The sequence below is a fragment of the Triticum dicoccoides genome, chromosome 5A (assembly GCF_002162155.2).
Source record: "Triticum dicoccoides isolate Atlit2015 ecotype Zavitan chromosome 5A, WEW_v2.0, whole genome shotgun sequence".
NCBI lineage: Eukaryota > Viridiplantae > Streptophyta > Magnoliopsida > Poales > Poaceae > Triticum > Triticum dicoccoides.
The window spans coordinates 685,894,426-685,966,514 of NC_041388.1; the positions used below are offsets into that span (position 1 = coordinate 685,894,426).

Sequence of the window (72,089 nt, forward strand, 5' to 3'; positions counted from 1 at the left end):
ATAGAATTTCTCTTGAGGTTGATTCTTTAAAGCTTAGATCTATTCCTCCTAAGCATGATATCAATGATTCTCTCAAAGCCATGAGAATTTCCATTGATGGGTGCAAGGAAAGAACCGCTAGGATGCGTGCTTCCAAAGATGCCTTTATTAAAGTGTGTTCCTCCAATTCCTATGAAAATCAAGATGAAGATCTAAAAGTTATTGATGTGTCCCCTATTAAATTTTTGTTTTGCAATATGAATCTTGATGAAACTGAATATGATCTTCCTTTACCTAGAAGGTGTTCTAAAAATTCGGAGTATTTAGATCTTAATGATGAAATTGATGAAAGTGGGATTGAAAGAAATAAAAATCTAGATGTTGCTAAACCCACTATATTGGATTTCAAGGAATTTAATTATGAAAGTTGTTCTTTAATTGATTGTATTTCCTTGTTGCAATCTGTGCTAAATTCTCCACATGCTTATAGTCAAAATAAAGCCTTCACCGAACATATTGTTGATGCCTTGATGCAATCTTATGAAGAAAAACTTGAGTTGAAAGTTTCTATCCCTGGAAAACTCTATGATGAGTGGGAACCAACTATTAAAATTAAAATTAAAGATCATGAGTTTTATGCTTTGTGTGATTTGGGTGCTAGTGTCTCTACTATTCCCAAGACTTTGTGTGATTTACTAGATTTCCGTAATTTTGATGATTGCTCTCTAAACTTGCATCTTGCGGATTCCACTATTAAGAAACCCATGGGAAGAATTAATGATGTTATTATTGTTGCAAATAGGAAATATGTGCCCATAGATTTCATTGTTCTTGATATAGATTGCAATCCTTCTTGCCCTATTATTCTTGGTAGACCTTTCCTTAGAACGGTTGGTGCGATTATTGATATGAAGGAAGGGAATATTAGATTTCAATTTCCATTAAAAAAGGGCATGGAACACTTTCCAAGAAAGAAAATAAAATTACCATATGAAACTATCATGAGAGCCACTTATGGATTGCCTACCAAAGATGGCAATACCTAGATCTATCCTCGCTTTTATGCCTAGCTAGGGGCGTTAAACGATAGCGCTTGTTGGGAGGCAACCCAATTTTAATTTTATTCCTTGATTTTTTCTCCTGCTTAGTAATAAATAAATTATCTATCCTCTGTTTTGGTTGTGTTTTTTGTGTTTAATTAGTGTTTGTTCCAAGTAGAACCATAGGGAAGACTTGGGGAAAGTCTTGTTGAACTTGCTGTAAAAAACAGAAACTTTAGCGCTCACGAGAACTGCTGTCATTCTTATTTGAAGAGTGCTATTTAGTTAATTCTTTTTGCATATGATTAATAGATAAATTCCTCACGTCCAGAAATTTATTTTAGAATTTTTGGGGTTCCAGATCTTGCGCTAGCTACAGATTACTACAGACTGTTCTGTTTTTGACAGATTCTGTTTTTCTTGTGTTGTTTGCTTATTTTGATGAATCTATGGCTAGTAAAATAGTTTATAATCCATAGAGAAGTTGGAATACAGTAGGTTTAACACCAATATAAATAAAGAATGAGTTCATTACATTACCTTGAAGTGGTCTTTTGTTTTCTTTCGCTAACGGAGCTCACGAGTTTTCTATTTTGAGTTTTGTGTTGTGAAGTTTTCAAGTTTTGGGTGAATTCTTTTGATGGATCATGGAACAAGGAGTGGAAAGAGCCTAAGCTTGGGGATGCCCATGGCACCCCCAAGATAATCCAAGGACACCAAAAAGTCAAAGCTTGGGGATGCCCCGGAAGGCATCCCCTCTTTCGTCCACTTCCATTGGTAATTTACTTGGAGCTATATTTTTATTCACCAACATGATATGTGTTTTGCTTGGAGCGTCTTGTATTATTTGTGTCTTTGTGTCTTAGTATACCACAATCATCCTTGCTGTACACACCTTTTGAGAGAGCCATACATGAATTAAAATTTGATAGAATACTCTATGTGCTTCACTTATATCTTTTGAGCTAAGTAGTTTTGCTCTATGTGCTTCACTTATATCTTTTGAGCATTATAATTTTGCTCTATGTGTTTCACTTAGATCTTTTAGAGCACGGTGGTGGATTTGTTTTAAAGAAACTATTGATCTCTCATGCTTCACTTAAATTATTTTGAGAGTCTCTTAATAGCATGGTAATTTGCTTAATAATAATATGCTTGGTATTCAAGATTTGTGAAACTTTCTTTTGAGTGTGTTGAATACTAAGAAAAGATTGAAACATGATAATTGTTTTGAGATATGGAGGTGATAATATTAAAGTTATGCTAGTTGAGTAGTTGTGAATTTAAACAATACTTGTGTTAAAGTTTGTGATTCCCGTAGCATGCACGTATGGTGAACCGTTATGTGATGAAGTCGGAGCATGATTTATTTATTGATTGTCTTCCTTATGAGTGGCGTTCGGGGACGAGCGATGGTCTTTTCCTACCAATCTATCCCCCTAGGAGCATGCGCGTAATACTTTGGTTTCATAACTTCTAGATTTTTGCAATAAGTATATGAGTTCTTTATGACTAATGTTGAATCCATGGGTTATATGCACTCTCACCCTTCCACCTTTGCTAGCCTCTCTAATACCGTGCACCTTTCGCCGGTATCATACACCTACCATATACCTTCCTCAAAACAGCCACCATACCTACCTATTATGGCATTTCCATAGCCATTCCAAGATATATTGCCATGCAACTTTCCACCATCTAGTTCATCATGCCATATTCATCATTGTCATATTGCTTAGCATGATCATGTAGTTGACATAGTATTTGTGGCAAAGCCACCGTTCATAATTTTTTCATACTTGTCACTCTTGATTCATTGCATATCCCGGTACACCACCGGAGGCATCCATATAGAGTCATACTTTGTTTTAGAATCGAGTTGTAATCATTGAGTTGTAAATAAATGAAAGTGTGATGATCATCATTCAATAGAGCATTGTCCCAAAAAAGGAGAAAGGCCAAAGAAAAAAAAAGAAGGCCCAAAAAAAAGGGGGGCAATGCTACTATCCTTTTTTCCACACTTGTGCTTCAAAGTAGCACCATGATATAGCGAGTCTCATATATTGTGCTTCAAAGTAGCACCATGTCCTTCATATAGAGAGTCTCATATGTTGTCACTTTCATATACTAGTGGGAATTTTTCATTATAGAACTTGGCTTGTATATTCCAATGATGGGCTTCCTCAAAATTGCCCTAGGTCTTCGTGAGCAAGCAAGTTGGATGCACACCCACTTAGTTTCTTCTGTTGAGCTTTCATACATTTATAGCTCTAGTGCATTCGTTGCATGGCAATCCCTACTCACTCACATTGATATCTATTGATGGGCATCTCCATAGCCCGTTGATACGCCTAGTTGATGTGAGACTATCTTCCCCTCCTTTTTGTCTTCTCCACAACCACCCTTCTATTCCACCTATAGTGCTATATCCATGGCTCACGCTCATGTATTGCGTGAAGATTGAAAAAGTTTTGAAAAAGTTAGAGTATGAAACAATTGCTTGGCTTGTCATCGGGGTTGTGCATGATTTAAATACTTTGTGTGGTGAAGATGGAGCATAGCCAGACTATATGATTTTGTAGGGATAACTTTCTTTGGCCATGTTATTTTGAGAAGACATGATTGCTTTGTTAGTATGCTTGAAGTATTATTATTTTTGTGTCAATATAAACTTTTGTCTTGAATCTTTCTAATCTGAATATTCATACCATAATTAAGAAGATTTGCATTGAAATTATGCCAAGTAGCATTCCGCATCAAAAATTCTCCTTTTATCATTTACCTACTCGAGGACGAGCATGAATTAAGCTTGGGGATGCCTGATACGTCTCCAATGTATCTATAATTTTTGATTGCTCCATGCTATATTATCTACTGTTTTGGACAATATTGGGCTTTATTTTCCACTTATATTATTTTTGGGACTAACTATTAACCGGAGACCCAGCCCAGAATTGATGTTTTTTTGCCTATTTCAGTGTTTCGGATAAACAGAATATCAAACGGAGTCCAAACAGAATAAAATCTTCGGGAACGTGATTTTCTCACCGAACATGATCCAGGAGACTTGGACCGTACTCCAGGGGATCAAAGAGGAGGTCACGAGGGTGGGGGGCGCGCCCCCTGCCTCGTGGGCCCCTCGGTGCTCCACCGACGTACTCCTTCCTCCTATATATACACACGTATCCCAAACAATCAGAACATGAGCCAAAAACCTAACTCCACCGCCGCAACTTTCTGTATCCATGAGATCCCATCTTGGGGCCTGTTCCGGAGCACTGCCGGAAGAGGGCCGTCATCACGGAGGGCTTCTACATCATCATAGCCTCTCTGATGAAGTGTAAGTAGTTTACCTCAGACCTTCGGGTCCATAGTTAGTAGCTAGATGGCTTCTTCTCTCTCTTTGAATCTCAATACAAAGTTCCCCCCCTCTCTTGTGGAGATCTATTCGATGTAATCTTCTTTTTGCGGTGTGTTTGTTGAGACCGATGAATTGTGGGTTTATGATCAAGTCTATCTATGAATAATATTTGAATCTTCTCTGAATTCTTTTATGTATGATTGGTTATCTTTGCAAGTCTCTTCGAATTATCCGTTTGGTTTGGCCAACTAGATTGGTAGTTCTTGCCATGGGAGAAGTGCTTAGCTTTGGGTTCGATCTTGCGGTGTCCTTACCCAGTGACAGAAGGGGCAGCAAGGCACGTATTGTATCATTGCCATCGAGGATAACAAGATGGGGTTTATTTCATATTGCATGAATTTATGTCTCTACATCATGTCATCTTGCTTAAGGCGTTACTCTGTTTTTAACTTAATACTCTAGATGCATGCTGGATAGCGGTCGATGAGTGGAGTAATAGTAGTAGATGCAGAATCGTTTCGATCTACTTGTCACGGATGTGATGCCTATATACATGATCATGCCTAGATATTCTCATAACTATGCTCAATTCTGTCAATTGCTCAACAGTAATTTGTTCACCCACCGTAGAATACTTATGCTCTTGAGAGAAGCCACTAGTGAAACCTATGGCCCCCGGGTCTATTCTCATCATATCAATCTCCATCACTTTAATCTTGCTTTGCTTTTTTACTTTGCTTTTACTTTTTACTTTGCATCTTTATACCAAAAATACCAAAAATATTATATCTATCAGATCTCACTCTCGTAAGTGACCGTGAAGGGATTGACAACCCCTAATCGCATTGGTTGTGAGTAGCTATTGTTTTGTGCAGGTACGAGGGACTTGAGCATGGCCTCCTACTGGATTGATACCTTGGTTCTCAAAAAATGAGGGAAATACTTACGCTACTCTGCTGCATCATCCCTTCCTCTTCGGGGAAAACCAACGCAAGCTCAAGACGTAGCATTCATATGATTCGCGTTCGGTACTTTGATATGTGGGTGGACCGGTGCTTGGGTGCTGTTCTTACTTGAACAAGCATCCCACTTATGATTAACCTCTATTGCAAGCATCCGCAACTACAACAAAAGTATTAAGGTAAACCTAACCATAGCATGAAACATATGGATCCAAATCAGCCCCTTACGAAGCAACGCATAAACTAGGGTTTAAGCTTCTGTCACTCTAGCAACCCATCATCTACTTATTACTTCTCAATGGCTTCCTCTAGGCCCAAATAATGGTGAAGTGTTATGTAGTCGATGTTCACATAACACCACTAGAGGCTAGACAACATACATCTCATCAAAATATCGAACGAATACCAAATTCACATGACTACTAATAGCAAGACTTCTCCCTTGTCCTCAGGAACAAACGTAACTACTCACATAGCATAAACATGTTCATAATCAGAGGGGTATTAATATGCATATAGGATCTGAACATATGATCTTCCACCAATTAAACCAACTAGCATCAACTACAAGGAGTAATTAACACTATTAGCAACCTACTAGCACCAATCCCGGACTTGGAGACAAGAATTGGATACAAGAGATGAACTAGGGTTTTGAGATGAGGGAGGAATATATGCTTGTAGGAATTGCAATAATATCAAGTTTCCTCTCTATGTGCTTAAAATCTTGAAGTGTTGCTTGCTTTACCCTCCTATGCAAGTTGATTCTTGTTCCCATAAGTTGTTTACTCACAAAATCCCTATGCATAGGAAGTGGGTTAGACTTAAATGTGCTAGTCATATTCTTCAAGATGCTCTCTTTATGTTTCAATTCTTATCCTTTATGTGAGCATCATTGAAATCATCATGCCTAGCTAGGGGCGTTAAACGATAGCGCTTGTTGGGAGGCAACCCAATTTTATTTTAGTTCCTTGCTTTTTGTTCCTGTTTAGTAATAAATAATTCATCTATCCTCTGTTTAGATGTGATTTTATATTTTAATTAGTGTTTGTGCCAAGTAGAACCTTTGGGAAGACTTGGGGGAAGTCTTTGTGATCATGCTGTAAAAAACAGAAACTTTAGCGCTCACGAGAATTGCTGACATTTTTATTTGGAGAGTGATATTTAGTTAATTATTTTTGCAGATGATTAATAGATAAATTCCTCAGGTCCAGAAATTTATTTGAGAATTTTATGAGTTCTAGAAGTATATGTTTGATCCAGATTACTACAGACTGTTCTGTTTTTAACAGATTCTGTTTTTCGTGTGTTGTTTACTTATTTTGATGAATCTATGGCTAGTAAAATAGTTTATAAACCATAGAGAAGTTTGAATACAGTAGGTTTAACACCAATATAAATAAATAATGAGTTCATTACATTACCTTGAAGTGGTGATTTATTTTTCTTATACTAACGGAGCTTACGTGTTTTCTGTTAAGTTTTGTGTTGTGAAGTTTTCAAGTTTTGGATAAAGATTCGATGGACTATGGAATAAAGAGTGGCAATAACCTAAGATTTGGGATGCCCAAGGCACCCGAGGTAATATTCAAGGACAACCAAGAGCCTAAGCTTGGGGATGCCCCGGAAGGCATCCCCTCTTTTGTCTTCGTTCATCGGTAACTTTACTTGGAGCTATATTTTTATTCGCCACATGATATGTGCTTTGCTTGGAGCCTCAATTTATTTTGTTAGGATTTTTTTGCTGTTATTTAGAACAATGTTTTGCATCTTTTATTTCAATAAAAGTGGCATTGATAGGCTTTACTATGCCTATGTTACAAGTATACATGTTGCTGTTTGAAAACAGAAAGTTTACCGCTGTTGCAATAATTCCCTAGAAAAGTCAGAATGTGATAAAATGTTGAAACCTTTTGCATATTAATCCCTAGAAAAGGCAGATTGCTGTTATGTTTGCATTGTTTGCATATGTTTGCTTCTTTAATGATTCTATTTGAGGATAGGACTATTAAATATGCAGAGGAATTTAGTATGCAATGTTGAATAATATTTTTAGTGATTTTCTACAGTAGAGTATGATAAGGTTTTTGCAATGGTTTATACTAACTTATCTCACGAGTCCTTGTTGAGTTTTGTGTGGATGAAGCTTTTGAGATTTAGGGAGACCGTGATATGAGAGGAATTAAGGAGACACAAAAGCTCAATCTTGGGGATGCCCAAGGAATCCCAAGATAATATTTCAAGAAGTCTCAAGCATCTAAGCTTGGGGATGCCCCGGTTGGCATCCCACCTTTCTTCTTCAACAACTACCGGTTAGTTTCGGTTGATCCTAAGTTTTTGCTTCTTCACATGATGTTTGCCATTCTTAGAATGTCATTTTATTTTATTTAATTTTGCTTGATGTTTGAATAAAATACCAAGATCTGAAATTATTAAATGTTAGAGATTCTTCATATAGTTGCATAATTATTCGATTACTCATTGATCTTCACTTATATCTTTCGGAGTAGTTTGTTGTTTGCTCTAGTACTTCACTTATATCTTTTAGAGCATGGTGGTAGTTTTATTTTGAAGAAATAGATTAACTCTCATGCTTCACTTAGATTATTTCGAGAGGCTTAAATAGCATGGTAATTTGCTTAAATAATCCTAATATGCTAGGTATTCAAGACTAGTAAAAACTTTCTTATGAGTGTGTTGAATACTAAGAAAGTTTGATGCTTGATGATTGTTCTGAGACATGGAGGTAGTGTTATCAAAGTCGTGCTAGTTGAGTAGTTGTGAATTTGAGAAATGCTTGTGTTGAAGTTTGCAAGTCCCGTAGCATGCACGTATGGTAAACGTTATGTAACAAATTTGAAACATGAGGTGTTATTTGATTGTCCTCCTTATGAGTGGCGGTCGGGGACGAGCGATGGTCTTTTCCTACCAATCTATCCCCATAGGAGCATGCGCGTTGTGCCGAGGTTTTTGATGACTTGTAGATTTTTGCAATAAGTATGTGAGTTCTTTATGACTAATGTTGAGTCCATGGATTATACGCACTCTCACCCTTCCATCCTTGCTAGCCTCCTCGGTACCGTGCATTGCCCTTTCTCACATTGAGAGTTGGTGCAAACTTCGCCGGTGCATCCAAACCCCGTGATATGATACGCTCTGTCACAAATAAACCTCCTTGTATCTTCCTCAAAACAGCCACCATAACTACCTATTATGGCATTTCCATAGCCATTCCGAGATATATTGCCATGCAACTTTCCATCGTTCCGTTTATTATGACACACATCATCATTGTCATATTGCTTTGCATGATCATGTAGTTGACATCGTATTTGTGGCAAAGCCACCATTCATAATTCTTCCATACATGTCACTCTTGAGTCATTGCATATCCCGGTACACCGCCGGAGGCATTCATATAGAGTCATACCTTGTTCTAGTATCGAGTTGTAATCATTGAGTTGTAAATAAATAGAAGTGTGATTATCATCATTTTCTAGAGCATTGTCCCAAGTGAGGAATAAAAAAATAAAAAAAAAAGAAGAGAAAGGCCATAAAAAAAGAGAAGGCCCAAAAAAAGAAAAAGAGAAAGGCCATAAAAAAGAAAAGGCCAAATAAAAAAATGAGAGAAAAAGAGAGAAGGGACAATGCTACTATCCTTTGCCACACTTGTGCTTCAAAGTAGCACCATGATCTTTGTGATAGAGAGTCTCTTGTTTTGTCACTTTCATATACTAGTGGGAATTTTTCATTATAGAACTTGGCTTGTATATTCCAACAATGGGCCCCCTCAAGTGCCCTAGGTCTTCGTGAGCAAGCAAGTTGGATGCACACCCACTTAGTTTCTTTTGTTGAGCTTTCATACATTTATAACTCTAGTGCATCCGTTGCATGGCAATCCCTACTCCTTGCATTAACATAAATCGATGGGCATCTCCATAGCCCATTGATTAGCCTCGTTGATGTGAGACTTTCTCCTTTTTGTCCTCTCCACATAACCCCCTTCGTTATATTCTATTCCACCCATAGTGATATATTCATGGCTCATGCTCATGTATTGCGTGAAAGTTTATAGGTTTGAGATTACTAAAGTATGAAACAATTGCTTGGATTTTCATTGGGGTTGTGCATGATGAGAGCATTCTTGTGTGACGAAAATGGAGCATGACTAAACTATATGATTTTGTAGGGATGAACTTTCTTTGGCCATGTTATTTTGAGAAGACATGATTGCTTAGTTAGTATGCTTGAAGTATTATCATTTTTATGTCAATATGAACTTTTGTCTTGAATCTTATGGATCTAAATATTCATACCACAATTAAGAAGAATCACACTGAAATTATGCCAAGTAGCACTCGCATCAAAAATTCTGTTGTTATCATTTACCTACTCGAGGACGGGCAGGAATTAAGCTTGGGGATGCTTGATACGTCTCCAACGTATCTATAATTTTTTATTGCTCCATGCTATGTTATCTACTGTTTTGGGAAATATTGGGCTTTATTATCCACTTTTATATTATTTTTGGGACTAACCTATTAACCGGAGGCGCAGCCCAGAATTGCTGTTTTTTGCCTATTTCAGTGTTTCAAAGGAAAGGAATATCAAACGAAGTCGAAACGGAACGAAATCAACTGGAGAAGTTATTTTTGGAAGGAAAGCTACCGGATGGACTTGGACCCCACGTTAGGAGCCAAGGGAGGTGCTCACGAGGGTGGGGGCGCCCCCCTAGGGCACGCCCCCTGCCTCATGGGGCCCCCGAAGCTCCACCGACGTACTTCCTGCACCCATATATACTCACGTACCCTAAAACTTCCAGAACGCACAATAGATCGGGAGTTCCGCCGCCAGAAGCCTCCGTAGCCACCGAAAACCAATCTAGACCTGTTCCGGCACCTTGCCGGAGGGGGCAATCCTTCTTCGGTGTCCATCTTCATCATCCCGGTGCTCTCCATGACGAGGAGGGAGTAGTTCTCCCTCGGGGCTGAGGGTATGTACCAGTAGCTATGTGTTCGATCTCTCTCTCTCGTGTTCTTGATTTGGCACGATCTTGATGTATCGCAAGCTTTGCTACTATAGTTGGTTCTTATGTTTCTCCTCCCCCTCTACTCTCTTGTAATGAATTGAGTTTCCCCTTTGGAGTTATCTTATCGGATTTTGAGTCTTTAAAGATTTGAGAACACTTGATGTATGTCTTGCAGTGCGTATCTGTGGTGATAATGGGATACCACGTGATTCACTTGATGTATGTTTTGGTGATCAACTTGAGGGTTCCGCCCATGAACCTGTGCATAGGGGTTGGCACATGTTTTTGTCGTGATTCTCCGGTAGAACTTTGGGGCACTCTTTGAGGTCCTATGTGTTGGTTGAATAGATGAATCTGAGATTGTGTGACACATATTGTATAATCATACCCATAGATACTTGAGGTGACATTGGAGTATCTAGGTGACATTAGGGTTTTGGTTGATTTGTGTCTTAAGGTGTTATTCTAGTACGAACTCTAGGGCTGTTTGTGATCCTTATAGGAATAGCCCAACGGATTGATTGGAAAGAATAACTTTGAGGTGGTTTCGTACCCTACCATAATATCTTCGTTCGTTATCCGCTATTAGTGACTTTGGAGTGACTCTTTGTTGCATGTTGAGGGATAGTTATGTGATCCAATTATGATATTATTGTTGAGGGAACTTACACTAGCGAAAGTATGAACACTAGGCCTTGTTTCAACACATTGCAATACTGTTTACGCTCACTTTTATCATTAGTTGCCTTGCTGTTTTTATAATTTCAGATTACAAATACCTTTATCTACTATCCATATGCCACTTGTATCACCCTCTCTTCGCCGAAATAGTGCACCTATACAATTTACCATTGTATTGGGTGTGTTGGGGACACAAGAGACTCTTTGTTATTTGGTTGCAGGGTTGCTTGAGAGAGACCATCTTCATCCTACGCCTCCTACGGATTGATAAATCTTAGGTCATCGACTTGAGGGAAATTTGCTACTGTCCTACAAACCTCTGCACTTGGAGGCCCAACAACGTCTACAAGAAGAAGGTTGTGTAGTAGAAATCAAGGAGGAGCCGAGGGAGAGAGAGAGAGGAGTGGGACAGCGGTGGACCGGCCCGTAGGGCAGACGAACGGGGGCAGCGGCAGCGGCAACGGCACGGCGAGGAGGAGGCGACGGCGAGATGGCTAGGGATAGCCAAGTCATCGCGTGCATCTATCCTTTAGTATAAGATGTCCGGCGAGAAGAAGGTGAAGGGGCACGAGTAGGGGTGCAGAGCGGTGCCCGATCTGCCCCGCTTCATAGTAAAATCAATCATGTTAGTTTGAACTAAGTTTTAAGATATGCTGGACTATGCGGGATGCCCGCTTGCACCCCTACGCGCGCGGTAAGCCGAGTGTTTTCTATCAAGAAGTCGGATTACACTTATGGCATTAATATATACATATACATATACATATACATATATATATATATATATATATATATAAATATAAATATATATATATATATATATATAAGCCAAGTATACCGTCAAACGGCACTTGACTTATTGCACCCACCGTCACAGAGCCGTCAAGCACGGCAACGATGGCCATGTGGTAGGTGCTTTGCTGAGACTCTCACATGTGAGAGCATCTCCAGCCGCGCCCCCAGAAAGGCCTCCCCAGGCAATTTTTTCGCGCCGGCGCAGAAAAATAGGCCCAGTCGCGCCCCTAGGAGCCCGATTTCCGCCGGCCTGGGACGAAATTAGCACCGGCGGACCCAGGCCGAACCCGGCGCACTGGGGGGCGCTCGGGGACGCCGGGGCGAGCGGTTTTGGTGCGAAAGAGCCGCTGGCCCGCCGCGTCAACGACACCGCGCGTCGTCTTCCCCCCACGCCTCGGTTTTCCATGGGGAATCAATGGCAAGGCTACCACCGGTCAGCCTTACCATTGATTCCTCATGGGCGGCGCGTTAGGGGACGGCGCGCCGACGCCTCCCCTCCCTTGCACACGTACACACGAGCGCAGCGCGGCTATATAAAGCCGGCGGCCTCCCTCGCCTCTGGCCACACCAGCCCTAGCCCTGGCCGCCGAGCTCTGCCTCTCCCGAGAGCCGCCGTCGAGCCCTCCCTCTCCCGAGCGCCGTCGTCGAGCCCTCGCTCTCCCTCCCTCTCCTGATGGTCGAGCGTTTCCCCAGAGATGAGGCGGCAGCCAATGACTTCGGCCGCCGCTCGCTCCGCGAACAGGAGTCTTGGCTCCTGTTCCAGGCGAACATCCCGGCGCCGCCGGACATGCGCGCCGGGCCGACGGGCTGGAAGTTCAGCAATGGGGGAGTGCCCATTCCCCCGTTGCCCGGTGCCGTGGCTAAACCCTCGTACTTCGCCGACGAGGTCGAGGTCGTGCGTGCCTCCCTTACCGACGCCCAGCTCTCCCTCCCCCAGTACGCCGCCGACAACCACGAGGCTTGGGCGGCGTACTTCCAACGCTGTCAGCAGCAGCGGCTGGCGTCCACCAACGGCGCGTCGGTGGTCGGCGGCATGAAGAACAGCGAGGGGCGCCGTCTGTGGTGGGGCGTCCCCGGCCGCACACTCGAGGGCGTGCTGACGCACCTCGAGGGCGGCAACCACCCGCCGTTGGCGTACCCCCCGGCGAGGGCGGCCGCCACGGCCATGTGATGACCCACAAGTATAGGGGATCTATCATAGTCCTTTCGATAAGTAAGAGTGTCGAACCCAACGAGGAGCAGAAGGAAATGATAAGCGGTTTTCAACAAGGTATTCTCTGCAAGTACTGAAATAAGTGGTAACAAATAGTTTTGTGATAAGATAATTTGTAACAAGTAACAAAAGTAAATAAAGTGCAGCAAGATGGCCCAATCCTTTTTGTAGTAAAGAACAAGCCTGGACAAACTCTTATATAAGGAAAAGCGCTCCCGAGGACACATGGGGATATCGTCAAGCTAGTTTTCATCACGTTCATATGATTCGCGTTCGGTACTTTGATAATTTGATAGGTGGGTGGACCGGTGCTTGGGTGCTGCTCTTACTTGAACAAGCGTCCCACTTATGATTAACCTCTATTGCAAGCATCCGCAACTACAACAAAAGTATTAAGGTAAACCTAACCATAGCATGAAACATATGGATCCAAATCAGCCCCTTACGAAGCAACGCATAAACTAGGGTTTAAGCTTCTGTCACTCTAGCAACCCACCATCTACTTATTACTTCCCAATGCCTTCCTCTAGGCCCAAATAATGGTGAAGTGTTATATAGTCGACGTTCACATAACACCACTAGAGGCTAGACAACATACATCTCATCAAAATATCGAACGAATACCAAATTCACATGACTACTAATAGCAAGACTTCTCCCTTGTCCTCAGGAACAAACGTAACTACTCACAAAGCATAAACATGTTCATAATCAGAGGGGTATTAATATGCATATAGGATTTGAACATATGATCTTCCACCAATTGAACCAACTAGCATCAACTACAAGGAGTAATTAATACTACTAGCAACCTACTAGCACCAATCCCGGACTTGGAGACAAGAATTGGATACAAGAGATGAACTAGGGTTTTGAGATGAGATGGTGCTGATGAAGATGTTGATGGAGATTGCCCTCTCCCGATGAGAGGAGCATTGGTGATGACGATGGCGATGATTTCGCCCTTCGGGAGGGAAGTTTCCCCGGCAGAACAGCTCTGCCGGAGCCCTAGATTGGTTCCGCCTCGTGGCGGCGGAGTTTCGTCCCGAAAGGTTGCTTCTGGGTTTTTTTTCTCCTCGAGAGACTTCATATAGCAGAAGAGGGTCATCGGAGAGCCACCAAGGGGCCCACGAGGTAGGGGCGCGCCCTAGGGGGGCGCCCCCACCCTTGTGGATAGGGTGTGGGCCCCCTGGTCTTCATCTTTGGTGAGGATTTTTCATTATTTATTATATGATATTTCGTGGAGTTTCAGGACTTTTAGAGTTGTGCATAATAGGTCTCTAATATTTGCTCCTTTTCCAGCCCAGAATTCCAGCTGCCGGCATTCTCCCTCCTTATGTAAACCTTGCAAAATAAGAAAGAATAGCCATAAGTATTGTGACATAATGTGAAATAAAAGCCCATAATGCAATAAATATCGATATAAAAGCATGATGCAAAATGGACGTATCAACTCCCCCAAGCTTAGACCTCGTTTGTCCTCAAGCGAAAGCCGATAACAATAAATATGTCCCCATTTTAGAGGTAGAGGCATCGATAAAAATAAAATACGGACATGAAGGCATCATGATTATTCTCTTAACAGCAATATATATAGATATTGTCATATGATTACTTATGTTCAAGTGATGATCTACTCACAATGCAAAAGTATGAATCAGAAACCTTATTGAGAACCAACAAACTATAACCTCAGCCATTGAAGCAATTGCAATTTATCATAATATCAGAAAGAGTCTATGTCAGAGCTAAAAAGCAAGTCCACATACTCAACTATCATCTAGTCCTTCATAATTGCTAACACTCACGCAATACTTGTGGTTACGGAGTTTTAATCGGACACAGAGAAAGATAGGGGCTTATACTTTCGCCCCACAACCTTTTACCTCGAGGGTAATGTCAACAATAATAACTCATGCCCCCCTACATCCAATTATATATATATATATATATATATATATATATATATATATATATATATATATATATATATATATATATATATATCAGGTTCTTTCCAACATGCTGGGCTTGCCAAAGGATAAAATGGAAAAGGAAAGGTGAAGATCACCATGACTCTTACATAAGGTAGAAGATAATAATAAAAGATAGGCCCTTCGCAGAGGGAAGCAGAGGTTGCCATGCGCTTTTATGGTTGGATGCACAAAATCTTAATGCGAAAGAACGTCACTTTATATTGCCCCTTGCGATATGAACCTTTATTATGCAGTCCGTCGCTTTTATTACTTCCACATCACAAGATCGTATAAAGCTTATTTCTCCCATACCAATCAATCATACATATTTAGAGCAATTTTTATTGCTTTGCACCGATGACAACTTACTTGAAAGGTCTTACCCAATCCATAGGTAGATATGGTGGACTCTCATGGCAAAACTAGTTTAAGGGTATTTGGAAGCACAAGTAGTATCTCTACTTGGTGCTGAGAATTTGGCTACCAAGAGGGGGAAAGGCAAGCTCAACATGTTGGAGGATCCATGACAACATACTTTATCTCAGATATAAGAAAACATAACTCATCACGTTGTCTTCCTTGTCCAATATCAACTCTTTAGCATGTCATATTTTAATGTGTGCTCCCAATCATAAAAGATGTCAATGATAATATATTTATATGTCAAAACCTCTCTTTCCTTATTACTTCCTACTAATTGCAACGATGACCAAAGCTATGTCTGCCAACTCCCAACAACTTTTAAATCATCATACTCTTCCTATGTGAAGTCATTACTCTCAATAAGATCAATATGAACTTTTGTTTCTTTTTATTCTTTTTCTCTTTTCTTTTATTCACCCAAGATCATAGCAAGAAAATCAAGCCCTTGACTCAACACTAATCTTTATTATATAGCTCACGGACTCGATTACATAGAGAGATCATAAAGCAAAACTTAAAACTAGATCATGCCATAAACTTTGTTCTACTAGATCATAATACTACTAATAGGATCGAACTAAGGAAAACGGTAAAGAGAGGAGTTGTGATTGTGATATGATACCGGGGCACCTCCCCCAAGCTTGGCAGTTGCCAAGGGGAGTGCCCATACCCATGTGATTATATCTCCTTGGTTGGTGTTGGTGAAGATGGAGGTGATGGATAGTCTCACATCGAGCATATAAGAGGCCCTCTAGCTTGCGAATAATGCCCTTGAGTGCAAAGATATGCTCCTTCAACAAAATATTTTCACTTGTGAGATACTTGTTTTGAATATGAGTTAACTCAATCATCTGGAAAGCTTCGATCTCAGTTGGGGTAAGAAGGTTGTGATCAAGTTGAAGGATGTCTTCTGTTGCCGGAGCTTGGTTCTCCGTGGCCTTCTTGATCCCTTCATCCTTGTTGATCTCCATGGGTTCCTCCCTCTTCAGCTCTATCTTCATTAGCCAAGCATATTTGTCACCATTGTTGGAGGAGGGGGACGACATGATGCCTGGCCTTGACAACCCTGACAGAGAACAACCCAAAACAAGAACAGAGGATATTTGCGTGATACGGGAGTCAAAACCTTCAGGAGAATATATAGTGAAACTTTACCGACCAAAATATGTATCCTGCAAGAAAACAAAGTCCGAAAGGCACACGAGGTGCTCACGAGGTAGGGGGCGCGCCCAGGGGGTAGGGCGCGCCCTCCACCCTCATGGGGCCCTCGTGTCCTTCCCGGACTGCTACTTATTTTTCTATTTTTCTAAATATTCCAAAACGGAGAGATATTGCCTTAAAAACTGTTTTGGAATCGGTTTACTTACCGTACCACATACCTATTCCTTTTCGGAGTCTGAAACGTTCTGGAAAGTGTCCCTTATGTATTCCTCCAGGGTTACGGTTTCAATAATATTGGTTTCAACATTTATGGGATTACCTGAGATATAATGTTTGATTCTTTGACCGTTTACCACCTTCGGATTTGTGCCTTCGAAGTTGTTGATTTTTATGGCACCGGAACGATAGACCTCCTCGATAACATAGGGGCCTTCCCATTTAGAGAGAAGTTTTCCTGCAAAAAATCTTAAACGAGAGTTGTATAGCAGTACATAATCACCTACATTAAACTCACGCTTTTGTATCCTTTTGTCATGCCATCTTTTAACTTTTTCTTTAAACAACTTGGCATTTTCATAAGCTTGGGTTCTCCATTCATCAAGTGAGCTAATATCAAATAACCTCTTCTCACCGGCAAGTTTGAAATCATAGTTGAGCTCTTTAATATCCAACATGCCTTATGTTCTAGTTCGAGAGGTAAGTGACATGCTTTTCCATATACCATTTATACGGAGACATACCCATAGGATTTTTATATGCAGTTCTATAGGCCCATAATGCATCATCAAGTTTCTTGGACCAATTCTTTCTAGACCTATTGACAGTCTTTTGCAAAATTAATTTGAGTTCTCTATTACTCAACTCTACTTGACCACTAGACTGTGGGTGATACGGAGATGCAATTCTATGATTGACGGCATATTTAGCAAGCATTTTTCGGAAAGCACCATGAATAAAATGTGAATCACCATCAATCATTAAATATCTAGGGACTCCAAACCTCGGAAAAATAACTTCTTTAAGCATTTTAATAGAAGTGTTATGATCAGCACTACTAGTTGGAATAGCTTCTACCCACTTCGTAACGTAATCAACAACAACTAAAATATGTGTATATCCATTAGAAGCAGGAAAAGGTCCCATATAATCAAAGCCCCAAACATCAAATGGTTCAATAACAAGTGAATAATTCATAGGCATTTCTTGACGTCTACTAATATTACCAATTCTTTGACATTCATCACAAGATAGGACAAACTTACATGCATCCTTGAAGAGAGTAGGCCAATAAAAACCGGATTGCAATACCTTATGTGCAGTTCTATCTCCCGCGTGGTGTCCTCCATGAGTTTCGGAGTGGCACTTGCGTAGGATCTGTTCCTGTTCATGCTCAGGTACACAACATCTAATAACACCATCTACTCCTTCTTTATAAAGATGTGGGTCATCCCAAAAGTAATGTCTCAAATCATAGAAAAACTTTTTCTTTTGTTGGTATGTGAAGCTAGGTGGTATGAATTTAGCAACAATGTAATTAGCATAATCAGCATACCAAGGAGTACTACGAGAAGTACTTATGACATTTAATTGTTCATCAGGAAAGCTATCATCAATAGGTAGTGGGTCATCAAGAACATTCTCTAACCTAGATAAGTTGTCTGCAATGGGGTTCTCAGCTCCTTTTCTATCAACAATATGCAAATCAAATTATTGTAGCAAGAGAACCCATCTAATAAGTCTAGGTTTAGCATCTTTCTTCTCCATAAGATATTTAATAGCAGCATGATCAGTGTGGATAGTTACTTTAGAATCAACAATATAAGGTCTGAACTTATCACAAGCAAATACAACTGCTAAAAGTTCTTTTTCCGTAGTAGCATAATTTCTTTGAGCATTGCCTAGAGTCTTACTAGCATAATGGATAACATTTAATTTCTTATCAACTCTTTGCCCTAGAATAGCACCTACAACATAATCGCTAGCATCACACATAATTTCAAAGGGTAAATTCCAATCAGGTGGCTGAACAACAGATGCAGAGACTAATGCTTTCTTAAGTATTTCAAATGCTTCTACACAATCATCATCAAAGACAAATGGTATATCTTTTTGTAATAAATTAGTCAGAGGCCGAGAAATTTTTTAGAAGTCCTTAATGAACCTCCTATAAAATCCGGCGTGACCAAGGAAACTTCTTATACCTTTAATGTCCTTGGGACATGGCATCTTTTCAATAGCATCAACCTTGGCTTTATCAACTTCAATACCTCTTTTAGAAACTTTATGCCCCAAGACAATACCTTCATTAACCATAAAGTGGCACTTTTCCCAATTCAAGACAAGATTAGTTTCTTCACATCTCTGCAAAACTCGATCAAGATTGCTCAAGCAATCATCAAAAGAAGATCCATAGACGGAAAAGACGTCTATGAAAACCTCACAACTCTTTTCACAAAAGTCAGAAAATATAGCCATCATGCATCTTTGAAAGGTAGCAGGTGCATTACATAAACCAAAAGGCATACGTCTATAAGCAAAAGTACCAAAAGGGCATGTAAAAGTAGTCTTTGATTGATCTTTAGCTGACACATGTATTTGAGAGAAACCATAATAACCATCTAGAAAGCAATAATGTGTATGTTTGCATAATCTTTCTAGCATTTGATCGATAAAAGGTAAAGGATAATGATCTTTCTTAGTAGCCTTATTTAATTTGCGGAAATTAATTACCATCATATAACCTGTAATAATTCTTTTTGGAATCAATTCATCTTTATCATTAGGAACAACAGTAATATCTCCCTTCTTAGGGACACAATGAACAGGACTTACCCACTGACTATCAGCAACGGGATAAATTATACCTGCCTCCAGAAGCTTTAGTATTTCTTTTCTTACCACTTCTTTCATTTTAGGATTCAGACGTCGTTGAGGATCACGAACTGGTTTGGCATTTGCTTCCAAATTTATTTTATGTTGACATAGAGTGGGACTAATGCCCTTAAGATCATCAAGAGTATATCCAATAGCAGCACGGTGCTTCTTCAGAGTTTTCAATAATCTTTCTTCTTCATGCTCTAAAAGGTTAGCACTAATAATAACATGATATATCTTCTTTTCATCAAGATAAGCATATTTAAGATTATCAGGCAACGTTTTAAGCTCAAACACGGGATCACCCTTAGGTGGAGGGGGATCCCCTAGGATTTCAACATGCAAATTGTGTTTCAAAATAGGTTCCTGTTTAAAAAATACTTCATCTATTTCCCTTCTTTCATTTATAAACATACCATTCTCATGGTCTAGCAAATATTGTTCTAAAGGATCTCTAGGAGGTACGGCAATAGAATCAAGACCAATAATTTCATCCTTACTAGGCAATTCTTCTTCACGGTGTTGTTTAGTAAATTTAGAAAAATTAAATTCATGAGTCATATCATCTAAACCGACAGTAACAACATCCCTTGTGCAATCTATGGTAGCATTAATAGTATTTAAGAAGGGTCTACAAAATATAATGGGACAAAAGCTATCTTGTGGGGAACCAAGAACAAGAAAATCAGCAGGATATTTAGTTTTCCCACACAAGACTTCAACATCTTTAACAATTCCCATTGGTGAAATAGTATCTCTATTAGCAAGTTTAATAGTGACATCAATTTCTTCTAACTCAACAGGTGCAATGTCATGCATAATTTTGAAGTCAATAGGTATTGCACTAGCACTAGAACCCATATCACATAAGCCATGATAACAATGATCTCCTACCTTAACAGAAATAACAGGCATGCCTACCACAGGTCTAGGTTTATCTATATCACAGGGTTTAGCAATTCTAGCAGTTTCATTACAGAAGTAAATAACATGTCCATCTATATTATCAGACAAGAGATCTTTAACAATAGCAATATTAGGTTCAACTTTAACTTGCTCAGGAGGTGTATATGTTTTAATATTGCTTTTACGAACCACAGTTGAAGCTTTAGCATGATCCTTTATCCTAACAGGGAAAGGTGGTTTCTCAACATAACAAGTAGGAACAAAAGGATCATTATAAGTGACAGTCTTTTCTTCAACTTTAATTGGTGCATCTACTTTTACTTCTATGGGAGGATGATATTTAAACCACTTCTCCTTAGGGAGATCAACATAAGTAGCAAAAGATTCACAGAAAGAGGCTACTATCTTAGAATCAAGTCCATATTTAGTGCTAAACTTACGGAAAATATCGGTATCCATAAAAGATTTAACACAATCAAACTTAGGTGTCATACCTGACTCCTTACCTTTGTCGAGATCCCAATCTTCAGAGTTGTGTTTAATTCTATCCAATAAATCCCATCTAAATCCAATAGTCTTCATCATAAAAGAGCCAGCACAAGAAGTATCGAGCATGATGCGATTATTTTCAGAAAGCCAAGCATAATTTTTTTGGAGAATTGTTTCTCTTGGGAGCTCATGATTGGGGCATGAATATAACATTGATTTAAGCCTCCCCAAAGCTTGAGCGATGCTTTCTCCTTTGCGACGCCAAAAATTATATATATAATTGCGATCATGATGAACAAGATGCATAGGGTAATACTTTTGATGAAATTCCAATTTCAATCTTCTATAGTTCCATGATGTCGTATCATCACATAGCCTATACCATGTCAATGCGTCTCCCTTCAAAGATAAAGAGAAGACCTTCTTCTTAACAACATCATCGGGTATACCTGCAAGCTTAAATAATCCACAAACATCATCCACATATATTAGGTGTTCATCAGGATGCTTTGTTCCATCTCCTGTAAAAGGATTAGCTAGCAGTTTTTCTATCATACCCGAAGGAAACTCAAAAGGAATTTCATCTTCAATAAGTTCAGTAGGTTGAGGAGCAACTCTTTGCTCTACTGGTCGGGGTAAAGATACCCTGAACAAGCCCCTCAGAGAATTACTTTCCATAGTAGCAGGTGACAGTAAATTTCAGCACACTATATAAATTTTTCCTTACCAAATTCCACCTACCAAAGGCGCTTCACTCCCCGGCAACGGCGCCAGAAAAGAGTCTTGATGACCCACAAGTATAGGGGATCTATCGTAGTCCTTTCGATAAGTAAGAGTGTCGAACCCAACGAGGAGCAGAAGGAAATGATAAACGGTTTTCAGCAAGGTATTCTCTGCAAGTACTGAAATAAGTGGTAACCGATAGTTTTGTGATAAGATAATTTGTAACGAGCAACAAGTAACAAAAGTAAATAAAGTGCACCAAGGTGGCCCAATCCTTTTTGTAGCAAAGGACAAGCCTGGACAAACTCTTATATAAGGAAAAGCGCTCCCTAGGACACATGGGAATATCGTCAAGCTAGTTTTCATCACGTTCATATGATTCGCGTTCGGTACTTTGATAATTTGATATGTGGGTGGACCGGTGCTTGGGTGCTGTTCTTACTTGAACAAGCATCCCACTTATGATTAACCTCTATTGCAAGCATCCGCAACTACAACAAAAGTATTAAGGTAAACCTAACCATAGCATGAAACATATGGATCCAAATCAGCCCCTTACGAAGCAACGCATAAACTAGGGTTTAAGCTTCTGTCACTCTAGTAACCCATCATCTACTTATTACTTCCCAATGGCTTCCTCTAGGCCCAAATAATGGTGAAGTGTTATGTAGTCGACGTTCACATAACACCACTAGAGGCTAGACAACATACATCTCATCAAAATATCGAACGAATACGAAATTCACATGACTACTAATAGCAAGACTTCTCCCTTGTCCTCAGGAACAAACGTAACTACTCACAAAGCATAAACATGTTCATAATCAGAGGGGTACTAATATGCATATAGGATCTGAACATATGATCTTCCACCAATTAAACCAACTAGCATCAACTACAAGGAGTAATTAACACTACTAGCAACCTACTAGCTCCAATCCCGGACTTGGAGACAAGAATTGGATACAAGAGATGAACTAGGGTTTTGAGATAAGATGGTGCTGATGAAGATGTTGATGGAGATTGCCCTGTCCCGTTGAGAGGAGCGTTGGTGATGATGATGGCGATGTCCCCTCCAGGAGGGAAGTTTCCCCAGCAGAACAGCTCTGCCGGAGCCCCAGATTGGTTCCGCCAAGGTTCCGCCTCGTGGCGGCGGAGTTTCGTCCCGAAAGGTTACTTCTGATTTTTTTCTCCTTGAAAGACTTCATATAGCAGAAGATGGTCATCGGAGAGCCACCAGGGGGCCCACGAGGTAGGGGGGTGCGCCCTAGGGGGGCGCCCCCCACCCTCATGGACAGGGTGTGGGCCCCCCTGGTCTTCATCTTTGGCGAGGATTTTTCATTATTTATTATAAGATATTCCGTGGAGTTTCAGGACTTTTGGAGTTGTGCAGAATAGGTCTCTAATATTTGCTTCTTTTCCAGCCCAGAATTCCAGCTGCCGGCATTCTCCCTCCTTATATAAACCTTATAAAATAAGAGAGAATAGTCATAAGTATTATGACATAATGTGAAATAACAGCCCATAATGCAATAAATATCGATATAAAAGCATGATGCAAAATGGACGTATCACCATGGCTCACCGCCGATGCGACGGGCAATGGTTGCCCAGGAGGTTCGGCGCCTCATCTTCTTCCTCCTCATCACGCTCTTCTTCGCACTCCTCCGGCTCTCCGGCGCTGCTCGGCGTCAAGGCCGAGCCCACGGCGGAGACGCCGCTCGGCCGACGCACTCGCAGCGCCGGCATCGTCATCAACGAGGGAGGCCGACGCGCCTCCTCGTTGGCTCCTCCTCCGCGCTTCCTCAAGCCCAAGACGGAGCCGGGGCTCGCGGCGGTGAAGACGGAGCCGGGCCAACTCCCCGCGGTGATGACGGAGCACGGCGGCGACGTCGAGCTCAACGACGGCGCGGCCCTTAAATGGGCGTGCGGACTCCTTGAAGATGGCGAGGGAGCGCCAGTGCGGCGCCCTGCAGCGAATCCCGCAGCTCCGCCGGGGCCACGACGAAGGAGGCGTCATCGTCATCGAGGATAGCAACGACGATGACGCGCCGCCACCAGTCCATGTTGGCGACGCCGGTCAGGGGTCCACCAGGGACGGCCGCGTCAAGGAGGAGAAGCCTGACGACGACGGCGGCGGCGACGATGGTGGCGACGACGGCGACTACTCCGCGTTCAGCCAGTTTCTTTTTTAAGTAGACATTTATGTAATAAACATCCGCGACTATTATGTAATATATGCCGAACTTCGCCGAACTTTGCTATATTTTTGCCTTTTTTGAACGCGCCTGGGGCGGGCGACTGGGGACCAACTCGTCCCCAGGCCGATTTTTTGCGCCAGCTCATCCCCAGGCGGCGATTTTAGGCGCCCCCTGGAAGGGGGGGGGGCAACGGCTGGAGATGCTCTGAGCTGAGAGTTTTGTGCAAAATATGTTGAGTGTTTTCTGTAAGCCTTATGTTTTTGGGCCGTTCTCGGCTTATATGGAACTAAGTCGAGGGCCCTGCGGTTGTCGTGTGTTTCTTAGGACGTACTCGGCTAACACTGGCCACACTTGACCTATAGAAAAACACTAGTGCTGTCACCAAATAAGAAATCAGAAGAAAAAAATGAAGCACAGATCTTTACAAAGATCCAACAGACAGAAAATTGACTGACCCAAATTTAAAAAGTTAGGACTATGATATTTGGCACATGTGTGCCATATAAGCAAAACTGCCACACCTCTACCTCTTTCACTTTAAAGTACAACACGATCCCCCTTTCTTCGACCCCACCTTCTCCCGAACGACCTTGCAGGCTCGCCCGAGAAACCTGCTTCTCCCGCACATCTCGCGCGCCCACCCTCGAGAAAACTGCCACTTCTTCACGTCTACCACATGATAAAAAAAATATTGCGCATGTGAGATTCGAAGCCACACCTTCTTGGCACCAAAGCGCTCCACCACAACAACCTCACCCTTAGGTATTTGTTGCTCAAACTAAAGAAACTAATCGTTTTGATCCCTTTTTTTACAGTTGTGTTACTATAAAAAAGTACAGAAACTTACCACGATTTTCTCTCAGGACAAAGTTACCATGGTATTCACATGCAAGTTACTAGGCCTGTGTGGCGTAATTACCATGCTATTTACATAGAACTTACCAGGTACTATGTTTCAACAACTACACCCCTTTCCAATTTACCACTGTGTTCTAAGGTCTTCGGTGTGTAAAATACCATGATAGTTACACATAAGTTATCAGGGTATGTGTACATCAACCTCGTCCTTGGTCAAAGTTACCATGGGGGATTATACATGAGTTACCGGGTCTACAGTTCGTATATTATCATGGTACTTACACCTAAAAACCTGGGTGTGTTTCGGTAACTTTTTCCATAGGTCAAAAATTACCACCATGTTTTTGTGTAACTTATCATGCCTATAACGGGTCAAAGTGGGCCGTTTTTCTGGGTCAACCCACGAGCACATGTGCCTCCTCATGACACTAAACATTATGTGGCTTTTCTATGGCACATCATGTGTTGTGTTCATCTAAGAGGCCTCGCGAGGCGAGTGTATATTTTTAACAACTTGTTTTCTTTTGGTAAAAAGTTATCATCATGTTTATATTGTAAGTTATTGGTTATGCGGTGCTTATATTATCATGTTATTCACACAAAAATTATCGGGGATGTTTTGAAGAACTTTTCTCCGGGACAAAAGGTTATCATGGTGATTCTAGGTAACCTATCAAGCCCGCAATGCTTAAAATATCATGCTATTTACACAAAATTTATCAGGGATATGTTTCAGCAAAATTCCCCCCCACGGGTCAAAAACTTATCATTTTTTTCGACAAAGGGTGAATTTTATTGGCTCAAAATGGAGCATCAAGAAGATACAAACACAATGAGCACACCCGGCCTCTGCATAGCTAGGATGCACACAGCCAACATCAACACATGCACATAAAAACACACCAACAAATAGCAAAGTCATACAAGACCAAAGCTATGCGTAGGTGAGAAAAAAAACCTGAAGCAATCAAATCCATAATCAGCAAAGTACATCAATGATCATATCCGCACCAACCATTTTATTACACCAAACGAACGATGAGATTCTTCAACAGCAACGCCTTCAGGAAGGGAGCGACGCTCAATAGCCGCCGTCATCGGATCCAACCACCTAAGTTCAGAATCTAGGTTTTCACCCTGGAGAAATAATCCGAGCATATCCGAGCAATGCCTTCAACAAGGTAACGACGTAAAAACATCGCCATTGCTAGGCATGACCAACTCGGGTCACCTAGGTTTCACCCCGGAGCTCGAGACCGGGTGCCTAGTAGCACCACCATCAAGTCACTCAAGTGTTGTCGCCACCACTTTTTCACGAGTCCAGCAGTTACATGTGCGATGTGTGACCGCCGCTGCTGCACCACCATCCCTCTGCGTCAAGCCGTTGTCCATAGTTTGCATCTCACCATGATGTCAACCACCGGATCTAGAAGTAGAAACCCTCATGAAGATCTCTCGATGACCAGCGCGATCCACATCGAGGCTGCCGCCGGACGAGATCTAGGTGTAGCAGCCACACCAGCAATGGCCCCCGCATCAAGCATGGACTCGTATGAGCTGTGAAGGCTAGGGACGGCTGTCACAGGATCCAGCTGGGACGACCCCATTGCCGGCCTGACGGCCACCAACGGCCATGGAATCACCGCTAAGAGTCATCTCTGTCGCCGTCGATGAGAGCGTACGTGCTAGTCTCAAGCAAGCACATAGGCACCTTGATTGATTTCTTGACTAGTGACGCATGCACGTCTGGCCGATTGAAAATCTGGCTTTCACTTGCGACCATGGATGGATTCGATCTTTTTGGGTCCCCGTGTGCTCGGGAAGAACAGCCACAAGCAGGGACCCCGCCGCCGCCGTCAGCCGCACTAGCTTTGCCGGCGGCGTCCTCCAGCGACGGCGGGAGGGAGAGGCAGGCCGGAGGAGAGGTAGGTTGGGCGGGGGACGGCGCCGCCGCCCGTGTGGCCCAGGAAGAGCGACGCGGGGGCCAGAGCGTATTTTTTGGATCGGCTGTTATGTTTGAACAGCCTGAGGAACTCTAGTCAAAAACTTATCATGGTGTTTAGTTATCGCGGTGCATATGTTTTTATGCTATTTACACATAAAAATATCAGGGGAGGGAGGTATAGTACCGTGCTATTTACACAGAAGATACCGGAGTATCTTAAAAAAAAACTTCCCTATGGTCAAAGTTACCATGGTGTTTCTACCTCAGTTATCAGATATGCGCTACGTATATTACCATCTATTTACACATAAATTATCTGGTATCTTTTCATATTTTTCTTCCCCAATGGTTAAAATTACCACGATGTTTGTATCTAAATTATCAGGTCTATGGCGTGAATGTTATCATGCTATTTACAGAAATTACCCGGGGCCGGGGTTCAACAAATTTCTTCCCAACGATCAAAGTTACCATGATGCTTTCACCAAAGTTATCACGCCTTCAATGCTTATGACCATGCTACTTACATATAATGTACCGCGTGGTATACAAAAGTTATCATGTTGGTGGTGCGTCATTTATCGTGGTGGTGATGGAGAATTTACCATGGGAAAAATTTATGTGCCAGGTTTGATAGGTGAAACAAAAGTTTTTCAGTGCTAAAATATTAAAGGCAAAACATGTCAAAAACAATATTTTTCTTGGCTTGTTGGACAATGAATGTCATAGGTGAGATGGTTGGCTCCCTTCGTTGATTACCTGCAGACTAGAGATCAAAAACTAATTCAAGCATTATTTTTGCCCAAAAATCTGGAAGGCACGAGATCGGGAGGACGTGCGGGAAAACAAGGAGATCGGGAGGGTGATGCGTGTGGCAGCACGGTTGCCACTTACATATTTTGATTTAAAGATCTGACAAGTTTTTTGAGGGTAAAGATCTGACAAGTTACATGTATAGCAAAAGTGATGTTCATTGCAGTCAGCTCTTAGACGGGTATTTGAGCCAATTTGGAAAGGAGGATTGCTGATACATAATTAACGACAAACATGGCAGTTTATTGTTGCCTGCAAGACTTTTAGTAGTAGCAAAAATAAAAGTAATAACAACATAATTGCGCCAGCAATGATGTTCCAAATAGAGAGATAATCCCTCGGTCCCAAAATAAAATTTCTGCGATGAATCCAGTATGCATTTTCAATTGTGCTACATTGCATACCCATTCAATTCAGCGGCTGGCGGGGTGTGCTATGCCGTCGCAGCCCTTCTCCGGACTTGGTCAGAGAAGGCTGTGTGAGTATCACCATATCTCTTCGTCCTTCACCACTTACGCGCTCAGTAAAGCTCACATACGTTGACGAATTCAATCAAAAGACAAAAAAGTACGTAGGTCCAGACGAATTGGCATCCTACTCTAGAAATCAGCAACCCGTAGCTCTCAAAGCTGGCACACAGAAAATACTTACTCTGATAGACGGTGATCAACTGAAGCTTTCTCGCATCTACTAGCTATATATATCTTGGCATGGCATGTCACATTCCATCATTCACGGTTAGCTAGCTCTCCCATTTCACAAGATCGTCAGCCCCGCGTTGCAGAAAATATAGCATCACTTGACATGGCATCCCAAGCCGTCGAGAGCCACCGTGCCGGCGCGGAGGTATTCCACGGCGACGACGCCATGTGCAAGAAGAAGTCGGTGGAGGTGCTGGAGGAGCTGGGCCTCCCGACGGGCCTGCTGCCCCTGGAGGACATGGAGGAGTTCGGGTACAACCGCGCGGCCGGCTTCATGTGGCTCGTGCAGAGGAAGAAGACGGAGCACACGTTCAAGAAGGTGAAGCAGACCGTGTCGTACGCCGGCGAGGTGACGGCCTTCGTCGAGCCGGGAAAGCTGAGGAAGATCACCGGCGTGAAGACCAAGGAGCTGTTTCTGTGGCTCAGCGTGGTGGAGGTGTATGTTGTTGAGGGCCTGGCCCCTGGCAAGGTCACCTTCAAGACCGGCACTGGTCTCTCCGACACCTTTGATGCAGCTGCTTTTGCCCTTGGAGAATGAGTAGTAATTCTTGTGCTATTTGTAGTTGCACAAGTTTGTTTGTGCCAGATATATATAAACCCTTGCGATGCTTGTAAGTTGTCCTTATTGTTCCTTGCCTGAATGAATAAAAGTGTCCGGTTCCTGTCTCCAACTGTACCTGTACTGTGGACCGAACCAAGGAGAATAATTCAGCACTGCGAGACCAAAGGCAAAACCTATTCCCGGCGAACAAATACACGCCCCGCGGAGCTCTTTGTGCCGGCCAACTATGGGGCCGCTGATTTTATTTTCATTTCAGAATTATTTTCCTTTTCGGGTTTCTGCCAGCTCATTTCAATTCCATTTTCTTGTTTTTTTTCTATTCAATTATTTCCTATTTCTTTTTTATATTGATTATATTTTGTAAAATAATACACGGTGAACATTTTTACAACAAACCACGTACATTTTTTAATAACGGGCGAACAAGCATTGCAGGAAACATTTTTTTCCGCTACAAAATGACAAACATTTTTAGTTGTGTATCAAACTTTTTTCAATATGATCAGGAGATATGCTAGGAAAGAATTAAAAAAAATCTTAACATCCCTAATGTACATGTGATATTACATATATTCAACAGGAGGCACGAACAACCAGTCTGGGAGAGTAAAAATGTTGTTTTTTGCATGGTCTATCGGCTGGAACTTTTGTGATCTGGCACATGTAAAAACTATGAACATTTATCTTTTTTTGGAACTTTGTGATCTGGCACTTGTAAAAACTATGAACATTTATCTCTTTTTGGCTGTGCTCGAGCCCTATGAACATCGTACTTTAGTTTGCTTATATTGCTATGCATTTGAAATGAAGGAGGGCGGCCTCAGTGGACATTTAGGGGATCCAATTAGATGGACGACTACCATATCCGTGTCCACGAAGGATGGTGTTGGAGATGCCCTAACACCGCCGAAGAAGATAGAAAAATAAAAAAGAACAAGGCACAGTACGTGCTTTTTTCATACAATTCAGAATGGACCGGGTTCAACTACCAGAGAGATGACGGAATAAAAACAAATAAAAGCGTCATGGTGCGAAATGTGCGGGGATTAAATACTAAACCACCTATAGAGCTCATAATCCATCTCATACAAGCTTTCAGAAAGTATGTGCCTTTGAGGAAAGACTTAACGATGCCGAACTCTTAATCTTCACCATTACATTTGTGTCAAACCAGCGTGGCAACTGGCAACGTTGGTCCACGGCTACCGACCTGCTCTAGACACGTCGTCGCTTTGTTGAGCCGAGCTCAACCTCTTCGAATCATCATCTCGACGAGTCGAACAAGAGTTCGGCATCACAAAGGATAAATCGTCACCAACATCGTCGCCCCACGGATTACACGGAACGGTCAGACCAGCATCGCTGCATGATCACTTCATCAAACCGGTATTGACCGCGTCACAAGTTACGACCCGCGTCGGCATGGCCGCACTGTTGTTTCTATAAGTCGATGCCCATCGCGCCAAACTGCTTCAACACCTCGACCGGCATGTCAGCTGCAACGTCTCCTTACCGACCTACTCCGTCACCTCGGCTGGACCGGAGGCTTCATCATCTCTTCATCAACCTACTCTGGTGAGTCCGGCATCACCAGCCGACCAACTTCATCACCTCAGCTGTACTAGGGGCTTTTGCTTCACAATATCGACCATGTTGCGTCGCCACTTTGTCAAGCCGAGCACTCCGCTTGATCACCTCGAGCTTGGGGGCGGGTACCTCGGCCAGGCCGAGGACTACTTCTTCGTCCCGCCACAAGTCTGGACCTCTTCATCAACGATTAAAGTTCGATGGATGTTTCTTTATTTGTTGTGGTCTTCCACGATCATCGCGGTCCAAATTTTATTTTTCTTAGCTATTTGTTTAGCACATAAATTAATATACAAAGAATATTTTATGTTCTTTTGTACTGCACTAATTTTGCAGAGCGGCGGCGGCCGTGTGTGTCGTCCGGTTACACATTGGATCTGAGGTCCGCTATGACGGACTAGCAACAGACGCGACTTGTGAGGATGTGTTGTGCATCATGGGAGATCCTGAACGGCTGTGTCCCAGCCGAGCACACGCACGCAATATCAAGCTAAGGCACATGCTATTAATCATACTAATTTTTGCTTGCATGAGTTTATTTTTTTCGAGGAATATTACTCTGGTTTTACATATGACTGTCAAATGGTGGCTGCATTAACGATGATTGCGTGACGGTTCAGTCAGTTCCCCGTCCGCAATTCGGCAAACACTGCATCGGGGACTCGGACCACCTTGCAAGCTCAGGCTTTGTCATGCCGACGCCCCGCATCGACATGGCTTCGACGCCAGACCACATCTCTTTAAAAAAATATTTTACGCCTACGTCGTCGCCCCAATCGGCATAAATCGGCTCGCGTGATTACCTTGTTGGTCGAATTGCCATACCGGCATGTTCGGTTTCCTTGGTGACTTCGGCATCACTGAAAGATCTCTACCTCATCGAGTGTTCGGCACACGGGTCATATTTCTTTATTACTCACTTTGCATAAATTATTAATTATGCAATGAATTTTTTAATTTATTATTATTACTATTATCTCCGACTTGCACTGCTTTCTGTTCACATGTAAATGATTCAGGTTGGGCAGCGATGTCACATCGGCGTACCGACATACCACGCCACCTCGGCTGGACCGGGGACTTCGGCGTCATTCTACCGGCCTACTCTGTCGCCTCGGTCAGACTGGGGGTTCCACCCCGCCACATTGGCTGCGCTATGTCGCCATTTCAGAGTGCCGAGCTCTTCGCTCCGCCACCTCAGGATCGGCTTGGGGGCTGGGACCTCGTCCCACCGTAAGTTCCGGCCACGCATCGACACCGAGCACATTAACCAGCTATGTCGCTTCCATGCTCAATTTTTTTTAATTCTTGTTCGGTTCAACCAAACATTATATTTGTGTTAAAAATTTAATTTGTCAACAAACGTTGTTTGTTAAAAACACTTCCTTTCCCATGTTAAACTGGGGGCTCTTAAATTTATATGAGCTGTTTTATAATAAGTGTTCTTCTTCTAAGTCGTTGGAAAGTCTTTTTCTGTCACTCCTTTTTCGACGTGAGTATGTGGTCAATAGCCGGGGAGCCTAGTTTCTCTCTCAAAGCCGCTCGAGTTTAGTTTGCTAAACTGGCCTAACGAGAAATACTCCGCCTTTGGGATAGGAGGGTGCAGCCGTAGGCTGGCCCGCTTGAAGTCTTGACATCGGATGTGTCATATTAATGCACGACAGAAGCACAAAAATAAGACTAATTTTCGGATTTGCACCAAATGACTTGATTTAGTTCGGGCGTAAAGTTTTTACTGAAGTTTTTTTGTTTTCCAAGCCTATGGAACTTTTAAACAATTTGTGTGTTTCCAGCATAAGTCCCGCAGTGCAACGCCGGTCACCTTTAGAGATTCAGCAAATGCATTCTCGGATATTGCTATATATGCATCGGTTTTGAATTGTGTCTTCGGTCAATAGTTGGGTTGCCCGGTTTCTGTGCTTGCCTCCTACATTTCGCTTTGTTCGGCTAGGTGTGCAAAGGGAGAACCATTGCGATTGTGCTTCCAGTTCGAATGGTTAAGCACCTCAGTAGAGAAAGCCGAAAACTGACTGTCACAATTGACGTAAAGTGGTCAGCGGTCCGATGACAGTGTCAAAATATAGATCGATACCGATTACTCCGTGTTAAATGATGAGCCTTTCATAACATTGACCGAAGTGTTAATGGCTAGACTTCGGTCGGTGCCGAACACTAACTGGGAGGTTGTAGCTAGCTTCCCCAGTTTAAAGCTCCTATGACTAAGTGAAAGTTATAAAGCACACATATCTGATTGCCTTGTTTCCGCTAACACAACCACCTCCGGGCACCGAGACGTCGGCTAAGGGTTGTCTTATTACTGCGGAAACACCCTGCATAGTATCTACAAAGGGGTAGAAGCCGACGATGGGCTACTTTCGACTGATAAACGGTCGCAACAGAGTCAAAATTTATATATATCATCAGTGTTTGTATTCAGTATAGAAGTGCTGCCTTTCGTAATTATTGTTATAAAGCCATAAATATGCATCAAATTTGACTTAAGATTTTGGTCAAGCTGGGTTGTCTGGCTACTGTGTTTAACCCTACGTTCTCGATTGTTCAGCTAGAGGATAAAGGGAGCACCTCTGTGATTGTTACTACCGGGTCATCCGGATTAGTACCTCAGACTGGGTGAAGCTGAAAGCTAGCTATCTCAAGAATATAATTGGTCGGCAAAGATGAAAGCGAAAATTCTGGTTCATCATGGACCACGGAGTTCGGGAACTTTCTCCTAACTAAATCCACAATATTTTCCTCCTGCATTGACCGGAGATGAGGTTTCATGATCATTGTCAGCATGAGTATCCAAAGAAAGGAACCGATAGAGGAACTTTTTTCTTTGGAGGATGTTTTTTACATAGTAATATAACATATCTCTATGCATACCTTTGTTTATAAAACCGTCTGGCCGGATTGCCTCGTTTTCCATAAAACTTTGCCCTCATAAAGGCTTTATAAAGTGGGACAAACACTCCTCAGCTACTGGGTGAGGAGGTTGAAGCCGACGGTCGGTCAACAAAGTTTTGTACAATGCGGATCTGAGCTTTAATGATGTAAAGTACTTAGGTACATAGAATCATTACACATAAATTGCGAGCAAAAGTCAAATAATTGTAGCCAATTTTTCAAAGAGTCAAGGGCACAATCTCACTGAGACAACCGAGCAGCTGACACAACGCTCTCATAATTCCCTATTGGCATTGATTTCCTATCTATTAAGCCCCTTGAGGCCGACCTTGGCGAGGCAAGCTTTCGTTAGCTCTAGCTCCTTTAAGAGATATTTATTCTCTTTCCGAGAAGTTCGTGTTAAACACAACAAAATTTCTGTCAAACAGATATCGATCCTTAATTCGGCCACCCCGTGCCCACATTAAGACTCGGGGGCTACTGGGCTTCGCGCTTATCATGTACAAATATTAAAGGGGCACATCGATCTCCTGATCTGGTGTTGCCATCCGACCAGTGTCTCGGAGGCTACTGCATTGCCTATTCAATGCAGAAAATTCATAATGCCAAGTGTTCGGCTTGACCGAGCTATGGGAAAACACGTCTTCGGGCAACAATAGATACCATTTGGACCTATCCGGCATCAAGCTAATATATTACCGCAACTTATCAAGGCCCTCTCTCAAGGACCCGTCTGTCGGTCACTATTTCCTGCAATATATTACACCGTGTTTCAATTCCTATGTATGCTGCTGAGCTAGGAGTTGATCCTCAGGCCGATTTCGCAAATCGATCTGAGTCTCAGGGGCTAATGGGATCAGCGGTTTCATGTTTTCCTTCAGGTGCATCTCGGGTTTTAGACCGACACACACCTTGAGGGCCACTGGTTATATATCTCGGCAGAGAATAAATTGCATCAATCAAGAAAAATATATCCACAAAAAATCAGCCCATACCCGAGGTAGTGCACCACCTCGGATGCAGTTCGGCATAAAGCTCGGATACAAGTAGTTGGCTCCATAAAGGGCATTTCCAGCATTAAGCTCAGCTGAACTCCTTTAGAGTTTTTCACATACCAAGGTAATCAATGACGCCTCGGATACAGTCCGGCATTGGCACTCAAATGCGAGAGGACACCTCAGATGCAGTTCAGTGTTGGATTTCGGCTGCAAAAATATACCTTGGATGCAGACCGGCGTTGGAGTTCGTCTGCAAAGATATACCTTGGATGCAATCTGGCGTTGGATTTCGGATGCAAGAGGGCACTGTCGCATGAGAAACACTTTAAACCCGAGGTGTGGTTTAAAAATAACAAGGCATTGATAAAGGCCGAAGACTTAAAGGCCTCCTCGGATGCCCGACGTGTAAACTCTTCAGATTTAGCTCGGCAATCCTCAAGATCGAAGATGGAAAGATTTGTTGAACCAGTTTTCAAGGCCGACGACCGGAGATGAAGAAAAGTTTGGAAGAACCCACGTCGTCCCGATCTCGCGGTTGGCTGGAACCGCACAGAGTTTCACCATGAAGACGTATGTCGCCGCCAGTACTCCGGCGGAGATCTTCCATCCCTTCACCGGAGCCCTCATCTCGCCGCCGACCATCCATGTGAAGAATCGACGAGTGATCTGGGTCGGATCCAGATCCGCGGCCGCCGCCATGCCCACCATTGCCAGCATCACCAGCCATGGAGTCGTTGGTTGTCGTCGCACGGCCAGCCATGTGAGATCTTGTGGGTGAATCCAACAACCCCCTCTAAACGGGTATTTGATCCAACTGAAGGGGAGGATTGAAAATACACCATCCGTCCCAAATTACTTATCGTAAAAATGGATCGAAATGGATGTATCTAAAACTAAAAATACGTCTAGATATATCCATTTATGTGACAAGTAATTCGTGGCAGAGTTAGTACGTAATTAACAACAAACATGGCAGTTCATTGTTGTCTGCAAGACTTCTGGAAAAATAAAAGTAAAAACGACATAATTGCGCCAGCAATGATGTTCCAAATAGAGATATAATCCCTCAATCCTAAAATAATTTTTCTGCATGAATCCAGCATACATTTTCAATTGTGCTACATTGCATACCCATTCAATTCAGCGGCTGGCGGGCTGTGCTATGCCGTCGCGACCCTTTCTGGACTTGGTCACAGAAGGCTGTGTGAGTATCACCATAATCTTCCTTCTTCGCCACTTAAGCGCTCAAATAAAAGCTCACATCTATTGACGAGTTCAAAAGACAAAAATAATAGGTCCAAACATATTGACATTCCACTCTAGAAACCACCAACCTGTAGCTCTCAAGCAGAAAACACTCTTATAGACGGTGATCAATATTGAAGCTTTCTCGCATCTCCTACTACATAGCTAGCTATATATAGGTTGGCCTGGCATATCAGACTCCATCATTCACGGCTAGCTAGCTCTCCCATTTCACAAGATCGTCAAGACCGCGTGGTAGAAAATACAGCCTCACCTGACATGGCATCCCAAGCCGTCGAGACCCATCGTGCCGGCGCGGAGGTATTCCGCGGCGACGGCGCCATCTGCAAGAAGAAGTGCGTGGAGGTGCTGGAGGAGCTGGGCCTCCCGACGGGCCTGCTGCCCCTGGAGGACATGGAGGAGTTTGGGTACAACCGCGCGGCTGGCTTCATGTGGCTGGTGCAGAGGAAGAAGACGGAGCACACGTTCAAGAAGGTGAAGCAGACCGTGTCGTACGCCGGCGAGGTGACGGCCTTCGTCGAGCCGGGGAAGCTGAGGAAGATCGCCGGCGTGAAGACCAAGGAGCTGTTCCTGTGGCTCAGCGTGGTGGAGGTGTATGTTGAGAGTGTGACGGCCCCTGGTAAGGTCACCTTCAAGACCGACACTGGTCTCTCCGACACCTTTGATGCAGCTGCTTTTGCCCTTGGAGAATGAGTAACTGTGTTGTGATATACTCCTATCGTTCGAAAATACTTGTCATTAAAATGGATAAAAAAAAGATGTATCTAGAACTAAAATACATCTAGATACATCCCTTTTTCTTCATTTTGATGACAAGTATTTTCGGACGGAGGGAGTAGTTGCACAAGTTTGTGCCAATACTGCCGTACTTATAAATAACATGTCCATCTATATTATCAGACAAGAGATCTTTAACAATAGCAATATTAGGTTCAACTTTAACTTGCTCAGGAGGTGTATATGTTTTAATATTGCTTTTACGAACCACAGTTGAAGCTTTAGCATGATCCTTTATCCTAACAGGGAAAGGTGGTTTCTCAACATAACAAGTAGGAATAAAAGGATCATTATAAGTGACAGTCTTTTCTTCAACTTTAATTGGTGCATCTACTTTTACTTCTATGGGAGGATGATATTTAAACCACTTCTCCTTAGGGAGATCAACATAAGTAGCAAAAGATTCACAGAAAGAGGCTACTATCTTAGAATCAAGTCCATATTTAGTGCTAAACTTACGGAAAATATCGGTATCCATAAAAGATTTAACACAATCAAACTTAGGTGTCATACCTGACTCCTTACCTTTGTCGAGATCCCAATCTTCAGAGTTGTGTTTAATTCTATCCAATAAATCCCATCTAAATCCAATAGTCTTCATCATAAAAGAGCCAGCACAAGAAGTATCGAGCATGATGCGATTATTTTCAGAAAGCCAAGCATAATTTTTTTGGAGAATTGTTTCTCTTGGGAGCTCATGATTGGGGCATGAATATAACATTGATTTAAGCCTCCCCAAAGCTTTAGCGATGCTTTCTCCTTTGCGAGGCCAAAAATTATATATATAATTGCGATCATGATGAACAAGATGCATAGGGTAATACTTTTGATGAAATTCCAATTTCAATCTTCTATAGTTCCATGATCTCGTATCATCACATAGCCTATACGATGTCAATGCGTCTCCCTTCAAAGATAAAGAGAAGACCTTCTTCTTAGCAACATCATCGGGTATACCTGCAAGCTTAAATAATCCACAAACTTCATCCACATATATTAGGTGTTCATCAGGATGCTTTGTTCCATCTCCTGTAAAAGGATTAGCTAGCAGTTTTTCTATCATACCCGAAGGAAACTCAAAAGGAATTTCATCTTCAATAAGTTCAGTAGGTTGAGGAGCAACTCTTTGCTCTACTGGTCGGGGTAAAGATACCCTGAACAAGCCCCTCAGAGAATTACTTTCCATAGTAGCAGGTGACAGTAAATTTCAGCACACTATATAAATTTTTCCTTACCAAATTCCACCTACCAAAGGCGCTTCACTCCCCGGCAACGGCGCCAGAAAAGAGTCTTGATGACCCACAAGTATAGGGGATCTATCGTAGTCCTTTCGATAAGTAAGAGTGTCGAACCCAACGAGGAGCAGAAGGAAATGATAAACGGTTTTCAGCAAGGTATTCTCTGCAAGTACTGAAATAAGTGGTAACCGATAGTTTTGTGATAAGATAATTTGTAACGAGCAACAAGTAACAAAAGTAAATAAAGTGCACCAAGGTGGCCCAATCCTTTTTGTAGCAAAGGACAAGCCTGGACAAACTCTTATATAAGGAAAAGCGCTCCCTAGGACACATGGGAATACCGTCAAGCTAGTTTTCATCACGTTCATATGATTCGCGTTCGGTACTTTGATAATTTGATATGTGGGTGGACCGGTGCTTGGGTGCTGTTCTTACTTGAACAAGCATCCCACTTATGATTAACCTCTATTGCAAGCATCCGCAACTACAACAAAAGTATTAAGGTAAACCTAACCATAGCATGAAACATATGGATCCAAATCAGCCCCTTACGAAGCAACGCATAAACTAGGGTTTAAGCTTCTGTCACTCTAGTAACCCATCATCTACTTATTACTTCCCAATGGCTTCCTCTAGGCCCAAATAATGGTGAAGTGTTATGTAGTCGACGTTCACATAACACCACTAGAGGCTAGACAACATACATCTCATCAAAATATCGAACGAATGCGAAATTCACATGACTACTAATAGCAAGACTTCTCCCTTGTCCTCAGGAACAAACGTAACTACTCACAAAGCATAAACATGTTCATAATCAGAGGGGTACTAATATGCATATAGGATCTGAACATATGATCTTCCACCAATTAAACCAACTAGCATCAACTACAAGGAGTAATTAACACTACTAGCAACCTACTAGCTCCAATCCCGGACTTGGAGACAAGAATTGGATACAAGAGATGAACTAGGGTTTTGAGATAAGATGGTGCTGATGAAGATGTTGATGGAGATTGCCCTGTCCCGATGAGAGGAGCGTTGGTGATGATGATGGCGATGTCCCCTCCAGGAGGGAAGTTTCCCCAGCAGAACAGCTCTGCCGGAGCCCTAGATTGGTTCCGCCAAGGTTCCGCCTCGTGGCGGCGGAGTTTCGTCCCGAAAGGTTACTTCTGATTTTTTTCTCCTTGAAAGACTTCATATAGCAGAAGATGGTCATCGGAGAGCCACCAGGGGGCCCACGAGGTAGGGGGGTGCGCCCTAGGGGGGCGCCCCCCACCCTCATGGACAGGGTGTGGGCCCCCCTGGTCTTCATCTTTGGCGAGGATTTTTCATTATTTATTATAAGATATTCCGTGGAGTTTCAGGACTTTTGGAGTTGTGCAGAATAGGTCTCTAATATTTGCTTCTTTTCCAGCCCAGAATTCCAGCTGCCGGCATTCTCCCTCCTTATATAAACCTTATAAAATAAGAGAGAATAGTCATAAGTATTATGACATAATGTGAAATAACAGCCCATAATGCAATAAATATCGATATAAAAGCATGATGCAAAATGGACGTATCACCATGGCTCACCGCCGACGCGACGGGCAATGGTTTCCCAGGAGGTTCGGCGCCTCATCTTCTTCCTCCTCATCACGCTCTTCTTCGCACTCCTCCGGCTCTCCGGCGCTGCTCGGCGTCAAGGCCGAGCCCACGGCGGAGACGCCGCTCGGCCGACGCACTCGCAGCGCCGGCATCGTCATCAACGAGGGAGGCCGACGCGCCTCCTCGTTGGCTCCTCCTCCGCGCTTCCTCAAGCCCAAGACGGAGCCGGGGCTCGCGGCGGTGAAGACGGAGCCGGGCCTCCTCCCCGCGGTGATGGCGGAGCACGGCGGCGACGTCGAGCTCAACGACGGCGCGGCCCTTAAATGGGCGTGCGGACTCCTTGAAGATGGCGAGGGAGCGCCAGTGCGGCGCCCTGCAGCGAATCCCGCAGCTCCGCCGGGGCCACGACGAAGGAGGCGTCATCGTCATCGAGGATAGCAACGACGATGACGCGCCGCCACCAGTCCATGTTGGCGACGCCGGTCAGGGGTCCACCAGGGACGGCCGCGTCAAGTAGGAGAAGCCTGACGACGACGGCGGCGGCGACGATGGTGGCGACGACGGCGACTACTCCGCGTTCAGCCAGTTTCTTTTTTAAGTAGACATTTATGTAATAAACATCCGCGACTATTATGTAATATATGCCGAACTTCGCCGAACTTTGCTATATTTTTGCCTTTTTTGAACGCGCCTGGGGCGGGCGACTGGGGACCAACTCGTCCCCAGGCCGATTTTTTGCGCCAGCTCATCCCCAGGCGGCGATTTTAGGCGCCCCCTGGAAGGGGGGGGGGGCAACGGCTGGAGATGCTCTGAGCTGAGAGTTTTGTGCAAAATATGTTGAGTGTTTTCTGTAAGCCTTATGTTTTTGGGCCGTTCTCGGCTTATATGGAACTAAGTCGAGGGCCCTGCGGTTGTCGTGTGTTTCTTAGGACGTACTCGGCTAACACTGGCCACACTTGACCTATAGAAAAACACTAGTGCTGTCACCAAATAAGAAATCAGAAGAAAAAAATGAAGCACAGATCTTTACAAAGATCCAACAGACAGAAAATTGACTGACCCAAATTTAAAAAGTTAGGACTATGATATTTGGCACATGTGTGCCATATAAGCAAAACTGCCACACCTCTACCTCTTTCACTTTAAAGTACAACACGATCCCCCTTTCTTCGACCCCACCTTCTCCCGAACGACCTTGCAGGCTCGCCCGAGAAACCTGCTTCTCCCGCACATCTCGCGCGCCCACCCTCGAGAAAACTGCCACTTCTTCACGTCTACCACATGATAAAAAAAATATTGCGCATGTGAGATTCGAAGCCACACCTTCTTGGCACCAAAGCGCTCCACCACAACAACCTCACCCTTAGGTATTTGTTGCTCAAACTAAAGAAACTAATCGTTTTGATCCCTTTTTTTACAGTTGTGTTACTATAAAAAAGTACAGAAACTTACCACGATTTTCTCTCAGGACAAAGTTACCATGGTATTCACATGCAAGTTACTAGGCCTGTGTGGCGTAATTACCATGCTATTTACATAGAACTTACCAGGTACTATGTTTCAACAACTACACCCCTTTCCAATTTACCACTGTGTTCTAAGGTCTTCGGTGTGTAAAATACCATGATAGTTACACATAAGTTATCAGGGTATGTGTACATCAACCTCGTCCTTGGTCAAAGTTACCATGGGGGATTATACATGAGTTACCGGGTCTACAGTTCGTATATTATCATGGTACTTACACCTAAAAACCTGGGTGTGTTTCGGTAACTTTTTCCATAGGTCAAAAATTACCACCATGTTTTTGTGTAACTTATCATGCCTATAACGGGTCAAAGTGGGCCGTTTTTCTGGGTCAACCCACGAGCACATGTGCCTCCTCATGACACTAAACATTATGTGGCTTTTCTATGGCACATCATGTGTTGTGTTCATCTAAGAGGCCTCGCGAGGCGAGTGTATATTTTTAACAACTTGTTTTCTTTTGGTAAAAAGTTATCATCATGTTTATATTGTAAGTTATTGGTTATGCGGTGCTTATATTATCATGTTATTCACACAAAAATTATCGGGGATGTTTTGAAGAACTTTTCTCCGGGACAAAAGGTTATCATGGTGATTCTAGGTAACCTATCAAGCCCGCAATGCTTAAAATATCATGCTATTTACACAAATTTTATCAGGGATATGTTTCAGCAAAATTCCCCCCCACGGGTCAAAAACTTATCATTTTTTTCGACAAAGGGTGAATTTTATTAGCTCAAAATGGAGCATCAAGAAGATACAAACACAATGAGCACACCCGGCCTCTGCATAGCTAGGATGCACACAGCCAACATCAACACATGCACATAAAAACACACCAACAAATAGCAAAGTCATACAAGACCAAAGCTATGCGTAGGTGAGAAAAAAAACCTGAAGCAATCAAATCCATAATCAGCAAAGTACATCAATGATCATATCCGCACCAACCATTTTATTACACCAAACGAACGATGAGATTCTTCAACAGCAACGCCTTCAGGAAGGGAGCGACGCTCAATAGCCGCCGTCATCGGATCCAACCACCTAAGTTCAGAATCTAGGTTTTCACCCTGGAGAAATAATCCGAGCATATCCGAGCAATGCCTTCAACAAGGTAACGACGTAAAAACATCGCCATTGCTAGGCATGACCAACTCGGGTCACCTAGGTTTCACCCCGGAGCTCGAGACCGGGTGCCTAGTAGCACCACCATCAAGTCACTCAAGTGTTGTCGCCACCACTTTTTCACGAGTCCAGCAGTTACATGTGCGATGTGTGACCGCCGCTGCTGCACCACCATCCCTCTGCGTCAAGCCGTTGTCCATAGTTTGCATCTCACCATGATGTCAACCACCGGATCTAGAAGTAGAAACCCTCATGAAGATCTCTCGATGACCAGCGCGATCCACATCGAGGCTGCCGCCGGACGAGATCTAGGTGTAGCAGCCACACCAGCAATGGCCCCCGCATCAAGCATGGACTCGTATGAGTTGTGAAGGCTAGGGACGGCTGTCACAGGATCCAGCTGGGACGACCCCATTGCCGGCCTGACGGCCACCAACGGCCATGGAATCACCGCTAAGAGTCATCTCTGTCGCCGTCGATGAGAGCGTACGTGCTAGTCTCAAGCAAGCACATAGGCACCTTGATTGATTTCTTGACTAGTGACGCATGCACGTCTGGCCAATTGAAAATCTGGCTTTCACTTGCGACCATGGATGGATTCGATCTTTTTGGGTCCCCGTGTGCTCGGGAAGAACAGCCACAAGCAGGGACCCCGCCGCCGCCGTCAGCCGCACTAGCTTTGCCGGCGGCGTCCTCCAGCGACGGCGGGAGGGAGAGGCAGGCCGGAGGAGAGGTAGGTTGGGCGGGGGACGGCGCCGCCGCCCGTGTGGCCCAGGAAGAGCGACGCGGGGGCCAGAGTGTATTTTTTGGATCGGCTGTTATGTTTGAACAGCCTGAGGAACTCTAGTCAAAAACTTATCATGGTGTTTAGTTATCGCGGTGCATATGTTTTTATGCTATTTACACATAAAAATATCAGGGGAGGGAGGTATAGTACCGTGCTATTTACACAGAAGATACCGGAGTATCTTAAAAAAAAACTTCCCTATGGTCAAAGTTACCATGGTGTTTCTACCTCAGTTATCAGATATGCGCTACGTATATTACCATCTATTTACACATAAATTATCTGGTATCTTTTCATATTTTTCTTCCCCAATGGTTAAAATTACCACGATGTTTGTATCTAAATTATCAGGTCTATGGCGTGAATGTTATCATGCTATTTACAGAAATTACCCGGGGCCGGGGTTCAACAAATTTCTTCCCAATGATCAAAGTTACCATGATGCTTTCACCAAAGTTATCACGCCTTCAATGCTTATGACCATGCTACTTACATATAATGTACCGCGTGGTATACAAAAGTTATCATGTTGGTGGTGCGTCATTTATCGTGGTGGTGATGGAGAATTTACCATGGGAAAAATTTATGTGCCAGGTTTGATAGGTGAAACAAAAGTTTTTCAGTGCTAAAATATTAAAGGCAAAACATGTCAAAAACAATATTTTTCTTGGCTTGTTGGACAATGAATGTCATAGGTGAGATGATTGGCTCCCTTCGTTGATTACCTGCAGACTAGAGATCAAAAACTAATTCAAGCATTATTTTTGCCCAAAAATCTGGAAGGCACGAGATCGGGAGGACGTGCGGGAAAGCAAGGAGATCGGGAGGGTGATGCGTGTGGCAGCACGGTTGCCACTTACATATTTTGATTTAAAGATCTGACAAGTTTTTTGAGGGTAAAGATCTGACAAGTTACATGTATAGCAAAAGTGATGTTCATTGCAGTCAGCTCTTAGACGGGTATTTGAGCCAATTTGGAAAGGAGGATTGCTGATACATAATTAACGACAAACATGGCAGTTTATTGTTGCCTGCAAGACTTTTAGTAGTAGCAAAAATAAAAGTAATAACAACATAATTGCGCCAGCAATGATGTTCCAAATAGAGAGATAATCCCTCGGTCCCAAAATAAAATTTCTGCGATGAATCCAGTATGCATTTTCAATTGTGCTACATTGCATACCCATTCAATTCAGCGGCTGGCGGGGTGTGCTATGCCGTCGCAGCCCTTCTCCGGACTTGGTCAGAGAAGGCTGTGTGAGTATCACCATATCTCTTCGTCCTTCACCACTTACGCGCTCAGTAAAGCTCACATACGTTGACGAATTCAATCAAAAGACAAAAAAGTACGTAGGTCCAGACGAATTGGCATCCTACTCTAGAAATCAGCAACCCGTAGCTCTCAAAGCTGGCACACAGAAAATACTTACTCTGATAGACGGTGATCAACTGAAGCTTTCTCGCATCTACTAGCTATATATATCTTGGCATGGCATGTCACATTCCATCATTCACGGTTAGCTAGCTCTCCCATTTCACAAGATCGTCAGCCCCGCGTTGCAGAAAATATAGCATCACTTGACATGGCATCCCAAGCCGTCGAGAGCCACCGTGCCGGCGCGGAGGTATTCCACGGCGACGACGCCATGTGCAAGAAGAAGTCGGTGGAGGTGCTGGAGGAGCTGGGCCTCCCGACGGGCCTGCTGCCCCTGGAGGACATGGAGGAGTTCGGGTACAACCGCGCGGCCGGCTTCATGTGGCTCGTGCAGAGGAAGAAGACGGAGCACACGTTCAAGAAGGTGAAGCAGACCGTGTCGTACGCCGGCGAGGTGACGGCCTTCGTCGAGCCGGGAAAGCTGAGGAAGATCACCGGCGTGAAGACCAAGGAGCTGTTTCTGTGGCTCAGCGTGGTGGAGGTGTATGTTGTTGAGGGCCTGGCCCCTGGCAAGGTCACCTTCAAGACCGGCACTGGTCTCTCCGACACCTTTGATGCAGCTGCTTTTGCCCTTGGAGAATGAGTAGTAATTCTTGTGCTATTTGTAGTTGCACAAGTTTGTTTGTGCCAGATATATATAAACCCTTGCGATGCTTGTAAGTTGTCCTTATTGTTCCTTGCCTGAATGAATAAAAGTGTCCGGTTCCTGTCTCCAACTGTACCTGTACTGTGGACCGAACCAAGGAGAATAATTCAGCACTGCGAGACCAAAGGCAAAACCTATTCCCGGCGAACAAATACACGCCCCGCGGAGCTCTTTGTGCCGGCCAACTATGGGGCCGCTGATTTTATTTTCATTTCAGAATTATTTTCCTTTTCGGGTTTCTGCCAGCTCATTTCAATTCCATTTTCTTGTTTTTTTTCTATTCAATTATTTCCTATTTCTTTTTTATATTGATTATATTTTGTAAAATAATACACGGTGAACATTTTTACAACAAACCACGTACATTTTTTAATAACGGGCGAACAAGCATTGCAGGAAACATTTTTTTCCGCTACAAAATGACAAACATTTTTAGTTGTGTATCAAACTTTTTTCAATATGATCAGGAGATATGCTAGGAAAGAATTAAAAAAAATCTTAACATCCCTAATGTACATGTGATATTACATATATTCAACAGGAGGCACGAACAACCAGTCTGGGAGAGTAAAAATGTTGTTTTTTGCATGGTCTATCGGCTGGAACTTTTGTGATCTGGCACATGTAAAAACTATGAACATTTATCTTTTTTTGGAACTTTGTGATCTGGCACTTGTAAAAACTATGAACATTTATCTCTTTTTGGCTGTGCTCGAGCCCTATGAACATCGTACTTTAGTTTGCTTATATTGCTATGCATTTGAAATGAAGGAGGGCGGCCTCAGTGGACATTTAGGGGATCCAATTAGATGGACGACTACCATATCCGTGTCCACGAAGGATGGTGTTGGAGATGCCCTAACACCGCCGAAGAAGATAGAAAAATAAAAAAGAACAAGGCACAGTACGTGCTTTTTTCATACAATTCAGAATGGACCGGGTTCAACTACCAGAGAGATGACGGAATAAAAACAAATAAAAGCGTCATGGTGCGAAATGTGCGGGGATTAAATACTAAACCACCTATAGAGCTCATAATCCATCTCATACAAGCTTTCAGAAAGTATGTGCCTTTGAGGAAAGACTTAACGATGCCGAACTCTTAATCTTCACCATTACATTTGTGTCAAACCAGCGTGGCAACTGGCAACGTTGGTCCACGGCTACCGACCTGCTCTAGACACGTCGTCGCTTTGTTGAGCCGAGCTCAACCTCTTCGAATCATCATCTCGACGAGTCGAACAAGAGTTCGGCATCACAAAGGATAAATCGTCACCAACATCGTCGCCCCACGGATTACACGGAACGGTCAGACCAGCATCGCTGCATGATCACTTCATCAAACCGGTATTGACCGCGTCACAAGTTACGACCCGCGTCGGCATGGCCGCACTGTTGTTTCTATAAGTCGATGCCCATCGCGCCAAACTGCTTCAACACCTCGACCGGCATGTCAGCTGCAACGTCTCCTTACCGACCTACTCCGTCACCTCGGCTGGACCGGAGGCTTCATCATCTCTTCATCAACCTACTCTGGTGAGTCCGGCATACCAGCCGACCAACTTCATCACCTCAGCTGTACTAGGGGCTTTAGCTTCACAATATCGACCATGTTGCGTCGCCACTTTGTCAAGCCGAGCACTCCGCTTGATCACCTCGAGCTTGGGGGCGGGTACCTCGGCCAGGCCGAGGACTACTTCTTCGTCCCGCCACAAGTCTGGACCTCTTCATCAACGATTAAAGTTCGATGGATGTTTCTTTATTTGTTCTGGTCTTCCACGATCATCGCGGTCCAAATTTTATTTTTCTTAGCTATTTGTTTAGCACATAAATTAATATACAAAGAATATTTTATGTTCTTTTGTACTGCACTAATTTTGCAGAGCGGCGGCGGCCGTGTGTGTCGTCCGGTTACACATTGGATCTGAGGTCCGCTATGACGGACTAGCAACAGACGCGACTTGTGAGGATGTGTTGTGCATCATGGGAGATCCTGAACGGCTGTGTCCCAGCCGAGCACACGCACGCAATATCAAGCTAAGGCACATGCTATTAATCATACTAATTTTTGCTTGCATGAGTTTATTTTTTTCGAGGAATATTACTCTGGTTTTACATATGACTGTCAAATGGTGGCTGCATTAACGATGATTGCGTGACGGTTCAGTCAGTTCCCCGTCCGCAATTCGGCAAACACTGCATCGGGGACTCGGACCACCTTGCAAGCTCAGGCTTTGTCATGCCGACGCCCCGCATCGACATGGCTTCGACGCCAGACCACATCTCTTTAAAAAAATATTTTACGCCTACGTCGTCGCCCCAATCGGCATAAATCGGCTCGCGTGATTACCTTGTTGGTCGAATTGCCATACCGGCATGTTCGGTTTCCTTGGTGACTTCGGCATCACTGAAAGATCTCTACCTCATCGAGTGTTCGGCACACGGGTCATATTTCTTTATTACTCACTTTGCATAAATTATTAATTATGCAATGAATTTTTTAATTTATTATTATTACTATTATCTCCGACTTGCACTACTTTCTGTTCACATGTAAATGATTCAGGTTGGGCAGCGATGTCACATCGGCGTACCGACATACCACGCCACCTCGGCTGGACCGGGGACTTCGGCGTCATTCTACCGGCCTACTCTGTCGCCTCGGTCAGACTGGGGGTTCCACCCCGCCACATTGGCTGCGCTATGTCGCCATTTCAGAGTGCCGAGCTCTTCGCTCCGCCACCTCAGGATCGGCTTGGGGGCTGGGACCTCGTCCCACCGTAAGTTCCGGCCACGCATCGACACCGAGCACATTAACCAGCTATGTCGCTTCCATGCTCAATTTTTTTTAATTCTTGTTCGGTTCAACCAAACATTATATTTGTGTTAAAAATTTAATTTGTCAACAAACGTTGTTTGTTAAAAACACTTCCTTTCCCATGTTAAACTGGGGGCTCTTAAATTTATATGAGCTGTTTTATAATAAGTGTTCTTCTTCTAAGTCGTTGGAAAGTCTTTTTCTGTCACTCCTTTTTCGACATGAGTATGTGGTCAATAGCCGGGGAGCCTAGTTTCTCTCTCAAAGCCGCTCGAGTTTAGTTTGCTAAACTGGCCTAACGAGAAATACTCCACCTTTGGGATAGGAGGGTGCAGCCGTAGGCTGGCCCGCTTGAAGTCTTGACATCGGATGTGTCATATTAATGCACGACAGAAGCACAAAAATAAGACTAATTTTCGGATTTGCACCAAATGACTTGATTTAGTTCGGGCGTAAAGTTTTTACTGAAGTTTTTTTGTTTTCCAAGCCTATGGAACTTTTAAACAATTTGTGTGTTTCCAGCATAAGTCCCGCAGTGCAACGCCGGTCACCTTTAGAGATTCAGCAAATGCATTCTCGGATATTGCTATATATGCATCGGTTTTGAATTGTGTCTTCGGTCAATAGTTGGGTTGCCCGGTTTCTGTGCTTGCCTCCTACATTTCACTTTGTTCGGCTAGGTGTGCAAAGGGAGAACCACTGCGATTGTGCTTCCAGTTCGAATGGTTAAGCACCTCAGTAGAGAAAGCCGAAAACTGACTGTCACAATTGACGTAAACTGGTCAGCGGTCCGATGACAGTGTCAAAATATAGATCGATACCGATTACTCCGTGTTAAATGATGAGCCTTTCATAACATTGACCGAAGTGTTAATGGCTAGACTTCGGTCGGTGCCGAACACTAACTGGGAGGTTGTAGCTAGCTTCCCCAGTTTAAAGCTCCTATGACTAAGTGAAAGTTATAAAGCACACATATCTGATTGCCTTGTTTCCGCTAACACAACCACCTCCCGACACCAAGACGTCGGCTAAGGGTTGTCTTATTACTGCGGAAACACCCTGCATAGTATCTACAAAGGGGTAGAAGCCGACGATGGGCTACTTTCGACTGATAAACGGTCGCAACAGAGTCAAAATTTATATATATCATCAGTGTTTGTATTCAGTATAGAAGTGCTGCCTTTCGTAATTATTGTTATAAAGCCATAAATATGCATCAAATTTGACTTAAGATTTTGGTCAAGCTGGGTTGTCTGGCTACTGTGTTTAACCCTACGTTCTCGATTGTTCAGCTAGAGGATAAAGGGAGCACCTCTGTGATTGTTACTACCGGGTCATCCGGATTAGTACCTCAGACTGGGTGAAGCTGAAAGCTAGCTATCTCAAGAATATAATTGGTCGGCAAAGATGAAAGCGAAAATTCTGGTTCATCATGGACCACGGAGTTCGGGAACTTTCCCCTAACTAAATCCACAATATTTTCCTCCTGCATTGACCGGAGATGAGGTTTCATGATCATTGTCAGCATGAGTATCCAAAGAAAGGAACCGATAGAGGAACTATTTTCTTTGGAGGATGTTTTTTACATAGTAATATAACATATCTCTATGCATACCTTTGTTTATAAAACCGTCTGGCCGGATTGCCTCGTTTTCCATAAAACTTTGCCCTCATAAAGGCTTTATAAAGTGGGACAAACACTCCTCAGCTACTGGGTGAGGAGGTTGAAGCCGACGGTCGGTCAACAAAGTTTTGTACAATGCGGATCTGAGCTTTAATGATGTAAAGTACTTAGGTACATAGAATCATTACACATAAATTGCGAGCAAAAGTCAAATAATTGTAGCCAATTTTTCAAAGAGTCAAGGGCACAATCTCACTGAGACAACCGAGCAGCTGACACAACGCTCTCATAATTCCCTATTGGCATTGATTTCCTATCTATTAAGCCCCTTGAGGCCGACCTTGGCGAGGCAAGCTTTCGTTAGCTCTAGCTCCTTTAAGAGATATTTATTCTCTTTCCGAGAAGTTCGTGTTAAACACAACAAAATTTCTGTCAAACAGATATCGATCCTTAATTCGGCCACCCCGTGCCCACATTAAGACTCGGGGGCTACTGGGCTTCGCGCTTATCATGTACAAATATTAAAGGGGCACATCGATCTCCTGATCTGGTGTTGCCATCCGACCAGTGTCTCGGAGGCTACTGCATTGCCTATTCAATGCAGAAAATTCATAATGCCAAGTGTTCGGCTTGACCGAGCTATGGGAAAACACGTCTTCGGGCAACAATAGATACCATTTGGACCTATCCGGCATCAAGCTAATATATTACCGCAACTTATCAAGGCCCTCTCTCAAGGACCCGTCTGTCGGTCACTATTTCCTGCAATATATTACACCGTGTTTCAATTCCTATGTATGCTGCTGAGCTAGGAGTTGATCCTCAGGCCGATTTCGCAAATCGACCTGAGTCTCAGGGGCTAATGGGATCAGCGGTTTCATGTTTTCCTTCAGGTGCATCTCGGGTTTTAGACCGACACACACCTTGAGGGCCACTGGTTATATATCTCGGCAGAGAATAAATTGCATCAATCAAGAAAAATATATCCACAAAAAATCAGCCCATACCCGAGGTAGTGCACCACCTCGGATGCAGTTCGGCATAAAGCTCGGATACAAGTAGTTGGCTCCATAAAGGGCATTTCCAGCATTAAGCTCAGCTGAACTCCTTTAGAGTTTTTCACATACCAAGGTAATCAATGACGCCTCGGATACAGTCCGGCATTGGCACTCGAATGCGAGAGGACACCTCAGATGCAGTTCGGTGTTGGATTTCGGCTGCAAAAATATACCTTGGATGCAGACCGGCGTTGGAGTTCGTCTGCAAAGATATACCTTGGATGCAATCTGGCGTTGGATTTCGGATGCAAGAGGGCACTGTCGCATGAGAAACACTTTAAACCCGAGGTGTGGTTTAAAAATAACAAGGCATTGATAAAGGCCGAAGACTTAAAGGCCTCCTCGGATGCCCGACGTGTAAACTCTTCAGATTTAGCTCGGCAATCCTCAAGATCGAAGATGGAAAGATTTGTTGAACCAGTTTTCAAGGCCGACGACCGGAGATGAAGAAAAGTTTGGAAGAACCCACGTCGTCCCGATCTCGCGGTTGGCTGGAACCGCACAGAGTTTCACCATGAAGACGTATGTCGCCGCCAGTACTCCGGCGGAGATCTTCCATCCCTTCACCGGAGCCCTCATCTCGCCGCCGACCATCCATGTGAAGAATCGACGAGTGATCTGGGTCGGATCCAGATCCGCGGCCGCCGCCATGCCCACCATTGCCAGCATCACCAGCCATGGAGTCGTTGGTTGTCGTCGCACGGCCAGCCATGTGAGATCTTGTGGGTGAATCCAACAACCCCCTCTAAACGGGTATTTGATCCAACTGAAGGGGAGGATTGAAAATACACCATCCGTCCCAAATTACTTATCGTAAAAATGGATCGAAATGGATGTATCTAAAACTAAAAATACGTCTAGATATATCCATTTATGTGACAAGTAATTCGTGGCAGAGTTAGTACGTAATTAACAACAAACATGGCAGTTCATTGTTGTCTGCAAGACTTCTGGAAAAATAAAAGTAAAAACGACATAATTGCGCCAGCAATGATGTTCCAAATAGAGATATAATCCCTCAATCCTAAAATAATTTTTCTGCGATGAATCCAGCATACATTTTCAATTGTGCTACATTGCATACCCATTCAATTCAGCGGCTGGCGGGCTGTGCTATGCCGTCGCGACCCTTTCTGGACTTGGTCACAGAAGGCTGTGTGAGTATCACCATAATCTTCCTTCTTCGCCACTTAAGCGCTCAAATAAAAGCTCACATCTATTGTAGAGTTCAAAAGACAAAAATAGTAGGTCCAAACATATTGACATTCCACTCTAGAAACCACCAACCTGTAGCTCTCAAGCAGAAAACACTCTTATAGACGGTGATCAATATTGAAGCTTTCTCGCATCTCCTACTACATAGCTAGCTATATATAGGTTGGCCTGGCATATCAGACTCCATCATTCACGGCTAGCTAGCTCTCCCATTTCACAAGATCGTCAAGACCGCGTGGTAGAAAATACAGCCTCACCTGACATGGCATCCCAAGCCGTCGAGACCCATCGTGCCGGCGCGGAGGTATTCCGCGGCGACGGCGCCATCTGCAAGAAGAAGTGCGTGGAGGTGCTGGAGGAGCTGGGCCTCCCGACGGGCCTGCTGCCCCTGGAGGACATGGAGGAGTTTGGGTACAACCGCGCGGCTGGCTTCATGTGGCTGGTGCAGAGGAAGAAGACGGAGCACACGTTCAAGAAGGTGAAGCAGACCGTGTCGTACGCCGGCGAGGTGACGGCCTTCGTCGAGCCGGGGAAGCTGAGGAAGATCGCCGGCGTGAAGACCAAGGAGCTGTTCCTGTGGCTCAGCGTGGTGGAGGTGTATGTTGAGAGCGTGACGGCCCCTGGTAAGGTCACCTTCAAGACCGGCACTGGTCTCTCCGACACCTTTGATGCAGCTGCTTTTGCCCTTGGAGAATGAGTAACTGTGTTGTGATATACTCCTATCGTTCGAAAATACTTGTCATTAAAATGGATAAAAAAAAATGTATTTAGAACTAAAATACATCTAGATACATCCCTTTTTCTTCATTTTGAGGACAAGTATTTTCGGACGGAGGGAGTAGTTGCACAAGTTTGTGCCAATACTGCCATACTTATAAACGCTACCGATGCTTGTAAGCTGTCCGTCTTGTTCCCTAAATGAATAAAAGTGTCCAGTTCGTGCGAGGGGCGGACCCAGGATGAAAACTGAGAGGGGGCAAAGATGTATATGGATTTTTTTTGGGAGATGGTGTAAGAACTAATGGCTAAATCATTTATAAAAACTAACGGCACAACTACACAAGCATACATATAGTGCCTAAGAAGAATAAAATATCATATATTTCCTTATAATATAATTTCATTACACATAATTACGATAAGCTCATCGCCAAAGTAAAAGTAAACTAATCATGACATGGTAAATTGAGAAATATCAATATGCCATTTTTTAGTCTTAAATACAATTTATGGCATGCAATTCGTAAGAAGAAAACATGTTAAATTTAGTGAGAAAAAATCTTGAGCGCATCACCTCATTCTGTTTCGTCCCACTCATGATTTTCTCCATGGATTTGTTTAATTATCACCTCATTAGGTATAATATCCAAAATTTTCTTTTCTACAAAGCAAAGGAAATATGTACTTCTCTTTCTTTTAGATGGATTCATAGAAAGTTAGTTCAAATCAACAAAATTCATGGGTGTTGCCAGCTGTAGATTTTGCAAAAAAAAAAATCTCTTCATTTACCTCCCCCTATCAATGGTGTTTTGGTCGACCGGCGTCGACATAGTTGTTTTTCCTTATTTTCTCTTCATTTTTCTCATTTAGTTTTTGACCTAGTTTCCCTTTTGATAATACACACCGCCATGTCTTTTTTTTCTTTACCCGGTCTATATGAAATCGCAGAAGCACCTTGCTTGAATCGTCAAAAAGTACTAGTAAATGTGCACGTGCAACGCACGCCTCAATTAATATTACAATCATATATAAAAAAAGCACATCGTTTGGTACAATTAGTACCCTCAACCTAAACATATGCTACTACCATACATCCATTTTAAATTATGTATATAATTAAGAGCCATTTATATGCCCAAATATTTTATTAGAAACCGTATTGATCAGTTTTAGATTTTACGTATACACCTAAATTAAGCAAGTATTCAGATATGACATTCATTTCCAAAGCAACGCCTAAATTAAGCAAACATTCAGATATGACATTCATTTCCAAAGCAACACCAGAAGAATTCTTAACTCTCAAGATTGAAGGCTCTGCTGTATTTTCAGGTATGTGCCTGCAAACTTGTTTAGTCAGTAATGCACAATATATGTACTTCTATTGTAGAATAATTCATTGGAGGGTACACCCGTACACTTGTTTAGTCACATTATTATTATCGACGATTACTAACTTCTCTAACTTCTTCTCCATTTCTCATTAGAACATGACACATATGCTGGAGCAGAGAAGGAAATCCAGATGGTTACCAAACCGGAGGGAACACGAAAAAGATTAAGGAGGCTCGGACGAAACCGAGTCGGCACCCTCCGCATAAACTCAATGCTAAGAGCAAATATTTGATATATCTACATGGACTAACTTTGTATTTTACATGATCATTTCCGTGGGGAACCCCCCTCCTCGCTCGGAGGCTACACCCAGCGGGCGCGCTTGCACGCCCCCGCCGGAAGCAAGCCGAGCCGACTGCGGTCCGCAGCTGGCCGTCATCGACATCTTCTACATCAACAGCTGCTAAAAAACCTCCGCCCAACTTCACCAAGTTGCCCGGAGGCTCGGGGGCTACTGTCGGGGTAATTGAGTACGGGTACCCCGAAGACTGCGAGACGATATTTCAAGACATCGGGGCTAGCAAAGCCCCTCAGTCCGACTGCTCAGGCCGCCGCGTCCCCTGTCCGACTGCCTGGGCCGACTCTCCACCTGGCCTACTCCTCTGGCCGGCTGCTCCAACCGGCCTGTTGTGCAGAGTCGGCCGCTGCATCGACCCGACATCGAGCCGACACCAACGAGACGACTATACCCGATCACTGTTCACGTGTCACCCCACCATCATGTATAGTGTCACTTGTCCCCTGGCACTATTTATGAAGTGACCCAGGGGACAAGCATAACACCCCACCATGCCACTAGCTAGCTAGCTACCTTGCCTACATAGCTTACTTCCTAAGCTAGCTATCCATCCATCCATCCACATGCTCACACGCATGCATACATGCCTACAGGCACACACCCATTTAGGCAGCCCCATGCCATTAGGGCACTAGAGCTTGCATGCTCATCTGGCCACCCGCATATATACGAGATCAGGTGCCCATAGCCCTGATCTCAGATACAGCTCCAGGAGCACTCTGTATCAGATACACCACATATACTTAGACATGCAGGAATAGGGGTATTATCTCTCCGGAGAGCCCCGAACCTGGGCAAACCCCCGCGTGCTATCCGCATACCCGTCCCCGGATATTCCGGCAGTAGTCTTGCCCTCACACGAAGCCATCTTGTGGCATCTGTCATCTTGCACCCCCTGTGAGAATACCACGACAACCAACTAACATATCATGATTTTTCTACCAACAAATGATATGATCAACTGAACGACATACCAATGAAGTCGGCCACATTGTAGCCATCGTTGAACCTTCCGGAACCCCAGATTCTTGGCTGCGGTGGATGTGTTTGTATCGGTTGGTTCGGTGATATTGCTTTATATATAAAGTGGGGAAACACAACGCTTTTACCCGGCGCGTCGGTCGAAACTTAGGCCGGCCACGCGGGCATCACGCGATCTGCACGGATCTGACGTCAGCCCCTGCTTCCTTCACAAAATTTTATTTCCCCTCCTCTCGTTGTGGTCCTGCGCAGCTTACCTCCCCCAACCTTGTCTTCTTGTTCTCCCAGCCCCTGATTCCTTGGCGAAATTTCCTTTCTCCTCCCCTCCATTCCTTTTTCTTCTCTGGCGAGGCAGGCTGCGAGGCCCGGCCATGGGGATGCTACTCTTGTTGCTTGGATTGCTTCGCCGGCCAGCTAAGGAGGGGAGGCGCTGCTGCAGGGGGGAGACAGAGGGGGACGACGACACTGCCGCCAGGGATGGTGAACTTTGGCGACGACCATGGGGGATGTGGTGCTGCAACCAGCAGCAGGTTTTGCTGGAACCGACCGCCAACAATGTTGGTGTTGGGGAACGTAGTAATTTCAAAAAATTTCCTACGCACACGCAAGATCATGGTGATGCATAGCAACGAGAGGGGAGAGTGTTGTCCACGTACCATCGTAGACTGAAAGCGGAAGCGTTAGCACAACACGGTTGATGTAGTCGTACGTCTTCACGATCCGACCGATCAAGTACCGAACGAACGGTACCTCCTAGGTCAGCACACGTTCAGCCCGATGACGTCCCTCGAACTCCGATCCAGCCGAGTGTTGAGGGAGAGTTTCGTCAGCACGACGGCGTGGTGACGATGTTCATGTTCTACCGACGCAGGGCTTCGCCTAAGCACCGCTACAGTATTATCGAGGTGGACTATGTTGGAGGGGGCACCGCACACGGCTAAGAGATCCAAGGGATCAATTGTTGTCTCTATGGGGTGCCCCCTGCCCCCGTATATAAAGGAGCAAGGGGGGAGGCGGCCGGCCTAGGAGGAGGGCGCGCCAAGGGGGGAGTCCTACTCCCACCGGGAGTAGGACTCCTCCTTCCCTTGTTGGAGTAGGAGAGAAGGAAAGAGGGGGAGAGGAACAAGGAAAAGGGGGCTGCACCCTTGTCCAATTCGGACCAGAGGGGGGGCGCCTCCTTCCTTTTGGCCTCTCACCTCTATTCCCGTATGGCCCAATAAGGCCCATATACTCCCCGGCGAATTCCCGTAACTCTCCGGTACTCCGAAAAATACCCAAATCACTCGGAACCTTTTCGATGTCCGAATATAGACGTCCAATATATCAATCTTTACGTCTCGACCATTTTGAGACTCCTCTTCATGTCCTCGATCTCATCCGGGACTCTGAACTCCTTCGGTACATCAAAACTCATAAACTCATAATATAACTGTCATCGAAACCTTAAGCGTGCGGACCCTACGGGTTCGAGAACAATGTAGATATGACCGAGACACGTCTCCGGTCAATAACCAATAGCGGAACCTGGATGCTCATATTGGCTCCTACATATTCTACGAAGATCTTTTATCGGTCAGATCGCATAACAACATACGTTGTTCCCTTTGTCATCGGTATGTTACTTGCCCGAGATTCGATCGTCGGTATCTCAATACCTAGTTCAATCTCGTTACCGGCAAGTCTCTTTACTCGTTCCGTAATACATCATCTCACAACTAACTCATTAGTTGTAATGCTTGCAAGGCGTATGTGATATGCATTACCGAGAGGGCCCAGAGATACCTCTCCGACAATCGGAGTGACAAATCCTAATCTCGAAATACGCCAACCCAACATGTGCCTTTGGAGACACCTGTAGAGCACCTTTATAATCACCCAGTTACGTTGTGACGTTTGGTAGCACACAAAGTGTTCCTCCAGTAAACGGGAGTTGCATAATCTCATAGTCATAGGAACATGTATAAGTCATGAAGAAAGCAATGGCAACAAACTAAACGATCAAGTTCTATGCTAATGAAATGGGTCTAGTCAATCACATCATTCTGTAATGATGTGACCCCGTTAATCAAATGACAACTCATGTCTATGGCTAGGAAACTTAACCATCTTTGATTCAACGAGCTAGTCAAGTAGAGGCATACTAGTGACATACTGTTTATCTATGTATTCACACATGCATTATGTTTCGGGTTAATACAATTCTTGAAGGAAATATGCCCTAGAGGCAATAATAAAGTTATTATTTATTTCCTTATATCATGATAAATGTTTATTATTTATGCTAGAATTGTATTAACCGGAAACATATTACATGTGTGAATACATAGACAAACAAAGTGTCACTAGTATGCCTCTACTTGACTAGCTCGTTAATCGAAGATGGTTATGTTTCCTAACCATGAACAAAAGAGTTGTTATTTGATTAACGGGATCACATCATTAGAAGAATGATTTGATTGACATGACCCATTCCATTAGCTTAGCACCCGATCATTTAGTATGTTGCTATTGCTTTCTTCATGACTTATACATGTTCCTATGACTATGAGATTATGCAACTCCCGTTTGCCGGAGGAACACTTTGTGTGCTACCAAACGTCACAACGTAACTGGGTGATTATAAAGGATCTCTACAGGTGTCTCCAAAGGTACATTTGGGTTGGCGTATTTCGAGATTAGGATTTGTCACTCCGATTGTCGGAGAGGTATCTCTGGTCCCTCTCGGTAATGTACATCACATAAGCCTTGCAAGCATTGCAACTAATGAGTTAGTTGTGAGATGATGTATTACGGAACGAGTAAAGAGACTTGCCGGTAACGAGATTGAACTAGGTATTAAGATACCGACGATCGAATCTCGGGAAAGTAACATACCGATGACAAAAGGGACAACGTATGTTGTTATGCGGTCTGACCGATAAAGATCTTCGTAGAATATGTGGGAGCCAATATGAGCATCCAGGTTCCGCTATTGGTTATTGACTGGAGACATGTCTCGGTCATGTCTACATTGTTCTCGAACCCGTAGGGTCCGCACGCTTAAGGTTTCGATGACAGTTATATTATGAGTTTATGAGTTTTGATGTACCGAAGGAGTTCGGAGTCCCGGATGAGATCGGGGACATGACGAGGAGTCTCGAAATGGTCGAGACATAAAGATCGATATATTGGACGACTATATTCGGACATCGGAAAGGTTCCGAGTGATTCGGGTATTTTCGGAGATACCGGGGAGTTACGGGAATACGAGGAAGAAGCAATGGGCCTTAATGGGCCTCAGTGGGAAGGACCAGGAGGTGCACGCGCCCCTCCCAAGCCCAGTATGAATTGGAAAAGGGGTTTGGGGCGCGGCCCCTCTCTCCCTTCCTTCCCCTCTTCCCCCCTTTCCCCCCTTCTCCTAGTTGGACTAGGAAAGGAGGAAACCTACTCCAACTAGGAGTAGGAATCCTACTCCCTGGCGCGCCCCTCCTAGGGTCGGCCTCCTCCCCCTTGCTCCTTTATATACGGGGGCAGGGGGGCACCTCTAGACACACAAGTTGATCCACGTGATCATATTCTTAGCCGTGTGCGGTGCCCCCTTCCACCATAATCCTCGATAATATTGTAGCGGTGCTTAGGCGAAGCCCTGCGACGATAGTACATCAAGATCGTCACCACGCCGTCGTGCTGACAGAACTCTACCCCGACACTTTGCTGGATCGGAGTCCGGGGATCGTCATCAAGCTGAACGTGTGCTAAAACTCGGAGGAGCCTTAGTTTTGGTGCTTGATCGGTCGGGCCGTGAAGACGTACGACTACATCAACCGCGTTGTGCTAACGCTTCCGCTGTCGGTCTACAAGGGTACGTAGATCACACTCTCCCCTCTCGTTGCTATGCATCACCATGATCTTGCGTGTGCGTAGGAAAATTTTGAAATTACTACGTTCCCCAACAGTGGTATCAGAGCCAGGTTTTATGCGTTGATGTTGTGCACGAGTAGAACACAAGTGAGTTGTGAGCGATATAAGTCATACTGCTTACCAGCATGTCATAATTTGGTTCAGCGGTATTGTTGGATGAAGCGGCCCGGACCGACATTACGCATACGCTTACGCGAGACTGGTTCTACCGACGTGCTTTGCACACAAGTGGCTGGCGGGTGTCAGTTTCTCCAACTTTAGTTGAACCAGTGTGGCTACGCCCGGTCCTTGCGAAGGTTAAAACACCACCAACTTGACAAACTATCGTTGTGGTTTTGATGCGTAGGTAAGTACGGTTGTTACTAAGCCCAGTAGCAGCCACGTAAAACTTGCAACAACAAAGTAGAGGACGTCTAACTTGTTTTTGCAGGGCATGTTGTGATATGATATGGTCAAGACGTGATGAGATATAAGTTGTTGTATGAGATGATCATGTTTTGTTGAAGTTATCGGCAACTGGCAAAAGCCTTATGGTTGTCTCTCTATTGCATAAGATGCAAGCGCCCAATAATTGCTTTACTTTATCGCTATGCGATAGCAATAGTTACAAGAGCAATTGTTGGCGAGACGACCACGTGATGACACATTGATATAGATCAAGATGATGGAGATCATGGTGTCATGTCGGTAACGATAGAGATCATGACAGTACTTTGGAGATGGAGATCAAAGGCGCAAGATGATGATGGCCATATCATGTCACATATTTTGATTGCATATGATGTTTATCTTTTATACATCTTATTTTGCTTAGTTTGACGGTAGTATTTTAAGATGATCTCTCACTAATTATCAAGAAGTGTTCTCCCTGAATATGCACCATTGCGAAAGTTCTTCGTGCTGAGACACCACGTGATGATCGGGTGTGATAGGCTCTACGTTCAAATACAACGGGTGCAAAATAGTTGCACACGCGGAATACTCAGGTTATACTTGACGAGCCAAGCATATACAGATATGGCCTCGGAACACGGAGACCGAAAAGTCGAGCGTGAATCATATAGTAGATATGATCAACATAGTGATGTTCACCAATGAAACTACTCCATCTCACGTGATGATCGGACATGGTTTAGTTGATTTGGATCACGTAATCACTTAGAGGATTAGAGGGATGTCTATCTAAGTGGGAGTTCTTAAGTAATATGATTAATTGAACTTAAATTTATCATGAACTTAGTCCAGGTAGTATTTTGCAAATCATGTTGTAGATCAATAGCTCGCGTTGTTGCTTCCCTGTGTTTATTTTGATATGTTCCTAGAGAAAATTGTGTTGAAAGATGTTAGTAGCAATGATACAGATTGGATCCGTGATCTTAGGTTTATCCTCATTGCTGCACAGAAGAATTACGTCCTGGAAGCACCGCTGGGTGCCAGGCCTGCTGCTGGAGCAACACCAGATGTTGTGAACATCTGGCAGAGCAAAGCTGATGACTACTCGATAGTTCAGTGTGCCATGCTTTACGGCTTAGAACCGGGACTTCAACGACGTTTTGAACGTCATGGAGCATATGAGATGTTCCAGGAGTTGAAGTTAATATTTCAAGCAAATGCCCGGATTGAGAGATATGAAGTCTCTAATAAGTTCTATAGCTGCAAGATGGAGGAGAACAGTTCTGTCAGTGAGCATATACTCAAAATGTCTGGGTATAATAATCACTTGATTCAAATGGGAGTTAATCTTCCAGATGATTGCATCATTGACAGAATTCTCCAATCACTGCCACCAAGCTACAAGAGCTTCGTGATGAACTATAATATGCAAGGGATGAATAAGACTATTCCCGAGCTCTTCGCAATGCTGAAAGCTGCGGAGGTAGAAATCAAAAAGGAGCATCAAGTGTTGATGGTCAACAAGACCACTAGTTTCAAGAAAAAGGGCAAAGGGAAGAAGCAGGGGAACTTCAAAAAGAACAGCAAGCAAGTTGCTGCTCAAGTGAAGAAGCCCAAGTCTGATCCTAAGCCTGAGACTAAGTGCTTCTACTGCAAAGGGACTGGTCACTGGAAGCGGAACTACCCCAAGTGATTGGCGGATAAGAAGGATGGCAAAGTGAACATAAGTATATTTGATATACATGTTATTGATGTGTACTTTACTAGTGTTTATAGCAACCCCTCAGTATTTGATACTAGTTCAGTTGCTAAGATTAGTAACTCGAAACGGGAGTTGCAGAATAAACAGAGACTAGTTAAGGGTGAAGTGACGATGTGTGTTGGAAGTGGTTCCAAGATTGACATGATCATCATCGCACACTCCCTATACTTTCGGGATTAGTGTTGAACCTAAATAAGTGTTATTTGGTGTTTGCGTTGAGCATAAATATGATTTGATCATGTTTATTGCAATATGGTTATTCATTTAAGTAAGAGAATAAATTGTTGTTCTATTTACATGAATAAAACCTTATATGGTTACACACCCAATGAAAATGGTTCATTGGATCTCGATCGTAGTAATACACATATTCATGATATTGAAGCCAAAAGAAGCATAATGATAGTGCAACTTATTTGTGGCACTGCCGTTTAGGTCATATTGGTGTAAAGCGCATGAAGAAACTCCATGCTGATGGGATTTTGGAATCACTTGATTATGAATCAGTTGATGCTTACGAACCATGCCTCATGGGCAAAGATGACTAAGACTCCGTTCTCCGGAACAATGGAGCCAGCGACAGATTTGTTGGAAATCATACATACTGATGTATGTGGTCCAATGAATAGGCTCGTGGCAGGTATCATTATTTTCTAATCTTCACAGATGATTTGAGTAGATATGGGTATATCTTCTTGATGAAACATAAGTCTGAAACATTTGAAAAGTTCAAAGAATTTCAGAGTGAAGTGGAAAATCATCGTGACAAGAAAATAAAAGTTTCTACGATATGATCGCAGAGGTAAAATATTTGAGTTACGAGTTTGGCCTTCAATTAAAACAATGTGAAATAGTTTCACTACTCACGCCACCTGGAACACCATAGTGTAATGGTGTGTCCGAACGTCATAACCGTACTTTATTAGATATAGTGCGATCTATGATGTCTCTTACCGATCTACCACTATCATTTTGGGGTTATGCATTAGAGACAGCTGCATTCACGTTAAATAGGGCACCATCTAAATCCGTTGAGACGACACCGTGTGAACTATGGTTTGGCAAGAAACCTAAGCTGTCATTTCTTAAAGTTTGGAGTTGCGATGCTTATGTGAAAAAGTTTCATCTCGATAAGCTCAAACTCAAATTGGAGAAATATGTCTTCATAGGATACCCAAAGGAGACAGTTGGGTACACCTTCTATCACAGATCCGAAGGCAAGACATTCGTTGCTAAGAATGGATCCTTTCTAGAGAAGGAGTTTCTCTCGAAAGAAGTGAGTGGGAGGAAAGTAGAGAACTTGATGAGGTAACTGTACCTGCTCCCTTATTGGAAAGTAGTCCATCACAGAAATCTGTTCCTGTGACTACTACACCAATTAGTGAGGAAGCTAATGATGATGATCATGTAACTTCAGATCAAGTTACTATCGAATCTCATAGGTAAACCAGAGTGAGATCCGCACCAGAGTGGTACGGTAATCCTATTCTAGAGGTCATGTTACTTGACCATGACGAACTTGCGAACTATGAGGAAGTGATGATGAGCCCAGATTCCGCGAAATGGTTTGAGGCCATGAAATCTGAGATATGATCCATGTATGAGAACAAAGTATGGACTTTGATGGATTTGCCTGATGATCGGCAAGCCATAGAAAATAAATGGATCTTCAAGAAAAAGATGGACGCTGATAGTAGTGTTACTATCTACAAAGCTAGAATTGTCGCAAAAAGGTTTTCGACAAGTTCAAGGTGTTGACTACGATGAGAGTTTCTCACTCGTATCTATGCTTAAGTCTGTCTGAATCATGTTAGCAATTGCCGCATTTTATGAAATCCGGCAAATGGATAAACAAAATTGCATTCCTTAATGGATTTATTAAAGAAGAGTTGTATATGATACAACCAGAAGGTTTTGTCAATCTTAAAGGTGCTAACAAATGTGCAAGCTCCAGCGATCCATCTATGGACTAGTGCAAACATCTCAGAGTTGGAATATATGCTTTGATAAGTTGATCAAAGCATATAGTTTTATACAGACTTGCGGTGAAGCCTGTATTTACAAGAAAGTGAGTGGGAGCACTACAACATTTCTGATAAAGTATATGTGAAAGACATATTGTTGATCGGAGATAATGTAGAATTATTCTGCAAAGCATAAAGGAATGTTTGAAAGGAGTTTTTCAAAGAAAGACCTCGGTGAAGCTGCTTACATATTGAGTATCAAGATCTATAGAGATAGATCAAGACGCTTGATAAGTTTTTTCAATGAGTACATACCTTGACAAGATTTTGAAGTAGTTCAAAATGGAACAGTCAAAGAAAAAGTTTCTTGCCTATGTTACAAGGTGTGAAGTTGAGTAAGACTCAAAGCCCGACCACGACAGAAGATAGAAAGAGAATGAGAGTCATTCCCTATGCCTCAGTCATAGGTTCTATAAAGTATGCCATGCTGTGTACCAGATCTATTGTATACCATACACTGTGTTAAGAGAGGGAGTACAATAGTGATCTAGGAGTAGATCAATGGACAACAGTCAAAATTATCCTTACTGGAATAAGGATATGTTTCTCGATTACGGAGGTGACAAAAGGTTCGTCGTAAAGGGTTACGTCGATGCAAGTTTTGACACTGATCCAGATGACTCTAAGTCTCAATCTGGATACATATTGAAAGTGGGAGTAATTAGCTAGAGTAGCTCCATGCAGAGCATTGTTGACATAGAAATTTGCAAAATACATGCAGATCTGAATGTGGCAGACCCGTTGACTAAACTTCTCTCACAAGCAAAACATGATCACTTTTTGGGTCTTACTCACATAGCAATGTGAACTAGATTATTGAATCTAGTAAACCCTTTGGGTGTTAGTCACATGGAGATGTGAACCAATCACATAAAGATGTGAACTATTGATGTTAAATCACATGGCGATGTGATCTAGATTATTGACTCTAGTGCAAGTGGGAGACTGAAGGAAATATGCCCTAGAGGCAATACTAAAGTTATTATTCATTTCCTTATATCATGATAAATGTTTATTATTCATGCTAGAATTGTATTAACCGGAAACATAATACATGTGTGAATACATAGACAAACAGAGTGTCACTAGTATGCCTCTACTTGACTAGCTCGTTAATCAAAGATGGTTATGTTTCCTAACCATGGACAAAGAGTTGTTATTTGATTAACGGGATCACATCATTAGGTGAATGATCTGATTGACATGACCCATTCCATTAGCTTAGCACCCGATCGTTTACTATGTTGCTATTGCTTTCTTCATGACTTATACATGTTCCTATGACTATGAGATTATGCAACTCCCGTTTACCGGAGGAACACTTTGTGTGCTACCAAACGTCACAACGTAACTGGGTGATTATAAAGGTGCTCTACAGGTGTCTCCAAAGGTACATGTTGGGTTGGCGTATTTCGAGATTAGGATTTGTCACTCCGATTGTCGGAGAGGTATCTCTGGGCCCTCTCGGTAATGCACATCACATAAGCCTTGCAAGCATTGCAACTAATGAGTTAGTTGTGAGATGATGTATTACGGAACGAGTAAAGAGACTTGCCGGTAACGAGATTGAACTAGGTATTGAGATACCGACGATCGAATCTCGGGCAAGTAACATACCGATGACAAAGGGAACAACGTATGTTGTTATGCGGTCTGACCGATAAAAGATCTTCGTAGAATATGTAGGAGCCAATATGAGCATCCAGGTTCCGCTATTGGTTATTGACCGGAGACGTGTCTCGGTCATGTCTACATTGTTCTCGAACCCGTAGGGTCCGCACGCTTAAGGTTACGATGATAGTTATGTTATGAGTTTATGCATTTTGATGTACCAAAGGTTGTTCGGAGTCCCGGATATGATCACGGACATGACGAGGAGTCTCGAAATGGTCGAGACATAAAGATTGATATATTGGAAGCCTATGTTTGGATATCGGAAGTGTTCCGAGTGAAATCGGGATTTTATCGGAGTACCGGGAGGTTACCAGAACCCCCCGGGAGCTATATGGGCCTAAGTGGGCCTTAGTGGAAAAGAGAAGGGGCAGCCCAAGATGGGCTGCGCGCCCCTCCCCTCCCTTGGTCCGAATAGGACAAGGAGAGGGGGCCGGCCCCCCTCTCTCTTTTCCCCCCTCCGCGAATCCTATTCCAACTAGGATTGGGGGGGGGGAGGAGTCCTACTCCCTGGAATCCTACTCCCAGAGGGAGTAGGACTCCTCCTGGCGCGCCTCTCCTAAGACGGCCGCACCCCCCCTTGAGCCTTTATATACGGAGGCAGGGGCACCCCAGAGAAACACAAGTTGATCCACGTGATCATATTCTTAGCCGTGTGCGGTGCCCCCTTCCACCATAGTCCTCGATAATATTGTAGCGGTGTTTAGGCGAAGCCCTGCTGCAGTAGTACATCAAGATTGTCAACACGCCGTCGTGCTGAAGGAACTCTTCCCCGACACTTTGCTGGATCGGAGTCCGGGGATCGTCATCGAGCTGAACGTGTGCTAGAACTTGGAGGTGCCGTAGTTTCAGTGCTTGATCGGTCGGGCCGTGGAGACGTATGACTACATCAACCAAACGCTTCCGTTGTCGATCTACAAGGTACGTAGATCATACTCTCCCCTCTCGTTGCTATGCATCACCATGATCTTGCGTGAGCGTAGGAATTTTTTTGAAATTACTACGAAACCCAACAGTGAACTATGAGTGTTAATCACATGGTGATGTGAACTATTAGTGTTGAATCACATGGCGATGTGAACTAGATTATTGACTCTAGTGCAAGTGGGAGACTGAAGGAAATATGCCCTAGAGGCAATAATAAAATTATTATTTATTTCCTTATATCATGATAAATGTTTATTATTCATGCTAGAATTGTATTAACCGGAAACATAATACATGTGTGAATACATAGACAAACAGAGTGTCACTAGTATGCCCCTACTTGACTAGCTCGTTAATCGAAGATGGTTATGTTTCCTAACCATGAACAAAAGAGTTGTTATTTGATTAACGGGATCACATCATTAGAAGAATGATTTGATTGACATGACCCATTCCATTAGCTTAGAACTCGATCATTTAGTATGTTGCTATTGCTTTCTTCATGACTTATACATGTTCCTATGACTATGAGATTATGCAACTCCCATTTGCCGGAGGAACACTTTCTGTGCTACCAAACGTCACAACGTAACTGGGTGATTATAAAGGATCTCTACAGGTGTCTCCAAAGGTACATGTTGGGTTGGCGTATTTCGAGATTAGGATTTGTCACTCCGATTGTCGGAGAGGTATCTCTGGTCCCTCTCGGTAATGCACATCACATAAGCCTTGCAAGCATTGCAACTAATGAGTTAGTTGTGAGATGATGTATTACGGAACGATTAAAGAGACTTACCGGTAACAAGATTGAACTAGGTATTAAGATACCGACGATCGAATCTCGGGCAAGTAACATACCGATGACAAAGGGAACAACGTATGTTGTTATGCGGTCTGACCGATAAAGATCTTCGTAGAATATGTGGGAGCCAATATGAGCATCCAGGTTCCGCTATTGGTTATTGACTGGAGACGTGTCTCGGCCATGTCTACATTGTTCTCGAAACCGTAGGGTCCGCATGCTTAAGGTTTCGATGACAGTTATATTATGAGTTTATGAGTTTTGATGTACCGAAGGAGTTCGGAGTCCCGGATGAGATCAGGGACATGACGAGGAGTCTCGAAATGGTCGAGACATAAAGATCGATATATTGGACGACTATATTCGGACATCGAAAAGGTTCCGAGTGATTCGGATATTTTCAGAGGTACCGGGGAGTTACGGGAATACGAGGAAGAAGCAATGGGCCTTATTGGGCCTCAGTGGGAAGGACCAGGAGGTGGCGCGCGCCCCTCCCAAGCCCAGTCCGAATTGGAAAAAGGGTTTGGGGCGCGGCCCCTCTCTCCCTTCCTTCCCCTCTTCCCCCCTTTCCCCCCTTCTCCTAGTTGGACTAGGAAAGGAGGAAACCTACTCCAACTAGGAGTAGGAATCCTACTCCCTGGCGCGCCCCTCCTAGGGCCGCCCTCCTCCCCCTTGCTCCTTTATATATGGGGGCAGGGGGCACCTCTAGACACACAAGTTGATCCACGTGATCATATTCTTAGCCGTGTGCGGTGCCCCTTCCTCCATAATCCTCAATAATATTGTAGCGGTGCTTAGGCGAAGCCCTGCGACGATAGTACATCAAGATCGTCACCACGCCGTCGTGCTGACGGAACTCTACCCCGACACTTTGCTGGATCGGAGTCCCGGGATCGTCATCGAGCTGAACGTGTGCTAAAACTCGAGGTGCCATAGTTTCGGTGCTTGATCGGTCGGGCCGTGAAAACGTACGACTACATCAACTGCGTTGTGCTAACGCTTCCGCTTTCGGTCTACAAGGGTACGTAGATCACACTCTACCCTCTCGTTGCTATGCATCATCTTGATCTTGCGTGTGCGTAGGAAAATTTTGAAATTACTACGTTCCCCAACAATTCTAGCATGAATAATAAACATTTATCATGGTATAAGGAAATAAATAATAACTTTATTATTGCCTCTAGGGCATATTTCCTTCAGTCTCCCACTTGCACTAGAGTCAATAATCTAGTTCACATCGCCATGTGATTTAACATTAATAGTTCACATCACCATGTGATTAACACCCATAGTTTACATTGTCATGTGACCAACACCCAAATGGTTTACTAGAGTCAATAATCTAGTTCACATCGCTATGTGATTAATACCCAACGAGTACTAAGGTGTGATCATGTTTTACTTGTGACGGAAGTATAGTCAACGGGTCTGCCACATTCAGATCCGTAAGTATTTTGCAAATTTCTATGTCAACAATGCTCTGCACTAAGCTACTCTAGCTAATTTCTCCCACTTTCAATATGTATCCAGATTGAGACTTTGAGTCATCTGGATCAGTGTCAAAACTTGCATCGACGTAACCTTTTACGACGAACCTTTTGTCACCTCCATAATCAAGAAACATATCCTTATTCCACTAAGGATAATTTTGACCAATGTCCAGTGATCTACTCCTAGATCACTATTGTACTCCCTTGCCAAACTCAGGGAAGGGTATACAATAGGTCTGGTACACAGCATGGCATACTTTATAGAACCTACGGCTGAGGCATAGGGAATGACTTTCATTCTCTCTCTATATTCTGTCGTGGTCGGGTTTTGAGTCTTACTCAACTTCATACCTTTGTAACACAGGCAAGAACTCTTTCTTTGACTGTTCCATTTTGAACTACTTCAAAATCTTGTCAAGGTATGTACTCATTGAAAAAAAACTTATCAAGCATCTTGATCTATCTCTATAGATCTTGATGCTCAATATGTAAGCAGCTTCACCGAGGTCTTTCTTTGAAAAACTCCTTTCAAACATTCCTTTATGCTTTGCAGAATAAATCTACATTATCTCCGATCAACAATATGTCATAAACATATACTTATTAGAAATGTTGTAGTGCTCCCACTCACTTTCTTGTAAATACAGGCTTCACCTCAAGTATGTATAAAACTATATGCTTTGATCAACTTATCAAAGCGTATATTCCAACTCCGAGATGCTTGCACCAGTCCATAGATGGATCGCTGGAGCTTGCATATTTTGTTAGCACCTTTAGGATTGACAAAACCTTCTGGTTGCATCATATACAACTCTTTTTTAATAAATCCATTAAGGAATGTAGTTTTGTCTATTCATTTGCCAGTTTTCATAAAATGTGGCAATTTCTAACATGATTCAGACAGACTTAAGCATAGATACGAGTGAGAAACTCTCATCGTAGTCAACACCTTGAACTTGTCGAAAACCTTTTTGCGACAATTCTAGCTTTGTAGTTAGTAACACTACTATCAGCGTCCGTTTTCCTCTTGAAGATCCATTTAATCTCAATGGCTCGCCAATCAATGGGCAAGTCAATCAAAGTCCATACTTTGTTCTCATACATGGATCTCATCTCAGATTTCATGGCCTCAAGCCATTTTGCGAAATCTGGGCTCATCATCGCTTCCTCATAGTTCGTAGGTTCGTCATGGTCAAGTAACATGACCTCCAGAACAGGATTACCGTACCACTCTGGTGCGGATCTTACTCTGGTTTACCTACGAAGTTCGGTAGTAACTTGATCTGAAGTTACATGATCATCATCATTAGCTTCCTCACTAATTGGTGTAGTAGTCACAGGAACAGATTTTTTTTATGAACTACTTTCCAATAAGGGAGCAGGTACAGTTACCTTATCAAGCTCTACTTTCCTCCCACTCACTTATTTCGAGAGAAACTCCTTCTCTAGAAAGGATCCATTCTCACCAATGAATAACTTGCCTTCAGATCTGTGATAGAAGGTGTACCCAACATTTTCTTTTGGATATCCTATGAAGATTTACTTCTCCGATTTGGATTCGAGCTTATCATGTTGAAACTTTTTCACATAAGCATCGCAGTCCCAAACTTTAAGAAATGACAGCTTAGGTTTTTCGCCAAACCACAGTTCATACAGTGTCGTCTCAACGGATTTAGATGGTGCCCTATTTAACGTGAATGTAGCTGTCTCTAATGCATAACCCCAAAACGATAGTGGTAATCGATAAGAGACATCATAGATCGCACCATATCTAATAAAGTATGGTTATGACGTTCGGACACACCATTACACTGTGGTGTTCCAGGTGGCGCGAGTAGTGAAACTATTTCACATTGTTTTAACTGAAGGCCAAACTCATAACTCAAATATTTTACTTCTGCGATCATATCGTAGAAACTTTTATTTTTGTTACGATGATTCTCCACTTCACTCTGACATTCTTTGAACTTTTCAAATGTTTCAGACTTGTGTTTCATCAAGTAGATATACTCATATCCGCTCAAATCATCTGTGAAGATCGGAAAATAATGATACCTGCCGTGAGCCTCAATATTCATCGGACCACATACATCAGTATGTATGATTTCCAACAAATCTTTTGCTCGCTCCATTGTTCCGGAGAATGGAGTCTTAGTCATCTTGCCCATGAGGCATGGTTCGCAAGCATCAACTGATTCATAATCAAGTGATTCCAAAAGCCCATCAGCATGGATTTTCTTCATGCGCTTTATACCAATATGACTTAAACGACATTGCCACAAATAAGTTGCACTATCATTATTAACTTTGCATCTTTCGGCTTCAATATTATGAAAATGTGTATCACCACGATCGAGATCCAACAAACCATTTTCATTGGGTGTATGACCATAGAAGGTGTTATTCATGTAAACAGAACAACAATTATTCTCTAACTTACATGAATAACCGTATTGCAATAAACATGATCCAATCATATTCATGCTCAATGCGAACACTAAATAACATTTATTTTAGGTTTAACACTAATCCCGAAAGTATAGGGAGTGTGCGATGATGATCATATCAATCTTGGAACCATTTCCAATACACATCGTCACTTCACCCTTAACTAGTCTCTATTCATTCTGCAACTCCCGTTTCGAGTTACTATTCTTAGCAACTGAACTAGTATCAAAATACTGAGGGGTTGCTATAAACACTAGTAAAGTACACATCAATAACATGTATATAAAATATACCTATGTTCACTTTGCCATCCTTCTTATCCGCCAATTACTTGGGGTAGTCCCGCTTCTAGTGACCAGTCCCTTTGTAGTAGAAGCACTTAGTCTCAGGCTTAGGTCCGGACTTGGGCTTCTTCACTTGAGCAACAACTTGCTTGTCGTTCTTCTTGAAGTTCCCCTTCTTTCCTTTGCCCCTTTTCTTGAAACTAGTGATCTTGTCAACCATCAACACTTGATGTTTTTCTTGATTTCTACCTTCGTTGATTTCAGTATCACGAAGAGCTTGGGAACTGTTTCCGTTATCCCTTGTGTATTATAGTTCATCACAAAGTTCTAGTAACTTGGTGATGGTGACTAGAGAATTCTGTCAATCACTATTTTATCTGGAAGATTAAGTCCCACTTGATTCAAGCGATTGTGGTAATCAGACAATCTGAGCACATGCTCACTGCTTGAGCTATTCTCCTCCATCTTTTAGCTATAGAACTTGTTAGAGACTTCATATCTCTCAACTCGGGTATTTGCTTGAAATATTAACTTCAACTTCTGGAACATCTCATATGATCCATGACGTTCATAATGTCTTTGAAGTCCCGATTCTAAGCGGTTAAGCATGGTGCATTAAACTATCAAGTAGTCATCATATTGAGCTAGCCAAACGTTCATAACGTCTGCATCTACTCCTGCAATAGGTTAGTCACCTAGTGGTGCATCAAGGACATAATTCTTCTGTGCAGCAATGAGGATAATCCTCAGATCACGGATCCAATCCGCATCATTTATACTAACATTTTTCAACTTAGTTTTCTCTAGGAACATATAAAAATTAAACGGGGAGCAACATCGCGAGCTATTGATCTACAACATAGATATGCTAATACTACCAGGACTAAGTTCATGATAATTAAAGTTCAATTAATCATATTACTTAATAACTCCCACTTAGATAGACATCCCTCCAATCATCTAAGTGATCACATGATCCAAATCAACTAAACCATAACCGATCATCACGTGAAATGGAGTAGTTTTCAATGGTGAACATCACTATGTTGATCATATCTACTATATGATTCACGCTCGACCTTGCGCTCTCAGTGTTCCGAGGCCATATCTGCATATGCTAGGCTCGTTAAGTTTAACCTGAGTATTCTATGTGTGCAAAACTGGCTTGCACCCGTTGTAGATGGACGTAGAGCTTATCACACTCGATCATCATGTGATGTCTGGGCACGACGAACTTTGGCAACGGTGCATACTCAGGGAGAACACTTTTATCTTGAAATTTTGTGAGAGGTCATCTTATAATGCTACCGCCGAACTAAGCAAAATAAGATGTATAAAAAATAAACATCACATGCAATCATAATATGTGACATGATATGACCATCATCATCTTGAGACTTTGATCTCCATCTCCAAAGCATCGTCATGATCTCCATCGTCACCGGCATGACACCATGATCTCCATCATCTTGATCTATATCAATGTGTCGTCACATGTTCGTCTCACCAACTATTGCTCTTGCAACTATTGCTATCGCATAGCGATAAAGTAAAGCAATTATTTGGCACTTGCATCTTATGCAATAGAGAGACAACCATAAGGCTTTTGTCAGTTGCCGATAACTTCAAAAAAACATGATCATCTCATACAACAACTTATATCTCATCACGTCTTGACCATATCACATCACAACATGCCCT

At 43.3% G+C, this 72,089-nt stretch overlaps 4 protein-coding genes across 4 annotated transcripts; all 4 read left to right on the forward strand.

Moving 5' to 3' along the window:
* Positions 1–28,183: 28,183 nt before the first annotated feature.
* Positions 28,184–28,804, forward strand: LOC119298438. The gene has a single exon (XM_037575839.1). The coding sequence runs from the start codon at positions 28,234–28,236 to the stop codon at positions 28,666–28,668; it is 435 nt and encodes a 144-aa protein (XP_037431736.1). The 5' UTR covers positions 28,184–28,233; the 3' UTR covers positions 28,669–28,804.
* A 6,843-nt stretch (positions 28,805–35,647) lies between these two features.
* On the forward strand, positions 35,648–36,160 carry LOC119298439. The gene has a single exon (XM_037575840.1). It carries the CDS (start codon positions 35,709–35,711, stop codon positions 36,141–36,143), a length of 435 nt encoding a protein of 144 aa, XP_037431737.1. The 5' UTR covers positions 35,648–35,708; the 3' UTR covers positions 36,144–36,160.
* A 7,870-nt stretch (positions 36,161–44,030) lies between these two features.
* On the forward strand, positions 44,031–44,651 carry LOC119298440. Its single transcript, XM_037575841.1, has one exon. It carries the CDS (start codon positions 44,081–44,083, stop codon positions 44,513–44,515), a length of 435 nt encoding a protein of 144 aa, XP_037431738.1. The 5' UTR covers positions 44,031–44,080; the 3' UTR covers positions 44,516–44,651.
* A 6,843-nt stretch (positions 44,652–51,494) lies between these two features.
* LOC119298442 lies at positions 51,495–52,246 on the forward strand. The gene has a single exon (XM_037575842.1). The coding sequence runs from the start codon at positions 51,556–51,558 to the stop codon at positions 51,988–51,990; it is 435 nt and encodes a 144-aa protein (XP_037431739.1). The 5' UTR covers positions 51,495–51,555; the 3' UTR covers positions 51,991–52,246.
* The last annotated feature ends 19,843 nt before the right edge of the window (positions 52,247–72,089 follow it).

Coding starts and splice junctions, on each gene's coding strand:
- LOC119298438 (XM_037575839.1), top strand. CDS start 28,234: ATGGCATCCCAAGCCGTCGAGAGCCACCGTGCCGGCGCGGAGGTATTC.
- LOC119298439 (XM_037575840.1), top strand. CDS start 35,709: ATGGCATCCCAAGCCGTCGAGACCCATCGTGCCGGCGCGGAGGTATTC.
- LOC119298440 (XM_037575841.1), top strand. CDS start 44,081: ATGGCATCCCAAGCCGTCGAGAGCCACCGTGCCGGCGCGGAGGTATTC.
- LOC119298442 (XM_037575842.1), top strand. CDS start 51,556: ATGGCATCCCAAGCCGTCGAGACCCATCGTGCCGGCGCGGAGGTATTC.